Raw genomic sequence first — 72,089 nt, 5'->3', positions numbered from 1 at the left:
TCATAGGAAAGGCAGGAAACAAACTTTTAACTTTTTTTTACAGAAAAGCAGCTAAAACAGCAGTAAAAACAATCCAAATGCAGTGCAAGCTAGCACACTTGACGGTGTAGCAAAATTAAAGCAAATGCAGTTTAAATAAATGCAATTACATTTAAAATGGCTAAAAATAAGAGCAGAAGGCAGTAAATGAGGAAAAAAATCAAGATGGAGGGACTTAGAGTATCAGAAAACAATGCCAGTAAATATATAAATAATTCAGTCAAGCAAAAATTAAGACAGTGCAGAACTCTGAACAGTTAAAAAGTGCCAAAAATATACTCCTCAGCTCTATATTTCCAGATTGTTTGAGAAGCACACTCAGTCAGAACACAAGGAGATTCTAGCATTGGTAGATTCTATCAAAGTTTTTTTTATTTAGTAAAGTGGAAAGGGAGTGAGACGCCCATGTACTGGCCCAGTAATCAAGGAGCCTTAATCCTCACCACCAGCACCAGTGAGGGGCATGCACATTGGGGGGATAACAAGTACACACACAGTATAGTACTATTTCCCTTAAGAGCAAACAGAGATCACAGTCCGTCTGGAGCTGGTTTCTCCCTTTCTTTCCAGATCCCAATAAGACTCTCCAATGGCACAGCTATAAGGTCCAGATGTCAGCCTAGTGGTCAAGCTAAAACCTCCATCACCCTCTCTGTCCAACCAGTACTTCATGTCCCTGCCCAAGTAGTTGACACACACACACACATTAAGATTTGATTTATATACAGACAGATACTCCTGGGGAAGGCTGGCACAGGTTCTGCAGCTGTGCCCCCTTTCTGCCTAAACTATAAGGTAGTGCAAACTGCCACCAACCACTAATATCAGCTACTATAAGGCCTTTCCAAAAGGATGACCAATTTCACTGTGTAATGTTACTGTTATCCAAAGAGTAAGTGTGACTGAGCAGCAAGACTACTGGAGTGGCTTGGACAGTATCACCAAATACATGCAAGTACTCTAGAGCTTAAATTATCTCTACACAAAACAGCACAGTTGAAAGGTTTAAAAATATTTAATAATAAATAATAAAAACACAAGACAAATCTCATCACTTCAACACAGTGCTAATCAAGAGTTCAAAAATCACAGGAACTTTAAAACAATATTGTAGGATAGGGTTCCTATTAGATGACCAAAGAAGCATTCTTTCAAATGCGTCTTGGTCAAACTTGAAAAGATGAAAAGACAAAATGATGAAGCGGTATATAAGCAAATTCTTTCCCTGGGAAAGAAATTGTTTGGCCGCGTCTGTTACTTTGCTGTTTTCGTCACTGTAGTGCGATCTCGGAGTTGGTATATTTAAGTAGGAGGTGTGGGGTGTGAAGCCCCCCAATTTATGTTATGTTTTAAGTGTTTTTTTTTTTTTTTTTTTTGGAACAGCACTTTTTTTCCCTTGGAAAAAAATCGCTGTTCTAAGCGTTCGAGTTTGTAAGCTTTCGTTTATATGGGGTCGATGAATCCTCGTTCACTTTTCTAAGTGTTCAGTTATTTAATATAGACCTGTAGGATAGTCTGACATAAATATAGAACACAGCTAGACTAATCTGGCTAAATTCTTATCTAACTCTAAGAGAAACTATGTCCTAAATAACTTTACTTACAAGGCAAAGTGCTGGTGAGTTGTCAGCTTCAGACAAAATCCGAAATGCTCAATCTTTCTCTCTGAGAAAGTCTTAAATTGATAACACCTAGTACTGATGAGTCATTTCACATTACATAATTTTTATCACTTCTCGTTTAGTTCCCAGGTGAAACAGAAACTCAAAATTTACATTTCTTTGTAAGCTGTACCTGGCCAGGAACTCACAGGAATAAAAGGCACTTTTACATGTAAAATCTAGCAATTATCTCTGTCTTAAAACAATAGAAAGAATTTGCTGGTCCAAACATCCTGTCTCTGAGCTTGAGATCAAACACAGTTGTAATTCTTTACTTAACAGCTTTCTTCCAGCAGGGTGCACTGTGGTTACATTTTGAAGTTCAGCATATAACACAGTTTTCTTACATTTCGTTTTCTTACATTTGTAAAAACAAGCCTGTGGATTATATTAATATTTACAATGACACAGAAGTATCTGTAAAATTCTATCTAGCTAGGCTGGCAGCCTTCACAGGGAGAAAAGAGCAACAGAAGATAATTCAGGGTTAAGAAACTAAGTGGGTTGGCCTTCTCAAATGTTCTCTCTGTATTAGGTAGAATGAGCTAATGACACTAGACTGAAAGGAGTGTCCCAGACTAAATTTACAGTAGGGGTGGGCAACTGCAAAGCCACCAAGTATAAAGAAATACAATAAAAGAAGAAGACAAGCTCATCCAAGAAGAAGTAAGAAAAGAACTAGGAAAAGCAGGAGACACAGATGAGGTCATAGCAGATATGATTGACATATTTAGTGAGATAGGAAAGGGATGGCTCCTGAGGGTACTCATAGCTGTATGGAGAGAAAGGCATATTCCAGATGACTGGACAATAATCTTACTAGTGCCAGTGTACAAGAACAAAGGGGTATCCAAAACTGTAGGCAGTACAGAGGTATCAAACTCCATTGCATGGAAGTTCTGGAGAGGATGAAACAAACGAATACACAGAGTAGTGGAAAGTGAGATGGGAGATGAACAGTTTAAATTCAAATCAGGATACAACACAACAAACTCAAGGTTTGCAGTGAGACAGATAATGGAGAAGAAGCTAGAGATGAGATAATAGTCCAACTGGGCATTCCTGGACTTGGAGAAAGCATATGACAAGAATCCAAGAAAGCTTGTTTGAGCAGTACAAAGTCCCAGAAACATCAGTAGAATTAGTGCTGGCTATGTAAAAGGACACAATGACTCATTGTTCAGTGTCTTATCAGGGAGTGGGTGTGCACCAGGGTTCGGCTCAGAGCCCACTGCTGCTCATACCAGTGATGGACTACCATAGCAAACAAGCAACAGGGGATAGATCAACAAAGTTGCTGCATGCATTCAATTTGGCATTATAGTCAGACTCTAAGTGAACAAGAACTTCAGCAAAGGTTAGGGGAATGGAATGCAAAACTGAAGGCACATGGGATGAAAGTGAGTACAGGTAAGACAATTGTAATGGCAGCAAATGGGTGAAATAAGAATAAGCTGAGAACTGAAGTAAACTGGAAAATAGTGGAACAGTTTAAAAGCATCAAGTACCTGGGAGGGGTAGTTGAGGAGAAGGGAAGTCTGAATGAGGATGTCAAAGCTAGAATTAATGGGGCTGTCACAGAGTGTCAGAGGTAGTATGTGACAAAAGAATGCCAAATGAAACTTTGGAAGATGCTGACATCTGCGCAGTCACCAAGGCATGGTTGAAAGGTGCAGATAGCACCCCAGCTGTGCAGGGCCACAATGCCTTCCATATGTTCAGACCACAAACTGAGCAAGAAAGAACCAAAGGAGGAGGTGTTTCCATCTTATTTAAGGATAAGTACACCTCTAGACTTGTCAAACAGTATGACTGTCTTGAGCTACTTCATGTCCAATTAACTATAGGTAAAGCTCCCTACCATATTATACCTAGCTACAGGTTTCCCCACAGTAAAACAGGAGAAGCAATCTGCATACCTGGACTTACCGGAGTCACTTGCCATACAGCATAATACCTTACTCATGGGTGATTTAAATTATCCTACCATCAACTGGGAAACATACATGACCCCATGCTGGCTCAGAGGTTCTTGGACTTAGTCAATGCAAATGTTCTTGAACAGCTAGTCAGCACACCCACAAGGGGCTCAGACGTCCTGAACATAGTATTCACTAACATGTGAGAGCATTGCACCCCCCCCATGTGATGTCCTCCCTGGTAAAATTGGACCATAAATCAGTCACATTCAAAGTAATTATAAGATCAGATACCCCATCAAGCTCAAAAATGCTTAAGAATTCTTCAGAGACAAATTACCTCCTACTAAGTAATGGTATAAGAAGTTTTAAAGCCCCCTTGAATGCATGAACTTCCATGCAGAGGTATACACTAATGCCCTGTATAATCATTAAGGCAGTTGTATAGAATCGGACATACCTGACAGGATTAAAACCAGGTCTTACATAAACAACAAGCCACCCTGGTGGACATCTAGTATAAACAGGCCATACAACAAGAGAAATAAACTAATGTCCAAGAACAAGAGGGAACTGGCTCAGCAGAGGAAGAAATACCTCTCCAGAATTAAACAAACAAATTAGAGATTTGTCAAGCCCTCCATAGCTAATTATAAAGCAAAAAATAGCCTCTCTCCCTAAGGATAATCACAAGGCATTCTTTAACTACATCTGAAATCTATAAAGGAATACCCGGCTCTGTGCTGAACTGGTTGTAAATGGTACCAACCATACTTAACTGGAGGTAATAGCCAACCTGCTATATGACAGATGTGAAGCAAACTCCACCCCTCCGTCCCATACAGCCATCCCCCAAAGTGTACCTGCCACCATCATCTTGGCACTCTCCAAGGTCAAAAACATGGCATCAATGGGACCAGACAACATCCCAGGTTGCCTTTTAAACAACATAAAACATGACCTAGAAGACCCAATTGGATCCTTGTTTAACCACACCCTGCAAACTGGCTATGTTCTGGCAGAATGTAGGACAGCAATGGTAATCCCTCTGCACAAAGGGGAACCATCAACCGACCCTGGGAATTATAGGGCCATAAACTTGACTAACCTCATCTGCAAGGCCATGAAAAGAATCATTTTGGAATTTATTAGCAAGGACATAGGTAACCACCAATTTCTGGACCCAACCCAGTTCGGATTCTTTAAAGGTAGATCATGCCTCTTAAACATGCTTGACTTCTTCGAGAAAGTCATCAAGGACCTGGATGAGGGAAAGACAGTGCATACCACCTATCTTGACCTAGCCAAAGCATTTGACACAATCCCACACTCAGATATTATTGATAAACAATCCTAATTTTGAATTAACCAATACATTACCAGATGTGTAGCCAATTGGTTCACTGACAGGACACATATTGTAAAAGTGGGTGACTTCACTTCTAGCAAAAGACCAATCACCGCAGGTATACCACAGGGTTCTGTGCTGAGCCCTTTAATGATTGGAATTTATTTCTCAGAAGTCCAGGCAAACTTGAACAGCTTGTGGTTGACCACGTTTGCTGATGATTGCAAATTGGGTGCAATCACTGAGTCCCCCAATGATGTTAATATACTGCAGACAGGGCTAATACAAACATGTTTGGTGCTAAAGCCATGGATTAAAGTTAAATGCAAAAAAATGTATTCTCATTATTCTCATTGGGAAAGCTGACACCCCTGCTAATTATAGACAGCACCCCACTAAGTGTAGACCCAGTGGTACGTAACCTGGGTACTCGGTATGATAGCAACCTCAGCTCTGACCACCATGTATCCACAGTGGTATGGATATTATAATTCCATTATACTCGGCCCTTATCAAACCACTAATTGTGTATAATGCTCCCTTTAGCATGCACCTCACCAGACACCTGCAAAAATTGGAAAGACCACAGGGGTTTCTTACCAAAAATTACAGGTTACACAAAACAAGTCTTACATGGAAAGACTGAAAGCTCTGTTACTGTATTCTGCTAAGAGGTGACCTGTGCCTGGCTTACAGGGCAGTCTCTGACCCAGCCCTGATGGAAATACTACACATTTGTAAATCAAACTGCACGAGGGTCACTCACTCCAGGGATCTTAACCTAGCCTCTGACAACAGGTCATGCTGGAGAGATAGATATATCTCCCATAGACTGCCACTTCTTGGAAGAAGCTTCTAATTCATTTGAAACAGAGTCCCTCCCTAACCATCTTCAACCACAACCTAAAACAATAGATTGGTGACTGCAGAGTCACTCCTGGGGTAATTTCCATGTCCCTCTTGAACAGACAAAGTCATTATTAACTACCATAGACCCTTAGTTCTACGAACTTCACTCACCTATCAACAATTTGGGGTAACTCTGAATAAATATGCCTAGGCTTGTAAGGTCTCTCGGGCTGTTATGAAGTTCAGGCCATTCATGGCCAGAATGACTGGACACAGGTCACTTCAGAGGATTATAAGAGTCCATGTACAGGGATGGGGCTTTAAGTCTTTGGGAAACTGGGGGTCTTGAGGGCTTTGATATTTTTATTTAGAAGTCACTGATTTCTCTCAGCCGGAGTGATATGTTTACACAAATACATGCTCAAGGGGGCAATATTCAGTAATGACTCTAATAAGGATGAATAAAGAGAACTATGACTTTTTTGGATCTAGAAGAGATGCAGCTGGAAATTAGATGAGCTATATAGAAGGCCTTCCAAACTACTTCAGAAACACGAGGGTCAATAGGTAAAGATTAGAAAAAAGTGGCCAGTTTTTTACAGTATAGTGTGGAACATGTTGTTTACCAGAATTAACTACAGTGCATTTTTTCACATTTGGTTTGAGACCGTTGTCCTGGCACCAGTTATTAACATAGTCTAATCCACACTGTAGTAATTGTGAGTCCGGGGAGGGGCATAAATAACAATACAAGTCTGCAAATTCAGTTAACCATAGGCTAGGAGTGTTGACCTGAAGGTCAGAGAAATCAATGGCAAATAGGAGAGGAGTTAAAACTGAGCCCTGTGGTACACCACTGGTAACTTTGTTTACTTTTAGAAGCAACATCTATCAGTATAATCAGATGCATTCAGTCATAAAGCCAATTGGCTATCCAATATGCAGCATTCAGATGTATATTTACGTTTTTAAGTTTGTCAATAGTACTTGCATGGAGAAAAGTGTCAAATGCTTTGGCTGCATAAACACTATCCACTGCTTCTTAAAAATAATGAAGGGGGTTTAGAAGGAAAGACTTGCCTATGACAAAGAAAAATGAGGAGGAATATGGATAAGCTGTCCCATAGCTACAATCATATTACCAGATTTGCCACTGGCTCCACCTATAGAACCCATCAATGCCAGAACCTTAAACAACTAGAGTGGCTAGAACTGCCCAGCTTAATTCAATTCAATCAACTCTTAACAGCGCACAAAATTTTGTACCACCCTGAGGATACTCCCTCACTTAAAAATATTATTAAGCCATATAGCAACCTGAGATCCCTACGGTCAGCAGATGAACTACTGGCCCAAACCCACAAAGCTAATAACTCTGCCAGTGAATCCCTGTTTGCCAACTTCATTGGCAAAATCTGGAATTCATTGTCAAACTATAAAACCCTACAATCCTCCAAAAGTCTCTTCAAAAAAAACCTCAAACAGTATCTCAAAGTGAATTGGCTATGCCCATGTACCAACCCTGATTAAGTTATAAACTGAAAGCATATTCTGTAATTATCATAACTTGTAACTAAGTCACCAACTGTGCTTCCAATCTGATATCTCTTACTTTTAATTGTGTCTGTCCATGAGCATTGTGAGTCCCTACTAGGGAACGCTACTAAGCCATTGTATATAATCACTTTGTTTTTATAATTGTTTGCTAACTTCTGTGTAATCTATATAAGTTTGCCTATGTGGATCTTCTCTCCCCGGGCATCTGCTGAAAATGGACATGTATCCAGTCGGACTATCTCGGTAAACAAATGTAAAATAAAATAAATAATAAATAAAATGAATATAAGGTTAAGAGAGTCTCAATGTCCAGCTAAAAACAACCTCAAGGTTATGCTGCTAAATGCTATGAGTCTTAACATGAAACTGCACTCACTGGAAGCAGTCCTCACCTTGGAAGACTCAAGACATTTGTGCAGTCACGGAGACCTGGTTCAAGGCTATAGAGAGCACCCCATCCGTACTGGGTTACACCTCCTGCCACACGTTCAGACCACAAACTGAACACATGAAAACTAAAGGAGGCAGTGTATCAATTTTCATTAAAGATAAATGCACCTCCAGATTGGTCATACAACATGATGCCCTGGAGATACTTACAAGTGCAATTAACTGTTGGTAGGACACATATTCAAGTCATTGCCAGCTACAGTACCCCCTCCATGAATAAAGACACCCGCTCTGCCTGTTTAGATCTACTTGAGTCTATCAAGATACATCAGAACAGCATGTTTTTTGGTGACTTTAACTACCCATCCATTGACTGGGCAAATTACTCATGCTCAAACTCACTTTCCCAAAGGTTTCTCGGCTTCATTAACTCCAATTCCTGGACCAGCTGGTTGATACCCCATAAGGAGTGCCAACATCCTGGATCTGGTGCTTTCCAATATGGGGGGACCACTGTAGTACCTCCACTGTAAGAACTTCCCTGGTGAGATCTGACCACAAAACAGTCTCATTTGAAGTAACTATCACACCTGATCCCCCTCCCCCCAGCAGCAACTAAACTAAAAAGCTTCTCCAAAGCAGATTATAACTTCTTACAGGATGGTATAAATAGATTCACTGCACCTTCCCCCTCAGATGGACTGGCAACTATGCCAAGTTCTACACCAATGCTTTATACAAACACCTGTATAACTGCATTGACTCAGCCCATCCCTGCTAAGACCAAGACAGGCTCTTCAAGGAAGAGCAAACCTGCTTGATGGACAACTGCCATTAATAGACTTTACAATAAGAGGAAGAAATTGCTATCTAAGAGTAAGAGGGAGTGAGCCCTAAACAAGAAACACTCCCTCATCATCTTAAACAAGCGAAAAAGACTTCTTGTGAAGTCCTCCAAAGCAAACTATGAATCCAAATTAGCTTCCTCAACTAACAACAACCATAAAGCGTTCTTTAGTTACATCCGTAACCTAAAAGGAAAGGCCCAGATTTATGCTAAACTAGTAGTTAATGATACCACATATACTGAGCCTATGGACATACAGTACCTAACCTATTGGCCAACAAGTTCTGTGAAAACTTCACTTCCCTGTCCCCATCATATGTACTCCATGACATCCCTGCCACCTGTCCCCTACCATGTATATCTAAAGAGCAGGACGTTAACACCCTGTCTAAGGCCAGAAACACAGCATCTATGGGACCTGATAACATCCCAGGCTGCATCTTATATGGGCTCCAACAAGAATTAGCAGCACCTTTTTTCAGTCATAGTCTAAGCACCGGCTTCATCCCAGCTTAATGGAAAATGACTAGCGTTATTCCCTTATACAAGGGTAGTGCTTCCACTGTTTCAGGATCTATAGACCAATTAGCCTGACTAGCCTTATCTGCAAGGCCATGGAGAAAATCATCATGGACCTTATCAGCAAAGATATAGGTAATCTCCAAACACTTGCAAAGCTCAGTTTGGATATGTCAAAGGGAGATCATGCCTTCATATCTGGTGGACTTCTTCGAGACAGTCACTAAATGCCCCGGACAAGGGGAAAATTGTGCATACAGCCTACCTAGACTTAGCCAAGGCACTTGACAGTATCTCCCACTCAGGCATCATTGACAAACTCACTCAGCTAGGTTTCAACCCTTACATCATTAGATGGGTCATTAACTGGCAAAGTGATATAACACATATAGTCAAAAATAAGGCCATCCACCTTCAACAGCAGACCTACAGTGGTGTTCCATGGGGATCAGTCCTCTGACCTCTACTTTTGGAATCTATTTCTCTAAAGTAAAAGCAAAAACTAAAGGTCTGTGGCTGACAAAGTTTGCTGATGACTGCAAATTGGGAACGGTCATAGAATTTCCAAATGATATCAACATCCTACAAGAGGGTCTTACACAAACAAATGATTGGTGCCAAAGTCATGGCCTTAAACTTAATACAAAAAAAAGTATTATCATCCCTTTTGGTAAGGGTAATATTCCTGCTAAGTACCACAACAATAGCAACTCCTTAAGTACACCGTCAGTGGTGAGAGACCCGGATACTCAGTTTGACAGCAACCTCACGTTTGACCACCATATCTCCACAGTGGTAAGAAGGGTATTCTATATTGCTCATCTCATAAGTAAGGACATTGCCTCCAGAAAGAAGTTATAAACTCTCTGTACTCTTCCCTCATCAGGCCAATAATTGAGTACAATGCCCCTTTTGGTATGTACCGTTCCAAGCACGTGCAGCAATCAGAGATACTGCAAAGTTTCCTCACAAGGAAAATTCAGGGTCTTCAGCATCTGTCCTAAGTGGATCATCTGAAATCACTGTCACTGTATTCTGTTTCATACAGACTACTCAGAGGTAATCTCTGCCTTGCATATAAGGCAATCTCTGACCCTGCTTTATTGGAAATGCTGGATCTCCATACGTCAAATGGTACACAGGTTACTCACTCTAAAGATCTTAACCTGGTATGTGACAGTAATAGAACCTGCTTGAGGGGGAAATTTGTCTCCCAGAGGTTACCACACCTTTGGAACAGACTCCCACTTCATGTCAAACAGAGCACCTCATTATCCCTCTTCAAATGCAGTCTGGATGATTGGCTGGGTAACCATAAATTCACCCCAGGGGTTCCACTTTTGTCCCTAATGGACAGGGGCAATGGGTGCTGGTCATGGAAATAAGAGTAGAACTTGGCTAGGCTGACAAGGACTCTAGGGCCAATAGCCTAGTAACTTCCTATGATCCTATAAGGCTTGACATAATACATACCATAACTTTACATATGAGGCTTGTGAGACTAATAGGTCTGTAGTTACCAGTGTCTGCTTAGCCTACCTCGTGTAATGGCATTATAGGGTTTTTTTCTAGGCTTCAGGAATATAACCAGTTGACAGGTTTAAAGAGGTGAAGTAGGTGTTCAGGTAGACCATATTTGGTGCTTATAACCAGAAACCTGATATGTTATCAGGGCATATAAATGAGGTATTCTTAGTTTTTAGACTTATTTCCTTGTAATTATAAGGAATGATTGAGACTGATGAATATGTGGAATCGTTGTAACTGTGGGTGGAGTAAAATTTGCACTAAATTTGTCAGTTAGGATATTAGCAATTTCCTTTGGGTCAGAGTGGGCTATGTTATGAACATTATCGAGAAGTAGTGCTTAACTTCAAATAATAAAAGGTATGACTTTTTTTCTATTTGGTGACATATAAGGATACAATGAATTTTAGACTTATTGTATTATGAGTAAAACTGGTATTAAAAAGTAAACATTCCACCAATAAATTCATTGATAGTAAAGATGGTACTCTGAAAGAAACTGAGGGCTGGACTAAAATCACTTTGCTACATTATGGCAAGTGAGTATGCGTAATGAATGGCCATGTACAGGGTCTGTAGGAGTCAGAAAACACATCTACTTGACATGGCCAAATAATATGGTTTTATATACTACATGTTAATTGGTATATAATGAGGTTTCCAGTATGATAATGAGGTAAAACAAGATGGCGTAGTGATTCAGAAATGTTTATATTCCGTGCAGCGATGCTATGCCTGCTTTATATTTGAAGCTGGCCATATGCCCACATTCAGCTGGAGTACTTTGAGCAATTATGCTAAGATTTGCCTCAGGCTTAGTAAATGTATATCTTCCAGAAGTTCTTAATGCAGCTGCTTTGCCCAACTGTTCATAGCATCTCCCATAGAGGTATAAGGTCTTCTAAGCATTCATGCCCTTCACAACACCAACATAGTAGGCTGGTACTGTGTTTACAGGGATACCATGCAACAAATCTTGGAAATGTGCTGTCCTTATCTGCAGCCACATGGGAGTTGTGGTGTACCAATCTCAGTGGTTACAAAGATATGTGTGACTTTACATATATTAGCTACCGGGACCTGTCAGAGACCTAGTGGGGACACAGTGGGGGTATCTCAAGCACCTGCCTTGAAAATACTCCATCAGTTTCTCAATGTTATGCTTCTCCATATAGAGCAGCATATTATAATTCTCACATACCACGGAGGAGACAGAAACAATATATATAAATTTCCCTGAGGTACTGGGGGTCATAGACTGTACCTACACTGAAATAAAGGTCTCACATGTTGAAGTGGGAATGAGGTATATGAATCAGAAGGGTACCACTCTATTAACTCACAGGTGATTTGCAATGGACAGCGTTTCATCTACAATATGTATGCAGGCTACCCAAGCAGTCTTCATGACTCTCACATATGGCACTCATGTGGTCTTTACCAATGGTTTATGAGGGGTGACTTCCCACAGGGGCATCTTGTTGATAATGTTGAATATGGCCTGGAACCCTGGTTCATGACACCCATCAGAAATCCACACTCTCAAACAGACTAGGGGAGGGGTACAACTGTACACTATTACAAACCAGAAACATTGCAGAGTATGTGTCTGGGATGCTGAAGGCATGCTTTTACTATATGGATTCATACGAGGGTGGTCTGCATTATGACCCTGCCACATATATGAAAATACTGTATTTGCAATGTCACACAGTTACAGCAGTGTGGCATCTTGAATGGCTAGCAATTCCCAACAGAACAGGCAGTGGAAGCAGAGACAGACAGGAAGTCAGAGGAAGAACCAGCAGCAGGGGGATGACCATGCCAGATAGAGGTAGACACAGAATGCCATGGCACTAGCAATAAGTCAGCAGACTGCACATAACTTTACAACATAAATATAGAGGAATGAAGCAGCTACACTACAGTAAAAATGATGCATGCAATAACTTCAGTCAGTGTTTAGCCAAGCAAAGGCTGGCCACACTGTATATAACACAAAGCAACCCAAGTAACAATGTACAAAGGGCAGAGTACAATTATCATTGGCACAAGTGAAGAAGGGAGTTCAGTGGTGCAGGTCTTTCAATGGAAAGTGCATCAGCCTGAGTGTTGGTGTGTATAAAACGAAAAAGTGCTTTTGGGGGAGTGTCAGAACTGGCATGATGTAGTTTAATGTCAGGACGTACATGGTCAGTGGACGTGTGTGATGTTCTAATGGTGGTGGTGTGTGTTGCTCTGGGAGCAGTGTAGGTGGTGTGCATGTTAGTGTGGACACAGGCTTAGCAGTTGGTGCAGCACTGTGACTTAGCCTGCTGGACAGGTCCAGGGCATGTATGACAAAGGGTTCAGCATTTCACTCAATCCCCAGTCCACAACACCTGGCTATGCCAGGAGTTGCACTGGCTGTACATGACACTAGATAGATACTGGTGTATTATTTGGCCTCAACCAATGTATGTTAGCAAGTGTGCCACAAGACAGCCACAACCATGTGTACACCTTCTCCTGGGGGTAGGCATTTCAACAATAGATATTACCATAAAGTTGCTGCACTGCCAGAGTGCCATGTTGGCTAACATCTTTCGATGTAGCAGACGACCAGCTGTGAGGATGGCCCCTTGCTCCTTCCAGATGACCCAGAGAAAACATTACATGGTCTAGTATGTGATTCAGTCTATCCAAGGAATCACACATACAGAACATGCACTCTCATAGGTCAGCATGCACAATGTAGATCATCATCATTATCCCTGCTATGATTTTGGTGGCACTAACCTGTGCTACCACAATCGTCCCGCACATATAGTAAGTTGTAGACATTGACAAACCAACCTCGGGAGGATGATGGTAACCATATCTCCAGTGAGTACCATTACCAACTCACCCTGTGTGGATCACTCTGCCCACAAGTGCTAGGGGCAGATTCAGATATCTGGAGCCACCACTTTTCCCTAATTAATAGTATCCCCATCACCTTGTCCTCTCTCAAATGTTTGTGTACATTGGGTATCCACAGGTATAGACAGTATGTTCCTGGTCTGTGTAGGGGATGTGGTGGTCACATTCCCTGTGTCAAATGCACATTATGCAACCCCCAATTGTGCCAACTCATCGATGATATCTTTATCAGAGCCTATAAATATCCAACATTAGTTGGGACAGTACACATTGCTGGTGCCAGATATCATTTCACCTGTGTATGAACCAAAGCAAAAAATGTCCAGTGTAAGAGTGACCTAGCACCACAACTGCACATGCCAGATAAAGATTCACCTTTATATACACTAAAGCAAAAAAATGTCTGGTGTAAAAATGACTGAGCACCACAACTACACACGTCAGACACAGATTCACCTATTAATACACCATACCAGAGCAAAAAAAAATGTCTGGTTTAAGAATGGCCCAGCACCACACCCACATATGTCAGATAAAGATTCACCTATGTATACACCAGAGCAAACAAATGTACCACCACAATTACACATGCCAGATCAAGATTTACCTGTGTATACACCAGAGCAAAAAATGTCCAGTGTAAGAATGACCCAGTATGACAACTGCACATGCAAGTGATATCTTTGCATCTATGACATATGATAAAAAATAATATCCCTGTTCATACCTGGCAAAGAGGATAGTGATCAGGTGGATGACTGATATACCTGTATGCCGTAAGTCAGACAGATATAATGAACTTTAGAGTGACTTACAGGTAAGGAAGAGTTGCAGTTACTGAAACTATGAAATAGGACTACATACCCGGGGCATCTGCAGTTAAACTCTCTGGGGTCTGTCCAGCTCTGTCCCAACATCTAGTGAGGCCAGAAACTCTGATGTCCCCATAACAGGTGGTACAGATGGCACCCCACCAACTGTGGCTATACATTCCTGTGCCATGGCTTTCAATCTGTGGGTGGCAACATCAAAAGATGCAGTATGCAGATACAGAGGTATGAGGAAAGATGCTGAAAATCTTGCATGTATGCACACTAGAAATACAAGGGGGGCATTATATGAAAAAAACTGTATTAAAATAATCATGTAGAAATATGGTTTTAAAAGATGGACAGAGAAATGGAGAATGAGTGCAGGATGGCACCAAATAGGGAATATATAAAAGAAAATACTCTTGGAAAGGTATGCCTCACAGCACATTACTACAATATGCATGTGCAGAAGGTCAAAGGAGGGGTACAAATGAATGTCTAAAATACAGATTGATAGGTGTAACAAGCACAGCAATGGTGAAACAAATGGATGAGATCTAGACTACAGTGCTTCTTCTGCTACTATCACTGTAACTGCAAAAATGGAGATAGGAGCATACATGGGTGAGCAGTCAGAATGGATAGATTTATCATGAGGTATAACTTTTTTGAGACAGTAAACAGGCTTGTTATGGAATGTGTTACTGCAAACCACAGTGGACTGTGATATGAAGATGCTAAACTGTGTACCATGGTATGTACAACACCAGCTACAGCAGTGATCTTTTACCTAAGACGCCCCATTTCAGAGATACAGTATATAATCTTGAAGTAGAGAGGGTCTTTCACTTTATGGGTGGTGTGGAGAGCTGTACTGCCACACAAAAAAGTTGAAGTTTGTGTTTTGTTTGACTTTATCAAGTGGTGTTTCTGTCCATGGCCTGCACTAGAACAGCATCTGATAAACTCAGTTTATTTGTAAGGTATAATAATCTCAAAAAGCAGCACAGGATTGTCAGAAAATGAGACAGACATAAGCTAGTTATAACATTCAGTTACTTAAATAGTTAGTTGTATTAAATGGCTAGATTTCTCTAGTACATGTAAAAATTCACCCCGGGAATCACTCCAGTGGCTGTACTCGACAGAGGCACTAGGAACTAAGGTCGGGTGGCATGATGCCAGGGTAATCCTATGGGCTAGGCTTGTAAAGGCTCCAGGGCCATCAGCCTAGTACACACCTATGAACCTATGAAGGACAAGCTTCTCATTAATGTGTATACCGCTGCAACAGTTAAGCACAGTAATCCTTACTCTGCCAAAATGGTATGTTACTGTTAACTAATGTGGTGATGTCACTTCTGTAGGCATCATATGTTGCAAATGCAACTATGTTTCTTTTCTGTTAGATTATATTGTCATTAAAAAATGACAGGATTACAGCTTCCTTAAAATGCTGCTGGAAAGCAAGACAGCATCACATCCTGGAATGGTGATGGCAGAAAATCAGAAGAAAGGCTGTAGGAGCATGGCTCTCCCCTTAGTATAGTCTCATTTCAGACCAGAATGCACCCTATTTTACAACATCCTGCATTGCCCACTGGAAATAATATATGCATGGAGAAGGCACTTGATCTTGTGGTAACTGTGAGGTTACTCTGAGGCAAATCTGAACCACCACATTGTAGCATTCATAGTCAGATTTCTGGCCCTGTGCTTGACCTTTAATCATGCAACAGCACTTGCTGCATTAATGTGAATGGCTGCCTTATGTGCATATATGCAAGCTCTTCCTGCTTAAAGGAAAACCCCTCCCCAGACCACCTGCAGAAGATGTAGCCTTCATTTCTTGGGAGAGTTTATTGACAACTGTCCAAGCATGGGTGCCAGCTTGTCTACTATGCAGCCTTCCCTGGAGACTTTCACCTGATTAGGTACAATCAAGAATCATGATTGCAGGTGCTTGTTGGAGACCTATGGCACAGCATTATCTATGACTTTCTGGTAGCCAGGAGTTGTATGAAGTCAGAACTGACAATTTCAACAGCTAAAATTACGTGTTGGAAACACAGTATCTAAGCATTTTTTCCAAGTAAAAATTCACTGCATTGTGTGTTATGGCATGTGTGGCCATAAGATGGTGTTATTTTGTACCAGACTAGACAGTGAGGTTTCTAATTCTCTCCTTGGTTATCAGGTAAGAAAACTTGCATTGAGTGCTACCTTTAAACAATACATTCCTTCTTGCCCAAAATCTCTTCTCTTCAGTAGCTTTGAAGGTATAATAGAAGCAACTACCCTTCTTAGGTTATATCACATAACAGGACTAACCAGACAGGGAAGACTCGTCATCTGTAAGACTACTTGAGATCACAGATAAATCTAGACTGCAAGTTATTTCACTATTTACTGTTGTGTATCCAACATATGTTTTATAGAGTGTTATGACTAAAGTATTCTAATGAAAAGCATAGATTGTTCAAGGTTTATGTAGACATTTAGCTACTCTAAAAATACATATTTCTACTTGAAGATTATGCTTTGTGTGCTTAGGGACTAGAGCATTTTTTTTTCAAATATTATGTATAAAGGTAATGCACCCATTACCTCCTGACATATATCTTCTCCAAAATCTTCACTCTCTTACTTCAGTCCCTGACTGGTTTCCCAGTAGCTTGAATGTGGTCCTCAGGCTTTGATCACTAATGGTGCAAACAGATGCCCTGTCCCTCTGTCAGAGTAAGTGATAATCAAGCATTATTTGTGATATTTATACTTATTTTGGAACTCTATTCTGATACTATTAAATTCACCAATTCAGCGCCAGATCTGTGACTTAAAAAAATAAATAAAAGCAAAATATCATCTTGTGTTTGCCTTTTCTGACCAATGGTCCTGAAGTGAAACGTTTGCTACTGAAAATGTAAGACTTTACATAATGATTTTCTCTGTTAAGTGAACCTTGAATCACAATATGGTATAGTCCTGACTCCCCATGTATTTGTGAAGCTTGTATATTCTGCTAGTGTCTGTAAGAGTTTTCTCCAGGCAATCACATCTTGAAAAAAAAAAATAAGATTGTTAATTGGCTAGTCTAAACTCTCCATATTTTTGTATTTACACTGCTTTGTGGACCAGCTCATGGCTAAAAATGGTCTGAGGAGTAGCTCATCACTCGGTTAGCAAAAACAGCCATTCCTAGTATAACTTATTTATTTAATTTCTGTTGTTTGCCTACTGGGTTGAGATTCATTTTCAGTGGAGGCTCAGGAGATAAGCTCCTACAACCATGCATATAAGTTAAGCCCTCAAAGGTTTAACATAAAAATATATCACAGAGAATATCTGTATAATAATTTACCCCAGAGACAATGTATTCCTAATCATAGGTCAAACAATGTTAGCATTCAGAAGACTTTAGATAGAGGGTGAAGCTTTGCAATAAAGCTACACACCTCAAGTAAGAGTTTTGTACATTATGCATTGGAAATTAGACTCATGTTGAAGCACAGCTTTCCTTCTAATATCTGGAGGAAGAATATTATAAATGCTTCCTTTGGTGTCAGACCATAGTGTGCCCTTGCAATGATTATAACTTCTGTTTCTTTGATAACTTGCATCCACGACTGTGGAAAATAAGTTTTTGAAGGAGTACATTATTAGGAGTTGTAGGGGGTGAAAAGGCAAGTTTGAGAGAAGAGAAGGGAAGGGGAGAGGAGAGAAGAGAGAAGGGAAGAGAAGAGGAGAGAAGGGAAGGAAGGAGAGAAGGGAAGAGAAGAGAAGAGAAGAGAAGGGAAGGGAAGGGGAGAGGAGAGGAGAGGAGAGAGGGAAGTAAAGGAAGAGACAAGAAGAGAAGAGAAGAAAAGGGAAGGGAAGGGAAGAGAAGAGAAGACAGGGGAAGGGAAGGGAAGAGAGGAGAATAAAAGAGGAGATGAGAGGAGAGAAGAGAAGAGAGGAGGAGAGGAGAGAAGAGAAGAGAAGAGAAGAGAGAGAGGAGGAGAGGAGAGGAGAGAGAGAAGAGAAGAGAAGAGAGAGGAGGAGAGGAGGGAGAGAAGAGAAGAGAAGAGGAGAGGAGAGGAGAGGAGAGGAGAGAAGAGAAGAGAAGAGAAGAGAAGAGAAGAGAAGAGGAGAAAGAGAAGAGAAGAGAAGAGAAGAGAAGAGAAGAGAAGAGAAGAGAAGAGAAGAGAAGAGAAGAGAAGAGAAGAGAAGAGAAGAGAAGAGAAGGGAAAAGGATGGGACAGGCTTATAATGAGAATTTGCAAGAAAATAGTCTTTGACAAAATATAAAGAAATAACTGTTTGATTACACTGTTTTACTGTCTGCCCAGTGACCAAACCATGCTTCAGTGGCCTATCAAAGTGAATCCTACTTATATGGTGAGTAAAATGTTTAGCTTCAGTAGTGCTGCAAGTAGAGGTGGACAGATTAGGGGAACTGATGTTAATATGGAAGCAACTGGAGAAGAGACTTGCTTTCCTTTTGTTTGCTTTTATTAAATGGAAACTGCATATGTAATTTGTGTAGTTTGAGCATTATATAGTGACTTGTCTTTACAAACTAGTGAAATGTCGACAGAGTATTGTACTATGAAAAGGCTAGGACACTTGGAGAACATTGAGTTAACTTAGGAATTAAAGAAGAGATGACCACAAAAGAACCCCATGTTGGACATCTTTGTATATAATGACTTCAGTGGAGCAACAGCAAGTCTAGTGTTTTGCACACTTGTGATGTGTATAGTAGCTGGTGAACCATCTGAGCTCAATTCACAACGGAGGCAGTCTTTTAGTAAGACGTGTGACTAATGGTGTTGAATGTCTTGCAGTTCAGAAATATTTCAGGGACAACATTGCTTTAAGCAGCAAACACGGATCCTGGTTCCACAACAAAATCGGCCAATAATGCAAGTAGAAGTGCGTAAAATTGTTTAATTTAAGTGTACGAAAAATAAAATCCACTTTTCGTCAGGAATAATCTCCCAACTTCCTCAGAAAAAAACATGAGCATTATTACAACGCGTATCTTATATAGTTAATTAACCAAGCACATGATGCACAGCTTAATTAGTCCATAGACTTAAAGTAATACTAACATGAACCCTGAACGGTACACATGAACAATAAAAATAAAAAAAAAATAAAAATAGAAATAAACAAATAAATCCTAGCTTCATAATTGAACTATAATAAAGAAATTTAAACATTTTTTTTAAAAAACTATTCTTAACATTTTTCTAAATACTAATGAACCATAAACTGACAGTGTAAATAGTCCTTCTAACAACTTACTGACGATTGTTTCGTATATACTATAGAAATTTGTATGAAATATATAAAACACATATGTAAAAAATATATATGTGAAAAAATATATATGTGAAAAAATATGTATAAATGTATAATTGTGAATATAATTATTTTAGCATTCATTAAAAATATAACTATATAACTATATTTAATTATTTAATTGTTTATTGAGCTCATATCAAATCGCTGCTCAAATAATAAATATTAGATATTACAAAAGATAAACACTACAAAGGAAAAATTGTGTAGCCAGCAATTATTAAATAAAAATATGAACTCCCCTTTCTAATGTCACAACTAATATTAACGTACTCTAGTACACTTTAAAATAGTGCCAATAGGTTGTTCCCTGATATACAAACATCTATTGACACTCCTTTTCTTATCTATTTAAGTTTTTCAGTCTAAGAATACACATAATCGAACACATTTCGTTAAGACCAGGGTATTGACAGGCGTTCACTCTAAGTTGCCAAAGTAGTTCTATTCTTTCTAATTTTAGTGACTCAGGACCACCTCTTCCATCATTGTACAATTGATCGAGAACTCTAAATTTAAATTCATGCCCCTCAAACGCACTTGCATGTCTAGCGAGTGCATTTTCCAATTTCTTCTTACTTATACAGTATGTATGTTCATAGATCCTCTCGCCCAGCTTCCTATCAGTTTTACCTATATAGAAAGCTGGGCATGTTGTACATTTCGCCAAGTAAACAACTTGCTTACTATTGCAATTAAATTTCCCCTTGGTAGTATATTTATTACTACCTATCATGAAGTTACATCCTGTGTCGATATATTTACACATCCGGCACATATTACACTTATGCATACCCTTCCTATTAACGAATGGTCTAGGGTTAGCCTGCAATATGTTCTTCAAGTTAACACCTCGCCTAAAAGTTATTCCAGGTACTGTTGGAAGTAACATTCTGAGTTGACTATCTCTCATCAAAATATCCCAATTTTTCACAATGATATTTGTAACTTGGTAGGAATCCATATTAAACATACAGATAAAACTACATGGGCTGAATGCTTTGGTTCTTAACTCATCCATGGTCTACTTGCTTTACTATTGTTCAAAATTGGGGTATAAACACCTAACTCTCTTTTATGCTGAACCTCTTTTATGATGTTGTATACAAAATTATCTGGGTACCCTCTCTCTCTAAAGAACAATTTTAATAATTTACATTCATCCTCAAACTCGGTGTCCTTGGTAATCATCCTGGCTGCTCTTACAACCTGGCCTTTGACTACTGATTTTTTCTGATATGTAGGGTGACAACTGGTAAAATGTAAAAACATATTAGAATATGTGTCTTTACGAAAGATTTTAGAAACAAACTTCTTTTCGTAGTAATCCTTACATAGTTCTACATCCAAATATGTTATCCTATTTCTACTGTAATTGGAAGTAAATTTTAAAAAATCAGTACTAGAATTAAACACTTCTAATAATTGTTTTACTTCATTTACAGTACCTTGGAAAAGGATAAAAATGTGATCTAAAAAACGGGTATAGAACTGAATCCGGTCTTTAAACAATGGATTTTTTAACACATATTCCCTCTCCCAGTATGCCATGACCAAGTTAGCCAGGCTGGCACCACAGGGGGAGCCCATTGCTACCCCGACTTTTTGGTGGTATATTTCATCATTAAAAAGAACATAGTTATACGATAGTACTGTATCGATCAGTTCTCCTGCAAGTTGTATCTCTTGTGTGGGAGCATCCAAAATTTTTAACATTTGTACAACCCACTCTATTCCTACACTGTGTGGGATTGATGAATATAAATCCTTCACGTCAATTGTTACGAAAAAGGTATCCTCGCTAAACTCAAGTTTGTTAATGTTCTCGAGGAATGACCAAGAATCCTTGGATATTTGTGTTTCGAGTTTTATATATTTCTTTAGAATATTGTCAACTACTTTAGCGGACATGTAAGTGATACTGTTCCTACCATCCACTAATGGTCGCATGGGTGGATTATCTATACATTTATGTACCTTTGGAATTCCAAATAACCTCGGAATTCGAGGGGCAGGTTGCGTTAGGTAACTGTACATTGATTTGTCAATTCTTGCCTCTATATATAGTTCTTCAATAAAGGCTGTACCTTTCCTATAAGCACCATACATCTCATTTTTAGATGCTTCTACATATGTGTGGCTATCTAAAATTTCTGTCATTTTTTTCATTATAATCCATGATATTCATAATAGCTAACCCCCCACCCTTATCTGGTTTCATAATACGAATGGGGGCTTGATACAGAAATTTCAAGTTCTCCCTGGCATCTCTACTGATGTTAAAAGTTCGATCTTTATTGTGTCTTGGAGTATTTCCTATACTCTTGAGATTACGAATGTCCAATTCGCTAACTTGTTAGAATAAAGTGAGTAAAGGGTGTAAGGGTGGGTTGTACACACTCGAGACATAATAGTCGGTCTTATTATTCATGTCACCACCCATTAAAACCATTAAATTAAGTTTCCTAATGAAAAGTTTAAGATCGATTAAAGTAGTTGCTACATCAAGTTCTACTGATGGGACAAATGTATGTCCCTTCGCCAATAAATCAATCATTTCTGAACTGATGTCAATATCAGAATAATTGTAAACCTTAAAATCCATACTGGAATTATACAAAATTTTACATTTGACATCTTTGTTAATAGCTAAAACAGTGTCCATCATTACTGTTTGGTCTTGTTCGCACTCCTGGTTGTTCTCGTTTTCGATTCTATAAAGTTCGAGGCACGGTACCGAAAATTTCTTTGGTTTGTGTTTCTAGTGAACGTGTTTTGGTTAGAGTTATTTTTATTGTTATTATTGTTGTTAGATGCTATCCTTTCGCTCCAACGGTTAGTACTCAGATTAACATCGTGCTGAGTCAGTACAATTTCATTATTGTCAATGGAAGAGTTAACAAGTGCAGTTTCTTGGTTCTGCAACTCTTCTGAATTACTTTGACTTACTTTCTACAAAAATAAAGAAAATTAAAAGAGACTTAAAAGACTATGAGGCAGGTACAGCTTATCCAAAACCACCTAGCTCACAATGAGGTTTTTTGGCCGACGAGAATGGTACTCAACGCAATGACATATTTGTTTTAGATATTGGTGAGAGATATTCCGGAACTCTCACAGCAGCACTTTGTTTTTCATAACCTGATTGGAAAGATCTCTTACAGATATCTCACACAACCTCACACCTCATCTTGCCTTGCTGTAGTAAGCAACTCAACACTCATCATCTTGCCTTTCTGTAGTAAGTAACTTTACTATGGAACAGTAATTCTTTAGATCACTCAGAAAAATATAGTGAGATTAGTCAAGTATTATATTTGAGTATCTGTATGAATCTATCCAACCATGTTATTTTTATATCTCCTGTGATTGAAAGTCTGGTGTTTATTGTAACTAGATATTCAGTGTTCCTATGTTTTCCATTTTATTATTTATTATTAAATATTTGTATACCTTTTCTTGTGGCTGGTCTTCTAGAGAATACTTTTAACATCTTGAGAGTACTTATGCTTATTGTAGTGACACTGAAGCTGCTCCTGAAAGCCTTGCTGCATTGGTCAAACTCTATCATTTGTATTAATATTAATTTTACTCAGTATAATTGGGTACCTGTCACTTGTTCAGTCATGATAAAACAGACAAGCGGTTGTAGGTTCAGTTCAAGCAGCTTTATTACACACAAACACATCAGGAATGAGGCTTTGTAACTTAAACTTAAATAAACTTATAAACAGACTGACTACCACACTCATACATGTTAACACTCTGGCTGTTCTCTCAAAATGGCACTGCTGCATGCACGTGCTCACTATTTACATGTGCGTGCTTACATCTGGAAATGCTTCTTAAAGGTACATACACATGTTCTGTTCTACATCCTCCCTCTATAAGAAATGGATCATTGACTAAATGACAGTATGCAATGACATGCAATTTACAGAAGTGACATTTTGACATGCAATTATACAGAACTAATTCTTTGACATGCAATTACACAAAATCAGACACACATAAAACAATCATGTCCAGATTGCTGTGTAGTTTACACTAGGTCTAGAAATACGACCTGATCGTGTAACATAAAAGTCAGAATTGGATCTAGCAACAGGGACTGTCTTCAAGGAACATTCAACTTTCACAGGAATGGATACTGAGACATGTTCTTTGGTATGAACATTGTATGGTTTGCTCTGAAATCTAGAGTCTGCATCACAGGTACAATGCTGCGATACTGCTTCTGATAAAAGAAGATGCCTGCAGTTTTTCCTGTATTCTATACCCTCAGATTCCACTCAGTAGGATCTTTGCTCGACACATATACCTCTCACTTCACCAATTTGATTAAAGCCTTTTGTCATTTGCATCCTCACTGTCTCTCCTTTTTTTAACAGACAGAGAAATCTTCCCAGTTTATCATAGCTGGACTTCTGAGAAGAGCAGTTCTTAAAAAGTCGGGCTTTGATTGCTCTGTTGTTTTTAGCATTAGGCACCAACAAACTAGAACTGATAGGCAAGGTTGTTCTGGTTTGCCTAGATCGAGCCAAGTAGGTTGTATTGGGGTATATTTCTGAGATTAAGTAAATTCAAGAAGATATTGCTATTGTCACACTTTGACCTCTCTGGTAATTACTTTTCACTCTGTACTGCACATTCAGCAAGGCCATTTGACTGTAGGTATTCAGGACTACTAGTAACATGGATAAAGTCCCACTCTTTTTCCGCATATTTCTGAAACAATTGACTGGTAAACTGAGAACCATTATCAGAAATAACTTTCAAATATAGATTATTTGATTTTAAATAAAGGATTATCCTTTATTCCAGCACAGGTTAGCAATATTTCTGACATGCTTATTGATTTGAGAATGTTTGCACGAAATGTTGCTTTAAAGCTACATTTTAATAAAAGCCAGTTACAAGCTAAGGATGTTACTGAATCATACAGTTTTAGAAGGAAAAGTTTATTTACACCTGTATTACACCCATATATTGAATGTTTTGTTAAAGCTTGTGAAAGTGACTTTTACAAACATTATGACAACCTTGATAAAAGGAAATCTTTGTTATATTTTAACACAAGTAAGGATGAATGGGCGTCAATTAATGCATTAACAAGGAATTTAGAAATTGTTGTCAGACCAGTAGACAAAGGGGGTGGGTTGGTCATAATGAATAGTATTGACTACATCAGTTCTATGAATACACTATTAGAGGATAACATTACATATAAACTTATTGAGTTGTCAACTATTGAAAAAATGATTTATGAAGTGCATCATAAGCTTTATGATCTAATGATGTGTAGGCAGATAGATCGTGAACTTTATCTTTTCCTATTAATTGAACATCCTGTTATACCTTATATTAAAGGGCTACCAAAGATGCATAAAGGCTTAATTCCACCACCGCTTCGCCCTATATTTGTAGGGAATGGATGGGTCACGGAAAATATTTCCATCTTTATTGAAAAGAAGTTAAGACCACTTTTATCTAACATTCCTACAGTGCTTAGAGATTCTTATCAACTTTTAGAAGACCTCAATAACTTGGGTAATGTGATATCTAATTCCAGTCTGTTAGTAACAATGGATGTAAAAAATCTGTTTACTGCGATTCCGAACTTATATGGACTTGAGGCCATTAGAAATTTGTTAAATCAAAGTTTAAAATTTAGTAACAATGAGCATATTTTACTTAATGCTTTACTGGAACTAGTATTAACTAATAATGTATTGATGTTTAATGGTCACTTCTATTTACAACAGTGGGGGGTTGCTATGGGCACCCCCTGCGCAAACACTTATGCAAACCTCATAGTTTATAGCTGGGAAGTCTCATCCCTATTTACTAATACAGGTTTTAAAAAAGTCTCCCTATACAGGCGATTTGTTGATAACATCCTACTGGTGTGGGATGGTACTGTAGATGAATTAAAGAATTTTGTTTCTGAGTTAGAAAATACAACAGTATTTTTAAAATTTACTATTGAATACTCAAATTTTAGTGTTAACTTTCTAGACCTTATTATTAAAAAAGATGGTAATGGAGGTCTGAGTACTTCACTTTACAGAAAACCTAGTTGGAAGAACACACTGCTGCATTATGATAGTATGCACCCTAGGTTTATGTTTAGTAATATAGTAAAAGGGCAATTTTTGAGAATAAATAAACTTTTCAAGATGTTGATGAATGGTTAAATGAATTTACTAAATTAGAGAAACTATTTTTAGATAGGGGTTATAATGCTAATATGGTATCAAGGATCAAAGATTCGTTCCTGTCCCCTCATAAATCTGAGACATCAATTAGTTCTTTTAGAACAGGATACATGGGCTTTAGATCCCATAAACAGAGTTATATTAAGTCTGACATCTCTTCACTTTATTATCTAACTAGTTTTACTAGTGATAATAGAGATATAATAAATATAATAATGAAGAACTGGCACATTTTGACAACAGATACAGATATTAAACATATAGTAGGAATAAAACCCACCTTCACCTACAAAAACATGAAAAATTTGAAAAGGATTTTATGTACTGAAAATTATATGTCACAAGCTAATAGTTATATTTCTAATAAGAAGATTACTGGAACCCATGCTTGTGGGAAATGCAGCATGTGTCCCTGGATATCAAAATGTTCTATATTTGAACATCCAGAAACAGGCTTTAAATTTGAACCTAAATTTTCAGCAACATGTAATGATACTAATGTAATATAACTTGCTGATTGTGAGTCATGCCCTGCTTTTTATATAGGCATGACCACTAGATGTTTAAGAGACAGAATACAGGAGCATCTTTATGACATTAAGAAAATGGATTTGAAAAATGCCTTAGCGAAACATATTTCAGAATTCCCTGAATATAAGTTCTCTTTTAGAATATTACAAAAAAGAACTCCAAATACAAGAAAAGGAGATAACTTTAACAGTTTAGAAAATTTAGAGCTTAATTGGATACTGAGATTTAAAGCTCAGTACCCTCCAGGACTTAATTCTTACATTAGCATTAGGTCAATTCTGAAAAAACGGAAGTATTGATATAATATAATACAATATAAAGTAATTCATATGGATTATGATATACAATTGTGCATGTTTTCCTCTTTTCCCAGTTTTATGCATACTTGCTTGATCTTGTTTTTTATGAATATATCTATTAATTCATAACATATTGTAATGATTTTTGTTTTTTGCATATTTATTTTATGCATACTATATGCTTTATAGACACATATTTAGTTTTTAACTTTGAGTGCTGTTTTTAGTAGTAATGAAAGTTATATATACATATATTATTGATAAAATGATATTTATGTATTTATTTATATATATATATATATATATATATATATATATATATATATATGTATATAGCTTTAGGATTTATATACTTATCTGCAATATATTTTATTTTAATTTATTTTATTTTATTTATTTTATTTAGAATGCCTAAGTGATCTAAGCACCTTATATTTATGCTTCAGAAAACAACATGAACCCAGTCAACTTGATTTTTACGTTTGTTTTTAACTGTTCTACTTGACTTTGACTTTATTGAATATAATTATTTAATTGTTTAATTGTTTAATTAATAATTTAATACATGATTATTCAATTGAAGATTAGTATAAAATGTTTAGATGAATTATGATGCAATAGATCTGAAGAAGCGTGCCTTCTAGTAGCACGCGAAAGCGCTCATCTTATTTTCTCCAAATAAAATATAAAATTATTTATCGTGGTGGTTTGCCTCTTATCTACTTCACTTTGGACTTCTATTCATCTGACTTTGGAGGTAACCTTTGGGAGACAGATTTATCTTTTTTACTATAATTGACTGGTAAACTGTGAACCATTATCAGAAATAGCTTTGTGTGGACTACCATGGACTGAGAAATGACATATCATCTTAGTAATAACAGCACTGGACATTAGGTTAGGTAACAAATTGATCTCAAACTAGTTCGAATAAGAGTCTACCAACACTATGTAATGCTGATTGTTCCACTCAAATATGTCATTGGCAACTGTTGATCAAGGTAGTTCATGAATTTGGCTTAGCTGAAGTGGGTCTTTTTGCAAATGCGGTTTGGTACTGTTGCATACTGAGCAAGAAGAAAGCACTTTATTAATGTTTTTTGATAGAGAAGGTCACAATACTAGTCCTCTCACCCTTCTTTTGGTAGAATCAGAACCTGTGTGCCCACAATGCAAAATATGAATGTATTCATGTTGTAAGGAAGTAGAAACAATAACTTTTGGATCTTTAAGAATGGGACCATCTTCCATCAGTATCTCATCTCTGTATGAAACATAAGGTTGTACTTCTGGCAGTACACAAGATTGCTATGATGGCCATCCTACATTGATGAAGTGGTTGAGCTTTTACAAAATTGGATCAGTCTTTGCATTATCTCTTAGCTCATCAAGTCTCATGGTAAAAACATTACACACTTCCTTGACAAAGTCAAAATTCTCTGCATCAAGCTGTTCTAAGGAATTTATGGGTGATAGGGTGATATGGATAAGGTATCAGCCAGCTAAAGAAGTATGCCTTTTGTACAGACCATTTTGAAATTATACTTTTGCAATTTGAGCATCATTCTTTGTAATCTTACTGGAGCTGAATGCATAGGTTTCTTTAAAATAGTGACTAGAGGTTGATGATCAGTTTCTATCTGGATAGCTCGGCCATAAATATAATCATGGAACTTCAAACATGCAAACACAATTGCCAAAAGTTCCTTCTCAATTTAAACATACTACATCTCAGTTTGGATACGAGTTCTAGATATATAGGCAACTGGTCTGCCCTATTGAAGAATAACTACACCAAGACTGAACTTTGAAGCATCACAGGAAAGAACTACTGGTTTGTGGACATCATAGTACCTTAATGTATACAGGTTGGTAATTTGCTGACTGAGGTTATTGAATGCTCTTTGGTGTTGTTCCAACCATGATCAGGCAACATTTTTGTGGGTCTGCTCTCTTAAAGGCATTGATAACTCACTAAAGTCAGGGATAAATTTGCCCAAATAGTTATCCATACCAAGAAAACACTGTAGAGCTTGGAAATTGTCTAGAGCTGACATCTCAAGAATGGCTACTTGTTTAGAAGGGTGTGGTCATCAGCCTGTACTGGTAAATAAATGACATACATAAGTAACTTCTGGTAGTCTGAACTTACATTTCAGAGGATTGAGCTTTAAATTCACTTCAGATTGACCTCTGGGTCTACTTTCATGGAATACACAACTGGAAGTTTGCCTAACTTGTCTTCGAAAACATCAGCATACTCTGAGAAAATAGCATCAGTAAAGCTGGAACTGGGATATGTGCTTACTTGATGGACTTCTTTGGTAAAATACAGCAGTTTCATTCTCAAACTATCCATGAGACCTAATAATGACTGCACAGGTCTTCTGACTACATAAAATTGCAAGCTGTAACTGTTCCCAGCCGAATAGCATGAAAGCACTACTGAGCCTTTGGTTTGAATCTCTTCACCTCCATAAGCAACAAGCTTCCCACAATTGGCCAAATTAAGTCACTCACCAACCCTAACCTTAGTAAATGTTTCTGCTGACATTACACTACACTTTGAACCAGTGTCTACTCTGAGCTCTTTGGGTTTACCATTGATCAGGACAGTACAAAATACTTAATTCTTTGCCAGCAAATCTACATTAACCTTTTCTCTGACCACTGATACACCATCTACATAAAAAGTAGGGTTGCAGCTCTCTATATGATCAACTTGCTTTTTTGAGTGACCTTTCTTAATAACTGAATGAGGCTTGCTTGATTTACAAAACTTTAGAAAGTGATTCAATTTTTTACACTTGTGGCATTGCTGACCAAATGCTAAGTACTCTTCTCTCTTTTAGACTCATGATTTGCACCACAATTATGACAGTTAACAATAAGACTTGACTTGGGTTTTGATGACTCACCCTTATGCTGCACTGAGCATGCCCTTTTTACTGATCTAGTCTTGGAACTTGCTTGAAAGTTATAGCTCCTCCCAGGAAACCCCACAGGGGCTGCAGCTGCCACGTGCTTAGGTCTGCTTCTGATTGCCACGTGCTGCATGCTGTCTACGTTTGCTCTAAAGGCTGTTGAAACCATGCTCTTATCACTTGCAGGCATACTGGTGTGTCTTTCTGTGAGTTTATGGATTTGACAAATCTCTATGGCTTTGCTCAATGATAAATACTGTCATGAAGCAAAATTTTTCTCACTGCATCACTATTAACACCACAAACAAGCCTGTACTTTATTCACTCATCTTTCAAGTCACCCAAGCTGCACATTTTGGCTTTGTTTCTCAAGTCAGTGATATAAGCTGCAAAAGTTTCATCTAGCTTTTGGTCTCATGTATAAAATAAGTGCCTCTCTAAAGTAACATTTGTGTGGGGGTTGCAAATTTCTCTAAATTTATGTTTCAAGTACTCAGGATCCTCTCTTGATTCCGCCGGTACCACAATATGGCAGTTTTCCCCTCCTTTGCATATACCGCTGGTGCATATACAAATGAATGCTATCTTTCAATGGCTTCTGACCCAGTTAAGTTAAGCAAAATGAATCCCCTTGTACAAGCATCAATGTCAGGAAAAGCTGCTTGTATGAAAATATCGTATTCTTGCTCAAAAACACTCCAATTTGCTTCTATATTATGATCAAATACAAGTGGACTAGGTCTGCAAAATGCCTCTCTCATACAACAAACAGTAGTGAAGGTGCTTGAAATTATGTAAGAACATACACACATAAATATATATGCCAGAACTTTATGCCAGTACTTGTAATTATGCCCAATATCACAACAAACTGTTTGAAATAAGTGTACTTTGCCAAATAAATCTCCATAGCACAAGAACACATTAAAATCACTGTACTTTGTGAAACCACTCCTTATCAGTGTAAGAAATACTTTGAAATGACTGTACTTTGTGAATAAACTATACATAGCAGAAAAAGCTCAGAGTAAGAAACATTTCTAGATGGATGCACTTTGCAAATAAACTGTACACAGCACAGAAACTCTTCAAAATGGCTGCATTTTTGTGAAATTATTCTGTACAGTGTAAGAAACACTTTGAAATGTGGCACTCTGTGAATAAAGGCACACAGCACAAGACATTTTTTGAAGTGGCTGTACTTTGACTGCACTTTGCAATATAACTGTACTTTGCACCCTGTAAACTCTTTGAAATAATTGCACTGTAATAAAGCACACAGTCTGTAAACCCTTTACACACTCTGGAATACTTTGAATATCTCTAGTTATGCTTTGAATGGTTTCAGTCAATGCAAATAGTAGTTTGTGCCCAAACAAGGTCTTTTACTAAAAAACATGCAATCACCTTGCACTTTAAGCTTAATTTGCCCTTTTATTGTACTCGCTATGCCCTTTTAATCTCTTATCATGCTCATTATACTTTTCTTGTGCCCATTTTACTTTAAACATGCTGTTATGCAAACCAAATGTAATTTTGAGCCCCGCATGAATATTTCTGCTAGTTTTATCAAATATCATAGTTTCAAATATTTAATTTAATTAAAAATGTGTTCTGTGCCTTTTGTTTGATTAATAATATGTCTCGTGCTACTTGTTTTGTGCCTTACAAATTCTTTGTTTCATTTTCTTTGCCAAGTAAATAATGTGTGCAAGTTTTTGTTATCTTAAGTTCATTTCTGGCCTCTTTTTGTTTGTCTGAGCTCCGTTTCACTCAACCAGCTTAATTTGCCTTCACTTTCAACTCTGCACCTTGTGGCTTGAAGAAGTTGCTCTCTTAATCCCAGTTCTGACACCATGTCACTCGTCTGGTCTGGATAAAACAGACAAGCGGTTGTGGGTTCAGTTCAAGTAGCTTTATTACACACAAACACATCAGGAATAAGGCTTTGTAACTTAAACTTATAAACAGACTGATTATCACACTCATACTTGCTTGTTAACACTCTGGCTGTTCTCTCAAAATGGCGATGCTGCCTGCACATGCTCACTATTTATATGCAAGTGCTTACATCTGGAAGTGCTTCTTAAAGGTACATACACATGCTCTGTTCTACAGTACCCTTCTAAGAGTCTTAAAGTAGCTCACTGGTGGCAGCATAATTACCTTATAGTCTGGGGCAGAGGGGGCATAACATTTCCCGTGTGTGTGTGTGTGTGTGTGTGTGTGTGTGTGTGTGTGTATGTGTGTGTGTGAAGATCAAATATTCAAGTGTGTGTGTGTGTGTGTGTGTGTGTGTTTGAGTGAGCTACTGGGAGCAGGGACACAGAGCTCCAAAGTGATCAGTGTGGAGTCTTGTTTGGGGCCTGGAGAGAGACAGAGAGTTCAGACCCAGGTCTGAAGTGTGGTCCCTGTGTGCTCTTTTTTTTTTCCTCAAAAATTTTTTTTTTATTTTTCAAATACATTTGAATGGATTCCATAGTATTTATAAATAACATCTTAAATAACTATGTACACTATTTACATTAGCCTGACACTAAAACAGATCTTAATCTATACAGTTACTTTATAAGTATGTCCAGTCCATTATCAGAGTGCCTGATCAATTATTGTATAGTGTCAATCAAGACATTTCCCCAGCAGCTGTTGATAAATGGTTTTGGATAAATTCTTAGTTCTTTAATTTTAATTTACAATAATGCTGTGGTCTTCAGTAGGCTGTAGAAGTCTTCCAAAGTTGGTATTGTCTTTGTATTCCATCTTCTTGTTATACACTTCCTTGAAATTGCAAGTATAGTCCATACTAGATACATGTCTGACCTATTCAAATGAAGACCTTCGTTCACATTTAATAATACAAGAGCTTTAGTTAAATGAAATAATTCATTAAATAAAGCTTGTAGAAAGTTATTGATACCATTCCTAAATGGCTTAATTTTAACACAATAAAAAATGTGGTTCCATTCCCCATTGTGTACTTGCTCACATCTCCAACATATTCCTTTTATGGAAGAACTAATTTTACTGATTCTATCTGGGGTTAGGAATGCTCTGTGCAAGCATTTCCAATTAAAAACTTTCCAGTATTGTGTATATGTATATTTTATTGATAATAAGATATTTGTTTTAATATCTTCAGTTAACTGCATTGAGTGTCCTTTTGTTATATATTTCCAATATGAGGTTTTGGGTGTTGTTTTATAGTTTATCAATATTTTGTAAAATTTTGAAATACTGTTTCTCATGTCAAAGTCATTATATAGGATTTCATAAAGTTAGGTATTTCTTTAAATGAAGAATTAATTATTCTACTTAAATTTTGCAAATATGACAGAATACAGTCCTGTTGTGGAATTTTGTATGCTGTTTTTATTACTTGCATATCTAAAACTTTTAGTTCTTTGATACATTGGAGCCAGCAAACAAATCCGTTCTGTTCCCAGGAATTAATAATTTCTCTATATATTGTATGTGGAAAGTTCTTTGTGAATATAAATGGTGTTAAAAGATCAAACTATATTTTTAAATCTATATTTGCATTAATAATTTTCCTAAATGAGTCAATGTAATAATTAATCATACGAGTTTTAGTGGGTTTAGTTATGTTATATTGCATACTAATACATAATATGTGCCATGGCAAATTGTAATATCTGTTATTTGAATTTTTTTTTTGTAAATCAAATTAATTTATTGATATTACAGTTAGTAATTCTTTACAATTTGCAGAGTAATTTGAGTTTATCCAATCTGAGATTGTTTTAGATATTGATGCTTTTATATATGTTTCTATATCAGGAAAGTTTAATCCTCTCTGTTCCCATGGTCTGATATGATGTATTAAAGCTATTCTGTTTCTTTTGGGAAACCATAAAAATGTTATTAGGCATGAATTTATTTCTTTAACTATATTTCTTTAGGCATCAAGAATGTCACCTATATCTGAGACATTTTCCCTTTCTTTTCATGGAATATACTTTTAATGTTATTAGCTTTTGATTGTATTTTGATTCTTGTGGATAAATTATGTAGATATTTGGGAGAAGTGGCCAAGGTATTAATTTTTAGTTTTTCTAAAGCTAAACTAGTTTCATATGTTAGAATGTCATTGTATTTATTGTTTAATACTTCTACTTTCTTTTTCATCTCCAAATGATTTTGATTTTTTCAGCTTTTACTGACAAAAGTTTGGATTGTAGAGCTAATAATTCAGAATCCCATTCTCTGATTTTTTTTATACCAAGTTAGGGTTTTACCATATATGTAAGCTTTTAAAGAGTCCCATATCATTATTTTATTTATCTCTGTGGTGTAATTAATATCTAAGAAGAACTGTAATTCAGATAATAATTTTAATTTTAGATATATATGCTGGAATTCTGGAGTTAAAGATTAATGGTTTGTACCCATTTTGAAGTTTTAGTATCAATGAATTGTGGTGTGAAATGGGTCAGGGTGTGATTGAGAAATTAATGGTTTTAGAGTGTAAGTCATGGACAGCAAATATTTTATCTATTCTAGTTTAGGCACCAAATGTGTGATCTTGATGGGGAAACAACAAAGATTTATCTTCTTTACATTTGAAAGTATCTTCAAGATGAAATTATTCTACCCACTTGTTTAGAGCTTTTGATACAGCAAATGTATGCAGCTATCTTTTATTTGTAGTTTCAGAAATATCAAATATACAGTTAAAATCTCCTCCTAATATTAATTTGCCTTTATAATTATTGGAAATGAAATCCAAGTGTTTTTAACAGTTCCTGTTCCAATGCCTGGGAACCGGTATAGATTGGCTAGGGTCCATGTTCTGTTATTATATTTGACTATAACTAATGCCATAAGGCCTTCTTTATCTTCATACTTATAAATGATTTCTGGGTTAATCTCATTTGTTTTCCATAAAATTGTTACCCCTTTTGTCTTTGTCTTATAAGTGGATTGCTCCAATATCATATATTCCTTAGGATTCCATTTGTAATTGCCATTTGTTTTGAAATAAGTTTCTTGAAGGAAGACAGTTTGTGCTTTGCACAGTTTTAAATATTTCAGTAGATTTGATCTCTTGCTAAGATTGTTTAGGCCTTTGGTATTTAAAGATAATACAGTTAAAATCCATATTAGGTTATTTAAACTATGTATTTTTTGTTTTATTGTGACTATTAAACATTTTCCTCTGATAGCTATAAAGTATATGTTTGAGCTTTTAAAGGAAATTATCAGTTTTATATGTTGAGTGTTTACCAATAAAGTAATGTTTTGGTCAGGCATACTAAAAATGTTTTTGTGAAATAAATTTAAATTAATAAATGTTAACAAAACTAAGATCTGCACTAGCCATGGAATGAAAATCATTCCTAATCTGATGGATAAAGCTAAGTTCATCAGATTACCACTCATACCTTGACAATCCAGAACATCTGAGCTCCATAAATTGAATTATCATATGGAGAGTATTTGTAATAGGAATAAGCAATATTTATATTATTTTGAACATATATAGTACTATTGTAGATTAGACAGAATTCTAATACAATATAAATGTCTACTTATTGTATAAGCAATTAATATTTGCATGAAAGATAGATGACAAGCAATTCAGTCATAGTAAAGTAGGATGTATCATATATAAAACCTCAGTAAAAGATTATAGCACACAGTTATTTAACATATTCACCATTACTGATGAAGTCTTTCAAAACTTATTACTTAATATAAATAGATGGTAATAATATTTATACCTAATGTTTATAATGCAATGTAGTTTACTGGATATATCAGAAGTTATATTTCATTGTTTGCCAGCATTTAATTAATCATTTTGTTTTTTGCAAACTTGCTTAAAGCATCAAGTTTGCTTTATGTGAACATTGATGAAAGTAAGTTAGTGCATTTTAATTATCAGTGCATACCTCTTCCCCCATTTCCTACACATAAGGATTTTTATATCTGTCATTTCTTATTATAAAATAAGTGAAATTATAGGGTAAAAACAACAAATTCACTTATTGTGATTAATGATTACAAGTTCCCTTTCCATATTCATACATTGCCACTTTATGGTATATACTGAAAGTTTTTATATTTAAATGGCAACATTCTATTTTGTATAATCAGCAAAGGTTAAACTGAGTGATTATTGTCAATTTAATACTATTTGTTCAGAATATGATTGTTACATTCTGTGACATTCCTAGTTCAGGCTTCTATTGTTTCTCTTGAACAGCTTTGTCAGTTTGATGTCATGTATAAAACATTAGTTACCTTGGTAACCGCTTAAGTATTATACATGGTCAAGATGGGTTACAAAAACTACAATTCAAGTTAAAGGAATTACATGACTTGTTATGCATATTTACTTATATAAGAAAATTATCATGCTTCCCCTTGATGTTAAATGTAGTGTATGTCATTTATGACAAGTTAAGACTGTAGTGTTATTATACACAAGCCCTTGTTATTAAATCCTGTCTTTAATATTTAAACTCAGTAGACTACTTCATCTTATATGTTTGTTTGTCTTTCATTTTTTTCCCAGTAAAAAGTCGCCACAGCGGAACTCCGGTCCGCTAATGACTGGCAGTAGATTTTTATGAAACGCTGAGGTGCCAGCTCGACACCCAACCTTCAACAAAGGCACACCCATTTACGCATGCATGTCTTTTGAACGCTACTCAACCACGGGGAGGACATGCAGACTCCACACAGAAGGCACTCCTAAGCCAAGCCGAGAATCAAACGGGAGAACCTCTTGCTGTGAGGTAACAATGCTACTGTTGTACCACCGCGGCATGCCTGCTGCTTCATTTTATATGACGATTATATATTTTATGTCTAGATTTACTAAAATCATACATTACATAACTATTGTCTGTGGGGTTTTTTTTATTTTGGCTTTTGCTTAGTTATTTGAGAGACCACAAGCTATAATGCTTATTCTTATTATTAGCTCCTTCCAAGCATGTTTATACGGGCCATAGACTTTAAATTATGAGACTCTTCTAATTTCTTATTTGTTATAAGTATATTTCCATCCTTACATACATACATATCAGTACTTCAAGCATGGGCAACAATGCCTATCCAGTTTTGCCAGAATACCATTCGCTAGTTCATGTGGTGTGTTTCCAGGATGTTCTTAAAATATCCAAACCAATATTTGTCCTGTTCCATTTTACCAACCTGTTCCATGCACTGGTTACTCTGCTAGTGAATCACTCAACACTCCTTCCATTCCCACAGATATTTCCACAAAGGAAATCTGATGACTCTCTAGCACTTCCCGGCAACTCCAAACATCCCTAGAATCAGCTATCCCCATATGCCCAAAACGTCCGACCAAGCTCACCTCCCAGACCAGTGCAAAGTGTACTGCACAAGACCAAGTGCTCTTAGTCTTTCACAATAGCTCAGACTTCCACTCTTATGTAAGTCCATAATGTGTTTGGACCAAAATACATTTTAAATATAAAATTGCACTTATTTTTATTTATTTTTTTTATCTATCAAGAATCAACTTAATGAACTAAACAAAGTGTTGGGAGACCATCAATATGTGTACATGTGGTTTAAAACAGCCCTTTTATTATATATACATTTTTTAAACCAAAAACTTCAGTGCCGAGAATCATCTTGGAGGCTCCTCAGAGCCGATAAGCATTACTGTCACTCTGTCTCCGTTACCACAGCAAACTAGGAGTGCCTGTTTCTGTTAGTGTGTCTGTGTACTGTATACCAGAGGCTCGTGATGCACCTAAAGCAAAGCTTCACTTCATTGCAACTTCAAGTCTAAATTCCCTCCCTTTCAGATAGGCAGCAGCCAGGAAAAGAACGGAGAGCAAACAGATAAAAAAAAAAACCTCCCAACAAGGTACCACAACAAGAAATAGCACATTCTTCCAGCCTTCCCACGTCTCACTCAGCAGATGTATAAACAAACTATTCTCTGCTACAATATCCCAAATCACAGTTTTATCCACCCCCTTCCCATGGATCCAGGCTAAAACACCAAATGTCTCTTTCTAATACACAAGCATCAGTAAACCTCGATCACAAGCTGCAACCCACAGTTTCCCAGAGACGAAAACAGCAGCATACAACAGCTGCCAGACACAGCTGCATTCACACAAACCATATCAGGATAGATCAAACAGCACTCGAGGCTAGGATACCTGCCATAATTGATATTAACTATGTTTAGACAAAATAATAATGACATTTGTACTAGCTGCCAGACACAGCTGCATCCACGCACACCATATCAGGATTAATCAAACAGCACTCATAACTGTGATACCTGCCATAATTGATATTAACTATATTTAGACGGAATAATGATGACATTTGTACTAAGAGCTTACTATTATTTAACCACGATATACATGACATTTCTAAATCATACTTTAACTGAAGAAGGCATTATTCTCCATGACAGCATTTTTTTAAGCACTCTACTGTTACTGTTATTATATATGATGTTAATTTGTTACATTTGAGTCTGAACTCTGATGAATGGTACATTGTTGAATTAATTAATTACTTAAATTATTATAAGTAAAATCAATGAAAAATTAACAAGATAAGTATTCATTGAGTTCAAGTACGGGAATAGAAACTTCTATGTTTGCATTATATGTTGCTTTGTTTGGCTTATATATAATGTAAATAGTAACCCATCTTGACCTACCATTGTTTGTAAAGAATTATTGGATTCTTTGAACATTCTGAATAAATCATTACTGTTTCTCAGTTGTTTAAGAAACCCTCCTTTAAAAAAAAAAAAAAAAAACAGATGACAAGTGATGTACCATATCAATTGATACTTTGAGTGATGTAGTTGTAAGAGTTATTTTTTGGGACAACTATCTTGGAATCCGTTTTTTTGTTTCTTCTTTTTAACATCAGTCCAAGGATTTGTTTCTTTTATTCTTTTAAGAGTAGGGGCCATCCATTCAATTTTTTTTTCTGGGATAGACACTATATTGTTGTTTTTGATGAATATAGTAGCTTCTTCCAAGTCATTAAAGGTTCTCCTCTCATTGGCAAAAAGTATTTTTATATTGGCTGGAAAGGCCAGCTGTGCTTTAATGTTGTTTTGTTTCAACAGTTTTATTATTGGCCAGACTTTTTTCCTTTGTTTTAGTATTCTGGAAGAATAATCATTGCCAAACCTTATCAGGCTTTGATTGTATTTTAAGGGTGATTTTCTCCAAGTATATTTTAATATTAGCTCCTTGTCCAGAAATGAAAGAAATGTTATAACTATGGATATGGGCGGAGTATTTGTTGAGTTAGAAGCAGGATTCCTCAGTGCTCTATGCACCCTTTCAATTCCAAATGAAAGTCCCTCTTTCAAGTCTAAAAATTCAGGAATCCAGGTTAAAAATGAAATAATGTCTTTTCCTTCAATGTTTTCAGGTAGACTAAATATCCTTATGTTGTTTCTCCTTTCCCTGTTTTCTAAGTCATCTATTTTGTTAAGCAGCCATGTATTCTCTTTAAGCAGAAATTATTTTTGGAATTCTTCCTCTTTGAGTCTCCCTTCAATGTCATTTAGAGATGTCTATATTTGTTATTTTTGTATGATGTTGCTGTAATAGTTCCTTATGAGTATTAGTTTGTTTGTGAGAATTTAATTTGAGTTTTTTAAGTCATTTTTAAAGCCATTCATCTTCAAAGATAGTTCCTGTAAGGTAGATGTCATCAATTGCAGTTCTTTTTTCAAAACAGCATCAACTCAATGTATCAAATACAATAACGTGAGTCCAGGGCTGTAGTGCTCGATTACCACGTAAAAAGTAATAAAAGTCCACAAATTCATAAACGGTAAACGGATCACATATAGGCTTCACAAATCTCAAAGATTCCAAGAACGAAGATAAAAAACTTAATTAAAAATATGACCAAAGATCTACATAAGAACATAAACGAACGCTCTTTATTCTGGTACAGTTAGCGCTTTCACCTCCTTGGCTTCATCAGACTGCATTAAAACCACATGTCACAGTCCTTTATATATCACATTCAATTAATCCCCTAACATTTATACATTTGCATCCATTTAAAAACTAATGAGCTAATTACTAAATCAGTTTAAAAATAACTTAATACAGAGAAACACTATAAATGCAGCAAAAATACATATCATAATGTCTATCACAAAACTTTAAAAGTCTATCATGCATAACATACAATCTATCAATGCACATATATATATATTTTTTATAATAAAATAAATGTGTATATATATATCATTAAAACTAAAACTCAGTCTATCATGAGTCCAGTACCCATCTAATACTTATTTCATAGTCCAAATGATAGAGGGGTTGCATGGGTTATGAATTACTTGAAGAAGTATACATCTTTGGATAGTAAATTGGTGGATTTAATGGCACTTTTCTTAGAAACCATTCTGGAAAACAACGTGTTCATTTTTGATAAGGACATTTATTTACAGAATGATGGCGTGGCTATGGGCACTAGTTGTGCGATGGCAAATTGGGAGAAGGGACAACTTTTTGCCTCTGATTTATTTATGAAACATGTCTATTTTTATAAGAGGTTTGTAGATGACCTCTTTCTGTTTTGGAGAGGGAGTGAAATGGAGTTGAAGGAATTTGAAGGTTTTTTGAATACTTCTGTGGACTTTTTGAAGTTTAGCTCTAGCTCATCTAGAGATTTTGTTTCATTTTTAGATGTGAACATCATGAGGCTGAGCAATGGGATTGTGAACACTTCAGTTCACAGGAAGAAGTGTTATAGGAACACACTCTTACATAGAGGCAGTTTTGAAAATGTAGCCGATCCATGAGTGAACCACCCAGGGTTTCAGGGATGAGCTGGTTGGACTGAGTCAGAGGCTGCAAAATAGGTCCTATGGTAAGAGTGAAATTGAGAAAGCCATTGAGACCTCTGTTAAACTAAGGGACACTACAGCTTGTCCATATTTCTCTAGTAGAAACAATCATAAGGAACACGAAATAAGTGAGAAAGGTTACATCAGTACCACTAATAATCTAAGCATACCCATCTATTTTACTACGGATGTAAGTAGTATTAGGAAAATTATTCAAGAACGTTGGGATATTTTGGAGGCAGATGAAGAGATTGTGAAACTAGTAGGCAACAGACCCAGATTCAAATATAAGAATAAAAAGAACCTTAAAAGGTTGCTTTGTCATAAATCCACCCCAGAACAGAGAATGATGACCTATAATACTATTCCATGTGGGAAATGTAACCAATGTAGTTATATTAATATGAATTACTTATTTCAGCCTCCAAATGTAGATAAGGAATTCTTTTTTATGACAGTGATATATTTGGCTCAGTGCAGATGCATGCACTCTGGTTTATATTGGGAACAGGAATTTAGAGTCCGGATAAGGGAACATTTAAATCATATTAGGACCAAGCAGGAACACAATGCCCTGGCCAGGCATTGCAAAGCAGCAGGCCCATTGCATAAATTCACTTTTTGTGCAATACAACATATTAAGACTAACCTTAGAGGTGGGGATTTAGAGAATTTTACTTTAGAGATAGAACTTAGGTGGATAATACGCCTGAGAGCAGATAATCCACCTGGTCTTAATGAGAAGACCAGTTTACAAACCATATTAAAGAAATGAAGGTTAAAGAAAGGGACTATGAAATAAGTAGTAGATGGGTACTGGACTCATGATAGACTGAGTTTTAGTTTTAATGATATATATACACATTTATTTTATTATATATATATATATATATATATATATATATATATATATATATGTGCATTGATAGATTGTATGTTATGCATGATAGACTTTTAAAGTTTTGTGATAGACATTATGATATGTATTTTTGCTGCATTTATACTGTTTCTCTGTATTAAGTTATTTTTAAACTGATTTAGTAATTAGCTCATTAGTTTTTAAATGGATGCAAATGTATAAATGTTAGGGGATTAATTGAATGTGATATATAAAGGACTGTGACATGTGGTTTTAATGCAGTCTGATGAAGCCAAGGAGGTGAAAGCGCTAACTGTACCAGAATAAAGAGCGTTCGTTTATGTTCTTATGTAGATCTTTGGTCATATTTTTAATTAAGTTTTTTATCTCCGTTCTTGGAATCTTTGAGATTTGTGAAGCCTATATGTGTTCCATTTACCGTTTATGAGTTTGTCAACTCAATATATCTCCAAGTTACTTGACAGGAAATTTTTTGTATATCTCCACCAAAATTGATATTTATGTAGTTTAGTAGTTTATCTATAGACTTTTGACATTTTAAACTTGAAAATAATAACATTTTACTATATTACTATACTAGTTTATGGAGCACTCAAAATTCACTGCTCTCAGTTGGCCATCTAGGCTCTGCCCCCTGTGTGCTCTTAAGGTAAATTGTGCTTGGTACACAGAGCTGCATCCGAAAATACTGTGTGTATCCATTTTTGTTCCTAGTGGCTGTCTCTTACCAGTGTCAGTGGTAAGGATTGAGGCTCCTTGATTATTGGCCCGGAGTAGGGACTGTTACACGTTGTATAAAAAGTTACCTAAATAGTCATTAGAAACAATATATTTGTTGCATATGAGGGTGAAGACAATGAACCAAAACTCTGTGAGGGGCATTTTCTAACTGTTTCATCTTAAGAGTAACTTACTTGTTGTTACCCCTAATTACTGGAGTCCACATCAATTTTCAGACAAACTAGAAAGATAAGCCAATTGTATTATTTAGCTTCAGAAGATAAGTTACAGTTTCTAATCACATCCAAGACATATCCACCAACACATTACATCTGTAAAAGTATGTCAGAGAAAAAAAAAATCATCATGTGTCCTAAAGACTTGTGTATGCTATTGTAATAAGCAAATATTTAAATTAGATTGTTTAAGTTTTCAATCAGTGAAATATATAAAAGCAGCTCCTAAATGGACACACATCACATTGTCTGATAAACAGTGATTAACAAATGGATATGCATTTAGTATTCTGGCTGAAATGTAGGTGGCACTGTGTGGTCATGTGCATTTGGAGTTTGTCAAGAGCTAAGCAGCAGATATCTATACCCAATGTTATAAATAAGTAATAATATTTGTTTTCACAGAGTATTTGTGAATCCTTTTACTTGTCCATGTTGTAGTAGGTACTGTTATACTGGTGTATTGTCTGAGAATAGATAAGAGTTCTGCACCCCTATTACGACATCATACTAGGGGCCGGTGCAGAATTTCTTCTCTGGGTAGTGGTGAAGGGAGACAGAGACCCTCTACAATTCTACTTTCAGTTTTTAGAATCCATATCTGATAGGGTTTACTTCCTATACACTAACATCTTTCTTCAACACATAATGATTTTTTTTTCAATATTATGACAATTCACTTCTCTGTGGGGCAAGCATTTTTTTACATTTAACAGTGTCATAGTTTACAGTGTCATAGTTTAGAATGAAGTAGCCAAATTCATCATGTTTGTGACAATCCCTTGATTGCCCTGCCTACTGCACTGTATGCCTGCCAAGAACCTTATTGCATTATTTCTGGTAAATGTTGTACTTTTTCACCTTCCACATCTAATTTTAGTCTTTCCTTCTACTTACCTGGCCATACTCCCATTAATCACTGGTGTTTTCTAGATTACGTCATACCTCACAATGTTTGTAACCATAGTAAAACAGTGTCATCTTCAGTAATATAATTCCTGACTAATACAGATACAGAGTTGCCATAAAGCTCAGTTAGTACAATATAAACTAATCTTTTTCAGGATTCTACATTTGTGCATTAAGCTTTCCCTCTCAAAAAATGATAGATCTGAATTTATTTTTCTTTTAACATGTATTATTGCAAAAAAGTCTCCTGAATGTCATTTATTGCCTCTTAAAATAATTTACTTCACAACATAATAAATGCTGAAGAAAGCACTGTGTTGCCCACAGGGATGCATATTATCCACCCCCTTCCACAGGATCGATAATAAGCTTAATAAATGTACTTACTGCTGGGATATTGTCAAGGATAGTAACCACCCCCGATACTGCCTGTATGCATCAATGTTCATGCATCAAATACTGATTACAGTGAACGGCTTATAATCAAACGTGAAAGAGGGAAACTTTAAACTACTGAAAACTCTTAACATCGTAAAATAATTAATCAAGTGGAACAATTATCCAACAACCAGGAAGTACTGCAATGCATAAAGTAAGCAAAGGAAGCCTTTTTTTCATTTTTAAATTTGCCCTATTCCCCACTGTAGTGCAATCTCAGAGTTGGTATATATAGTTGAGGGGGTATGAGAGGAAAGCCCCCTATCTTGGTTGATTACATTTGCTGGCCAACTATAACCATTCGATGAATTATTTTATGATGTTAAGAGTTTTTGGTACTTTAAAGTTTCACTCTTTCACTTTCGATTATAAGCTGTTCACTGTAAACCACATTTGATACACGAACATAGAGACCCACCTGTACAATGGTGTTCCCCAGACAGCTTTCACACTCAGTCATGGGTGCTGGAATCATAGAGTCAGGGGGAGGGAGAGCCCCCCCACCCACTTTTACAGCTGCAAGACCTGCAGGAAAAATTAATGAAGTGGAGTTTTCATGCTAACGTGTATTCTCGCGGGGAAGTTAAACTAACTAAACTAGCTGTTCTTGTTCTCTTATTGCTCTGTGCTACAGGAGTTATGCTGCTGCTGTTCCATTGGTACTGCTAGAGTCATGCTGTTAAGGAGAGTCTTGTTCTGTTATTTGCAGGAGTTATGCTGCTTCCACGTGTATGTGTGTGTGTGTGTGTGTGTGTGTGTGTGTGTGTGTGTGTGTGTGTGTGTGTGTGTAAAATGCCCCAGTTAAGTATACCTAGTGGTTACTGTTACTCAGGCTCAAACAAGAGCTTGAATTCTCTACCCACACCACCACTTGTGATTCAGGGAGATGAGTCCATAGTTCACCACTGTCCAGATTTTCACAGACTATTTGGTTCATACTTTTGGTCTGTTCCTCTTAAAATTTGTGTTTTTCTGGCAAGTCAGTGAGAACTGAATTCATTAAATAATGATATCTCTTTAAGTTTCAATCTTCCTATCTTTCAGGAAACACACGGTAACACAAAACACTTTATTTTAGAAACTTTCTAAGACTATAAATGCAATATTTAAAATGTTTCCCTGGTTTTGGTCCTTTGCCCCCTCCGGCAAATAAATGTTGGCGTTTTCCAGATTTCTTGTGCTGTGAAGTTGAGTGATTTAGTTGATCATCAAGTGGATTTTACAAGGAGCTGAGAGCTTTATGGGAAGAGAAGTTTAGTGCTACTTATGTTAAGTTGTTTGCATTGTTAGTAGCACAACAGGTAGTATACTTGCTTTTGATGCAGAAGGCTGTGGGTACTACTCCCACAGTATGCAGATGGTTCACTGATACTGTACTGTGTTGTACTTTAATGGGAGTGGATGCTGCAGTCCTATGAATGCCCTCCTTTGGAGGAGCTACTTAGTAACTATGAACCCGTTATCAGTTTGCCATCCATTCCCCTTTACAAAATTACTAGCTTATCATTTTTTAATGTAACATGGGCAATTTATTCTTCATGGGCAACAGGCACTTTATTTGTAGATGAAACAATGAAATATAAAGTTGTTTGCTAGCAGCAACCTCTTCATTAGTTACAGATACCTTTAATGTGGAATTATTTAGATGACTTACTTCTGCAGAGATTTTGCATATTTACTGATATTGGTGGATTGTAATACAGAATGTGGCCTTTTATGGTTGAAATTTTCTGAAATGGGTAGTTTTGTCATTATTGGTTCATACATTTTGTTTCATTGCTCACTAGAAGACTGTTCCAAACTACAAATTTAAAACACATTCTAACAAGTGGTGCTGTATTATACAAAAAATATAATTTAATACAATCAGGTTAATACAATCAGGAAGGTGAATCAAAGCATGTATACGTGTATGCTTGCTCACTGGATGCAGGAGATCAAAATAGGGGAAGAGACTAGTCACCAATGGTGTCCCTCAGAGTTCAGTGATGAGACTTTTTTCTGTTTGGCATATACATTTCAAAAGTAAAAGGAAATACCAAAGGGCTTTAGCCAACTAAGTTTTAAATGACTATAAGCTAGGAGGAGTTATTGAATCCCCAAATTTACTTAACCATTTTGCAGGAAGGTTTGTCCCAAACAATAACTGTGCCAGCATCATGAATTGAAACTAAACTCCAAGAAATACATTATCGTATCCTTTGGGAAGTCATCTACTCCAGGGAACTGCCAAAGTGACAATGCCCCCTGAGAATACAGTGACCTTACTTTTAACCAACATGTGCCCAGATTCATAAGAAAGTCTTTCTATATTGCACAGCTTATAAACAAAATCATTGTGACTAGATCTACAAATGTTATTGTCCCCCTTTACAAAGCCCTTATTAGGTCAATCATTTTGTATAATGCCCACTTTGGCATATATCTGTCCCAGACCCATGCAACAATTGGAATACCTACAGAGATACCTTACTAAAAGTATACAAGTCCTAAACAGTAGGTCTTGCATGGACCACCTCAAAGATTTATCACTATACTCAGTATCCTATAGAGTGCATAGACGTGTCTGGCATACAAGGCATCCTCTGACCTAATACAGATGGACCTACTGAACATCAGCAAGGCAAATGGCATCAGAAATACTCAGTCCATGTATCTGAAGTGAATGTTGTGGGGAGATGGATATATATCCAGAACAGACTATCCATTCAAGTAAAACAAAGCTCATCCCCGTCCATATTCAAATGCAACTTGGATCTAAGGAAAGGTAATAGAAAATGTACTCCAGAATTGCCCCTTGTGGCACTAATGGATAGAGGCAGTTCCTAAATGCTGCATCCCTTACATGGGTACCCTCAAATCATCTACAGTGTGATCACATTTATTCTCACTAGGGCTAATATACAATTATCAGCCATGGGACAGGTATGACCAATCAGAAAATGTTAATTCAAGCACCAAAATGGAAACTGGCTAAGCTTAAAATGTCCTCCAAGTGAACCTATGTTGTGGTAGTAAATAGTTTTAAAAAATTGCCCTTTATAGATCACTAAGTGCCTCTGTTACCCTCTGCCTCGCCAGTCTTCAACAGTTTCCGGCGCCTCTAGACTCAGTGGAGAATACCTAGACCAGAAGAATAAATGGACATGACTGATAGGAAAGAGGAGGTTTAATGATCAGGAGGCACAATGGGGAGAAAGTATATTGAAAAAAGTAAATAGTCATTTAATATTTTCTCAGACACGTCATCCATATTTAGGAACTAAGCCTTCTTTTTAACCATAGGCTTTGTTGGTAAGTCACCTAGCTGTACTTCATGGACAGATTCTGTATATTTATATATAGTGTTCATATAAGTTTGCCTCTTTCTTTCCATCATCAAAATATTTCTCAATTTTTTCCAATTCTCATATATTTTTACAATTTTAGTATCAGAGTCAGCTTTGTTTTTCTTATACCATGTGTAAGTCTTGCAGGATTTTCCATCTAATAGCATATCTGTATCTTTATGCCTTTTTATGGCTCTTTAAAAAAAAAAGACTCTTGGAACTACGTATTTTGTTATCCTTTTTGCACACAACTGCGCAGTTTAGCACTACTTCTCTCCCCTCATTACTGTGACTGCTGGGTGCCACATAGTCAGCAGGGTTTTTCTTTATTCTCATTTTTTTATTATACTTTGCTTTAAAATGATAGGGACCGAATCTCAATCAACTCCTTTCTGTGCCAATTAGACTTTTTGTATGTTGTTTTTAGACCCTAATGTACCAGTTATCAGCAAGCCCCATCTCCCAATGACCCATTCATCACCACACCCCTCATTTTCCAGTGTTATAGGACACCATACCTACTAGTAATGAATTAGAAATCACAAGCTGTTTTCCTCATGGGGATAAGAAGGTATTTCTTCTGTTACTACTCTGTAATTTGGCAGGTGCTTCATTCTGCTCCAATATGGATTCGGTTCTACTTACATCCTGTATACATAGCTAGAACATGATTGATTCATTGCCAGACATATGTCCCATGTTTCACAATTGATTCATTGCCAGACATATGTCCCATGTTTCACCTTCATGCACTGATCATATAGCTCTGGCCTGGCCTACATGTTTTCCTATTGCAATGTGATGCTTAAGCTCTCCTCAGTAGTGGAAAGCTGGAGTCAGCTCTTTATTGTTACCACTCTGCTGTAGTTTCTTCCAGTGCCCAAGCCACTACTCAGACCTGAATCATCTAGGAAACTACCCAGACCTGAATCATCTGGGCCACTATTCAGACCTGAATCATCTGGGCCACTACTCAGACCTGAATAATCTGGGCCACTACTCAGACCTGAATCATCTAGGCTACTACCCAGACCTGAATTGTCTAGGCCACTATTCAGACCTGAATCTTCTGGGCCACTACGCAGACCCGAATTATCTGGACCACTACTCACACCTGAATCGTCTGGGCTGTAGTCGAAAGTGGTGTGTGATAACTAGCAATGATGTACAGAGTAGGTAGCAGTCATGCTGGAGGTAACAGTAATGAGGTAGGCAGCAGTGATACGGTAGGGTAGGTAGCAGTGATGTGATAACTAGCAGTAATGTACATAGTAGGTAGCTGTGATGCTGGAGGTAACAGTAACGAAATAGGTAGCAGTGATAAGGTAGGGTAGGTAGCAGTAATGTGATAACTAGCAGTGATATAGAGAGTAGGTAACTGTGATGCTGGAGGTAACAGTAATGAGGTAGGTAGCAGTGATGCAGTAAGGCAGGTAATAGTGATGTGATAAATAGCAGTGATATACAGACTAGGTAGCTGTGATGTTGGAAGGAAGTAACAGTAATGAGATAGGTAGCAGTGATGCAGTACGGTAGCTAGCAGTGATGTGACAACTAGCAGTAATGTACAGAGTAGGTAGCTGTGATGCTGGAGGTAACACTCATGAGGTAGGTAGCAGTGATGTGGTAGGGTAGGTAGCAGTGATGTGATAATTAGCAGTAATGTACAGAGTAGGTAGCTGTGATGCTGGAGGTAACAGTGATGAGGTAGGTAGCAGTGATGCAGTAGGGAAGGTAACAGTGATGTGATAACTAGCATTGATAAACAGAGTAGGTAGCTGTGATGCTAGAGGTGACAGTAATGAGTTAAGTAGCAGTGATGCGGTAGGGTAGGTAACAGTGATGTGTAACTAGCAGTGATATACAGAGTAGGTAGCTGTGATGCTGGAGGTAACAGTAATAAGGTAGGTAGCAGTGATGCCGTAGGGTAGGTAGTAGTGATGTGATAACTAGGAGTGATGTACAGAGTAGGTAGCAGTGATGCGGGAGGTAACAGTAATGAGTTAGGTAGCTGGGATGTACAGAGTAGGTAGCTGTGATGCTGGAGGTAACAGAAATGAGGTAGGTAGCAGTGATGTGGTAGGGTAGGTAGCAGTGATGTGATAACTAGAAGTGATGTACAGAGTAGGTAGCTGTGATGCAGGAGGTAACAGAAATGAGGTAGGTAGCAGTGATGTGATAACTAGCAGTGATGTATGTAGTAGGTAGCAGTGATGCTGGAGGTAACAGAAATGAGGTAGGTAGCAGTGATGTGGTAGGGTAGGTAGCAGTGATGTGATAACTAGCAGTGATGTACAGAGTAGGTAGCAGTGATGCTGGAGGTAACAGTAATGAGGTAGGTAGCAGTGATGCGATAGGGTAGGTAGCAGTGATGTGATAACTAGCAGTGATGTACAGAGTAGGTAGCTGGGATGCTGGAGGTAACAGTAATGAGGTAGGTAGCAGTAATGCAGTAGGGTAGGTAGCAGTGATGGGATAACTAGCAGTGGTATACAGAGTAGGTAGCAGTGATGCTGGAGGTAACAGTAATGAGGAAGGTAGCAGTGATGCAGTAGGGTAGGCAGCAGTGGTGTGATAACTAGCAATGATATACAGAGTAGGTAGCAGTGATGCTGGAGGTAACAGTAATGAGGAAGGTAGCAGTGATGCAGTAGGGTAGGTAGCAGTGATGTGATAACTAGCAGTGATGTACAGAGTAGGTAGCAATGATGCTGTAGGGTAGGTAGCAGTGATGTGATAACTAGCAGTGATGTACAGAGTAGGTAGCTGTGATGCTGGAGGTAACAGTAATGAGGTAGGTAGCAGTGATGCGGTAGGGTAGGTAGCAGTGATGTGATAACTAGCAGTGATATCCAGAGTAGGTAGCAGTGATGCTGGAGGTAACAGTAATGAGGAAGGTAGCAGTGATGCAGTAGGGTAGGCAGCAGTGGTGTGATATCTAGCAGTGATATACAGAGTAGGTAGCTGTGATGCTGGAGGTAACAGTAATGAGGTAGGTAGCAGTGATGTGGTAGGGTAGGTAGCAGTGATGTGATAACTAACAGTGATATACAGAGTAGGTAGCTGTGATGCTAGAGGTAACAGTAATGAGTTAGGTAGCACTGATGCAGTAGGGTAGGTAGCAGTGATGTGTAACTAACAGTGATATACAGAGTAGGTAGCTGTGGTGCTGGAGGTAACAGTAATGAGGTAAGTAGCAGTGATGTGATAACTAGCAGTGATATACAGAGTAGGTAGCTGTGATGCTGGAGGTAACAATAATGAGGTAGGTAGCAGTGATAAGGTAGGGTAGTTAGCAGTGATGTGATAACTAGCAGTGATATACAGAGTAGGTAGCTGTGATGCTGGAGGTAACAGTAATGAGGTAGATAGCAGTGATGCGGTAGGGTAGGTAGCAGTGATGTGATAACCAGCAGTGATTTACAGAAGAGGTAGCTGTGATGCTGAAGGTAACAGTAATAAGGTAGGTAGCAGTGATGCCGTAGGGTAGGTAATAGTGATGTGATACTAGGAGTGATGTACAGAGTAGGTAGCAGTGAGGCAGGAGGTAAAAGTAATAAGTTAGGTAGCAGTGATGTACAGAGTAGGTAGCTGTGATGCTGGAGGTAACAGAAATGAGGTAGGTAGCAGTGATGTGGTAGGGTAGGTAGCAGTGATGTGATAACTAACAGTGATATACAGAGTAGGTAGCTGTGATGCTAGAGGTAACAGTAATGAGTTAGGTAGCACTGATGCAGTAGGGTAGGTAGCAGTGATGTGTAACTAACAGTGATATACAGAGTAGGTAGCTGTGGTGCTGGAGGTAACAGTAATGAGGTAAGTAGCAGTGATGTGATAACTAGCAGTGATATACAGAGTAGGTAGCTGTGATGCTGGAGGTAACAGTAATGAGGTAGGTAGCAGTGATAAGGTAGGGTAGGTAGCAGTGATGTGATAACTAGCAGTGATATACAGAGTAGTTAGCTGTGATGCTGGAGGTAACAGTAATGAGGTAGATAGCAGTGATGTGGTAGGGTAGGTAGCAGTGATGTGATAACCAGCAGTGATTTACAGAAGAGGTAGCTGTGATGCTGAAGGTAATAGTAATAAGGTAGGTAGCAGTGATGCCGTAGGGTAGGTAATAGTGATGTGATACTAGGAGTGATGTACAGAGTAGGTAGCAGTGAGGCAGGAGGTAAAAGTAATAAGTTAGGTAGCAGTGATGTACAGAGTAGGTAGCTGTGATGCTGGAGGTAACAGAAAGGTGGTAGGTAGCAGTGATGTGGTAGGGTAGGTAGCAGTGATGTGATAACTAACAGTGATATACAGAGTAGGTAGCTGTGATGCTAGAGGTAACAGTAATGAGTTAGGTAGCATTAATGCAGTAGGGTAGGTAGCAGTGATGTGTAACTAACAGTGATATACAGAGTAGGTAGCTGTGGTGCTGGAGGTAACAGTAATGAGGTAAGTAGCAGTGATGTGATAACTAGCAGTGATATACAGAGTAGTAGCTGTGATGCTGGAGGTAACAATAATGAGGTAGGTAGCAGTGATAAGGTAGGGTAGTTAGCAGTGATGTGATAACTAGCAGTGATATACAGAGTAGGTAGCTGTGATGCTGGAGGTAACAGTAATGAGGTAGATAGCAGTGATGCGGTAGAGTAGGTAGCAGTGATGTGATAACCAGCAGTGATTTACAGAAGAGGTAGCTGTGATGCTGAAGGTAACAGTAATAAGGTAGGTAGCAGTGATGCCGTAGGGTAGGTAATAGTGATGTGATACTAGGAGTGATGTACAGAGTAGGTAGCAGTGAGGCAGGAGGTAAAAGTAATAAGTTAGGTAGCAGTGATGTACAGAGTAGGTAGCTGTGATGCTGGAGGTAACAGAAAGGAGGTAGGTAGCAGTGATGTGGTAGGGTAGGTAGCAGTGATGTGATAACTAACAGTGATATACAGAGTAGGTAGCTGTGATGCTAGAGGTAACAGTAATGAGTTAGGTAGCATTGATGCAGTAGGGTAGGTAGCAGTGATGTGTAACTAACAGTGATATACAGAGTAGGTAGCTGTGGTGCTGGAGGTAACAGTAATGAGGTAAGTAGCAGTGATGTGATAACTAGCAGTGATATACGGAGTAGGTAGCTGTGATGCTGGAGGTAGCAATAATGAGGTAGGTAGCAGTGATAAGGTAGGGTAGTTAGCAGTGATGTGATAACTAGCAGTGATATACAGAGTAAGTAGCTGTGATGCTGGAGGTAACAGTAATGAGGTAGATAGCAGTGATGCGGTAGGGTAGGTAGCAGTGATGTGATAACCAGCAGTGATTTACAGAAGAGGTAGCTGTGATGCTGAAGGTAACAGTAATAAGGTAGGTAGCAGTGATGCCGTAGGGTAGGTAATAGTGATGTGATAACTAGGAGTGATGTACAGAGTAGGTAGCAGTGATGCAGGAGGTAACAGTAATGAGTTAGGTAGCAGTGATGTACAGAGTAGGTAGCTGTGATGCTGGAGGTAACAGAAATGAGGTAGGTAGCAGTGATGTGGTAGGGTAGGTAGCAGTGATGTGATAACTAGCAGTGATGTACAGAGTAGGTAGCAGTGATGCTGTAGGGTAGGTAGCAGTGATGTGATAACTAGCAGTGATGTACAGAGTAGGTAGCTGTGATGCTGGAGGTAACAGTAATGAGGTAGGTAGCAGTGATGCGGTAGGGTAGGTAGCAGTGATGTGATAACTAGCAGTGATATCCAGAGTAGGTAGCAGTGATACTGGAGGTAACAGTAATGAGGAAGGTAGCAGTGATGCAGTAGGGTAGGCAGCAGTGGTGTGATAAATAGCAGTGATATACAGAGCAGGTAGCTGTGATGCTGGAGGTAACAGTAATGACGTAGGTAGCAGTGATGCAGTAAGGTAGGTAACAGTGATGTGATAAATAGCAGTGATCTACACGGTAGGTAGCTGTGATGGTGGAGGTAACAGTAATGAGGTAGGTAGCAGTGATGTGATAACTAGCAGTGATATACAGAGTAAGTAGCTGTGATGCTGGAGGTAACAGTAATGAGGTAGGTAGCAGTGATGCGGTAGGGTAGGTAGCAGTGATGTGATAACTAGCAGTTATGTACAGAAGAGGTAGCTGTGAGGCTGGAGGTAACAGCAATGAGGTAGCTAGCAGTGATGTGGTAGGGTAGGTAGCAGTGATGTGATAACTAGGACTGATGTACAGAGTAGGTAGCAGTGATACTGGAGGTAGCAGTAATGAGTTAGGTAGCAGTGATATACAGAGTAGGTAGTTGTGATGCAGGAGGTAACAGAAATGAGGTAGGTAGCAGTGATGTAGTAGGGTAGGTAGCAGTGATGTGATAACTAGCAGTGATGTACTCAGTAGGTAGCTGTGATGCTGGAGGTAACAGTAATGAGGTAGGTAGCAGTGATGCGGTAGGGTAGGTAGCAGTGATGTGATAACTAGCAGTGATATACAGAGTAGGTAGCAGTGATGCTGGAAGTAACAGTAACGAGGAAGGTAGCAGTGATGCAGTATGGTAGGCAGCAGTGGTGTGATAACTAGCAGTGATATACAGAGTAGGTAACTGTGATGCTGGAGCTAACAGTAATGAGGTAGGTAGCAGTGATGTGGTAGGGTAGGTAGCAGTGATGTGATAACTAGGACTGATGTACAGAGTAGGTAGCAGTGATGCTGGAGGTAACAGTAATGAGTTAGGTAGCAGTGATATACAGAGTAGGTAGCTGTGATGCTGGAGGTAACAGTAATGAGGTAGGTAGCAGTGATGCAGTAGGGTAGGTAGCAGTGATGTGATAACTAGCAGTGATATACAGAGTAGGTAGCTGTGATGCTGGAGGTAACAGTAATGAGGTAGGTAGCAGTGATGCAGTAGGGTAGGTAACAGTGATGTGATAAATAGCAGTGGTATACAGAGTAGGTAGCTTTGATGCTGGAGGTAACAGTAATGACGTAGGTAACAGTGATGCCGTAAAGTAGGTAACAGTGATGTGATAAATAGCAGTGATCTACAGGGTAGGTAGCTGAGATGCTGGATGTAACAGTAATGAGGTAGGTAGCAGTGATGCAGTAGGGTAGGTAGCAGTGAGGTGATAACTAGAAGTGATGTACAGAGTAGGTAGCAGTGATGCGGTAGGGTAGGTAGCAGTGATGTGATAACCAGCAGTGATTTACAGAAGAGGTAGCTGTGATGCTGAAGGTAACAGTAATAAGGTAGGTAGCAGTGATGCCGTAGGGTAGGTAATAGTGATGTGATAACTAGGAGTGATGTACAGAGTAGGTAGCAGTGATGCAGGAGGTAACAGTAATGAGTTAGGTAGCAGTGATGTACAGAGTAGGTAGCTGTGATGCTGGAGGTAACAGAAATGAGGTAGGTAGCAGTGATGTGGTTGGGTAGGTATCAGTGATGTGATAACTAGCAGTGATGTACAGAGTAGGTAGCAGTGATGCTGTAGGTAGCAGTGATGTGATAACTAGCAGTGATGTACAGAGTAGGTAGCTGTGATGCTGGAGGTAACAGTAATGAGGTAGGTAGCAGTGATGCGGTAGGGTAGGTAGCAGTGATGTGATAACTAGCAGTGATATCCAGAGTAGGTAGCAGTGATACTGGAGGTAACAGTAATGAGGAAGGTAGCAGTGATGCAGTAGGGTAGGCATCAGTGGTGTGATAAATAGCAGTGATATACAGAGTAGGTAGCTGTGATGCTGGAGGTAACAGTAATGACGTAGGTAGCAGTGATGCAGAAAGGTAGGTAACAGTGATGTGATAAATAGCAGTGATCTACACGGTAGGTAGCTGTGAGGCTGGAGGTAACAGCAATGAGGCAGCTAGCAGTGATGTGGTAGGGTAGGTAGCAGTGATGTGATAACTAGGACTGATGTACAGAGTAGGTAGCAGTGATGCTGGAGGTAACAGTAATGAGTTAGGTAGCAGTGATATACAGAGTAGGTAGTTGTGATGCAGGAGGTAACAGAAATGAGGTAGGTAGCAGTGATGTGGTAGGGTAGGTAGCAGTGATGTGATAACTAGCAGTGATGTACGTAGTAGGTAGCAGTGATGCTGGAGGTAACAGTAATGAGGTAGGTAGCAGTAATGCAGTAGGGTAGGTAGCAGTGATGTGATAAATAGCAGTGATATATAGAGTAGGTAGTTATGATGCTGGAGGTAACAGTAATGAGGTAGGTAGCAGTGATGCAGTAGTGTAGGTAGCAGTGATGTGATAACTAGCAGTGATATACAGAGTAGGTAGCTGTGATGCTGGAGGTAACAGTAATGAGGTAGGTAGCAGTGATGCGGTAGGGTAGGTAGCAGTGATGTGATAACTAGCAGTGATGGTAGGTAGCAGTGATGCGGTAGGGTAGGTAGCAGTGATGTGATAACTAGCAGTGATGTACAGAAGAGGTAGCTGTGATGCTGGAGCTAACAGTAATGAGGTAGGTAGCAGTGATGTGGTAGGGTAGGTAGCAGTGATGTGATAACTAGGACTGATGTACAGAGTAGGTAGCAGTGATGCTGGAGGTAACAGTAATGAGTTAGGTAGCAGTGATATACAGAGTAGGTAGCTGTGATGCTGGAGGTAACAGTAATTAGGTAGGCAGCAGTGATGCAGTAGGGTAGGTAACAGTGATGTGATAGCTAGCACTGATATGCAGAGTAGGTAGCTGTGATGCTGGAGGTAACAGTTATGAGATATGTAGCAGTGATGCAGTAGGGTAGGTAGCAGTGATGTGATAATTAGCAGTGATATACAGAGTAGGTAGCTGTGATGCTGGAGGTAACAGTAATGAGGTAGGTAGCAGTGATGATGGAGGTAGTAGTAATGAGGTAGGTAGCAATGTTGTGGTAGGGTAGGTAGCAGTGATGTGATAACTAGCAATGATGTACAGAAGAGGTAGCTGTGAGGCTGGAGGTAACAGTAATGAGGTAGGTAGCAGTGATGTGGTAGGGTAGGTAGCAGTGATGTGATAACTAGGACTAATGTACAGAGTAGGTAGCAGTGATGCTGGAGGCAACAGTAATGAGTTTGGTAGCAGTGATGATGGAGGTAGTAGTAATGAGGTAGGTAGCAATGTTGCGGTAGGGTAGGTAGCAGTGATGTGCTAACTAGCAATGATGTATAGAGTAGGTAGTAGTGCTGGAGGTAGCAGTAATGAGCTAAGTAGCAGTGATGCAGTAGGGTAGGTAGCAGTGATGTGATGTGATAACTAGAAGTGATGTACAGACTAGGTAGCTGTGATGCTGGAGGTAACAGTAAGGAGGTAGGTAGTAGTGATGCTGGAGGTAGTAATAATGAGGTTGGTAGCAATGATGAGGTAGGGTGGGGCGCAGTGATGTCATAACTAGCAGTGATGTACAGAGTAGGTAGCAGTGATGCTGGAGGTAGTAGTAATGAGGTAGGTAGCAATGATGAGGTAGGGTGGATAGCAGTGATGTGATAACTAGCAGTGATATACAGAGTAGGTAGCAGTGATGCTGGAGGTAGTAGTAATGAGGTAGGTAGCAATGATGAGGTAGGGTGGGTAGCAGTGACATCATAACTAGCAGTGATGTACAGAATAGGTAGCTGTGATCCTGGAAGTAACAATGGTACTTGTTTCCTGTCTGTCATTTAATTTAAGCCAGTTATGTCTTCAGCTTCTTAAGCTTGTCATATGAAGGCAGGATAAAATAATAGAAAAGCTAAAATGTGGTTACACAATGAGGAAAATAAGTGAGACTAAGAAAGGGACAGGATTTTTATATAGTAAATAGTGTAATGTTGTTTACTATAAGTCGCTGTGAAATTAAGTACCGGTATGTAGACTATTATGGCATTATTCCACTCCCTGTATTTTAAGATTTAAGAAGCTCATAAAAGTACTGCCTTTAGGCTGTTTGACATTTCTCATATGAGACAATCATTTGCAAACAGTGTAATTATGTGCCACTACTTTCTGTTATAAATTGCCTTTAGGCAACCATTTTGGTATTAGATGCAAGTATGAAATATACTGCTCTCAGCCTTTGGTGAGGAACAGTACACTAAAGACCCTCTTACCGAATGATCTTCTTTTCCACAGGGTGAACTTTTTTTCTGCAAAAAATAAACATAATGAAAGAATGCAGTGTAGGAATGTATGATTCAAAGGTGAATAGGCTCCAGAGACAGAAATCTGTCTGGTAGAAGAGTAGAATAAATGTTAGATGATTATTCACAGGATCATAGGAGGTTACTAGACTAACGGCCTCAGGGCTCTTACAACCCTAGCCAAGTTCACAGAAAAAACACAATAAATGTTAAAAGCATTAGATGATGAAGGTAATGTTTATTTAAAACTACACACAAATACAAGTGCTTACATTCTTGAATGAAAGCACAGAAAAGCATGTCTATACATTTTAATTACATTTTTTTTTGTTTTTACCATCTGAATGTGCTATACACCTTTATGTTTTTACATTGTTCAAAACTAATTGTGGTAAGTGGTTTACATATTTCTTATCAAAACATTTTGTACCAGACTCTATCTACTAACCTAAGCAAATAATGAATGAATCCAACCATTTGTAAAACTCAGGGCAGCATTCATAACCAAATTTCAAAGTACACACTGCGTCCTTGCACTGAAATCCAGAACAAGTAGATAGGTAGCGATTCACAGAATCATGCAGCATCATAGAGCAACATGCTAAATGGCACAGGAATGATAGGTTTGCAGATGACTGTATGATGAAGGAGACCAGCCTAATGAGTGCATAATTACATGCAAATGAGAATCTGAGACCACAGGTCATGGTTCATAGTTATCAGGCTCATGGTGGTGCAGTCACTTGCATCCGATTATCGAGGCAAAAAGCATGCTGAAAGTTGTAGCTCTGCAGCAACAAAAATGCTAGGATCAGCGGCAGTTATTTCACAGCACCATGTAATTAACGCACTCAGTGGTCACTCAGGGGAGTGGTATAGCTGTATGCATTAATAGAAGCAGTACTGTCAAGGACTGACATTAATTCAGCCAAGACGTGCCTGATATTAGCACAGGCCCTCAGTGTAGGAGACCCTAATCAACAACCTTTCCCAGAAGTCACTCAACAAAAATACCTGGCTTGGACTAGTACTGGACAAGGCTTTTTCTTTCTTTACATGTCAAGCAGGAAATACAGAAAGTGCTCACTCAACTCAAATTTGATTATGTGATATTACATCTTTTAACCATGAATTCAGACAGACAATAGCCATCAATGCCTTATTGCCCTTGGCTAGAGTACTCCCAACAATTTGTACAGAATCTTCAAATCTTATAAAACAGGGAGAACAGAATCATTAGTTTTACAGACATAAACCCTCAGAACGCATCACTGTCAGACCTTAAGCTGAGCAAACTAGCACACTGTCTAAGCTAGAGTTAGGGCAACCTTCTTCCTTAACATCCTAACCTACAAACTATTAAATGAACATCACTGCCCTATTCTCAGAAATATCGTTCATTTTAGGAATTGATCTTACTCACTAAAAGCAATGCCTTTTGGCTTTTTCCAGTTAGGGGTCGCCCCACTAAAATGATAACCATTTTACTCACTAGCAGTGGCTGCAAAATCATAAGTTAAGTTAAAAACACACACACACACACGCACACACACACACACACACACACACACACACACACACACACACACACACACACACACACACACACACACACACACACACACACACACACACACACAAAATCAGAAGCTCCTCCACCCTCAACTTTCAGAATTTCTCATTTATTTATTTGACATTTGTTTACCAAGAAAGTCCAACTGGAAGGATGCCCATTTTCAGTGGCGGCCCGGGGAGAAAGTTCCAGAAACTATTAACATACCACATAAGCTTATTACAGAGCATCAATGAATGTTTTTGCCTACAAGAAAAAATATACAATAATGGATAGGACATAATTTTGACATATATTAGATGAAACACACTTGCACATTAATTACAGACATTAGATGTTACAAATGAGACTATATACACTAGACAAGTGGTCTTTCCAATTATACAATTCTGATCAGTATGATTCTGCTTGATAGTTAAATATTGTTTGTTTATTATAATGTACCTAGTATACATATCTTACAGTACAGGGTTAAGAGTGGAGGGGGAATTACAGGAGAGGGAAGGCAGGAGACAGAAACATTTGTGTTTATTAGTAAAGTGTGGGGTATGGATAGGGAAGAAGCAAAATGGAGAAAGAAACGTTAAGGGACTGTACAGTGATAATAGCAGTGTAAGGTAGAGGTAAAAGAGGCAAGAAATTATCAGTTGTATAAAATATAATAGCAAGTTGGAGGATAATGCTTAAAAATCATCTTATTCAAATCCACCAATAACACTGCTTTGATAATAACACGTAAAACATAACACTTCCCCTCAGCCTCTACTGAGTCCAAATTCAGTTATTTTAAGTAACTACATAGATAACTGGCTACTACACAACCCTCATTTGTGGTGATGTAAACCTTTGTCCCTGAGCTTTCAATTCTCTGTATGTACTTAATATTGTATATCTTTGTTGCAATGTATGTTTCTTTGTACATCCTTTGTTATAGAAATTTCTTTTAAGCCTTTTGGGCCCAAGTTGTCTTTGAAAAGGTTCCATGGATCAGAGTACTTACATGATTAACAAATGAAAAATTAGTAGATGGATAGATAGGCAGACAGACAATGTATACAGTATAGCAACCCCCCAAGCTGGTCTCCATGTGAGATGCGTGGTATCAAGCCACTCCCAGAATGCAAATCTACACGTCTCAGTATGATACCAGTTCACCGATCCCTCATTATCTACTTGCAAGGATACCAAGAAAGACTCATCTGTGAGGGTTTCGTGTGAGATAGGTCCCCTTTAGCTGCAATACTTTTTGCCAGCATGTTACATGCCTAATGCAAGGCCCACTTTATCATGTCTTTAACATGTTTTTGACAGTGCAATGTTGTGTAATTCCTCCTTCTCACAGCATTGACTTTGTGGGCAGCCGCTGTGTCCCACATATGGTAGACTTTCCCTCTCACAAATAGCTATTGCTATGGGTTCAGAGTGCTTGTAACAGGGTGATGTTTTAGCAGGGTTGAACTGGTCCATTCTCTGCCATCTGGTGCCTTTGAAGAACACATGGCAACCATATAGATGGGCATATGATGTGTGGGTATCAATTTCACACACATATGTTGACCTGCGTAATTAGCACTAGACAAGGTCGAACAGGGAAAAGTAGACATTACTAAGGGTTGGGATAATGGTTAAGGTATATACCTTATAGACACAGGGTGCAGGGTTTGATTCTCACATTTGGGGAAGTATGGCTACACTTAGAAAAGCCTCCTGGGGTCATTAACCTAGTAATAAGCTATGGACTAATGTGTATATGTTGCATGATGGATTGTCTAAAAGAGCAGGAATATAATGACAAGAGTATTGTGTGTGGATGTCCTCATTATTTGCACTCATGGGTAGATGAGCATGCTGTGTGCAGGGCAGGAATGAGCAGCTGGCAGAGCAATCTTACATTGCTCACAATTATCCAGCGCAATAAAGAAAAGTGCTGCAAGAATGCATATGGTAGTGTTACCAGTACCAATTACAAAGTGAGTGCACACAGGTATATCACAGTGGTGTTACTTATAATAGGGCAGACTGGAGGAAGAGATGGGTGGAAGCACGTCTGCTGTAGTGGACTGTTATACCTCTCATACAGCTGTAGGTCAACAGTTGGATATTTTACACAGCACAGGACAGAACTGATAAGGAGGCAGTGGCAGTCCTTTTGCAATAGGCCGCTGTCAGTGTGATATAGATATTGGCATATGGGAGCAGAAACTACGCCCTTAGTAGCTGAAGATGTATATTCCAATCAACACTAGTGTTACCATACCTACATCTTGGGTCCAACAAGATCTTCACAGACTAGTATTCAAATACACATGGCACTGTTACAGTACCTCTTACCACAGAAGTGTAGATCTCTGTGAATCTCATTTGGGCTCTGCACTGTGGAATTACTGCTTCTGTGCTGTCATAAGGTGCTTCAAGCTGCTTACATATGTCTGCTGTTTTTGCTTTTGCTGCATGCTTTGTCATCAAACCTAGCAGACCACCCATAAAGGATGCTATTATGTAGCAGTTTGTATGCTAATGAAGGTAGATTCTGTTAGTGTCTATAAACTGCTAAGTTTCACAGAAACATATCTGCAACATAAGGACTAAACATGTCCTGGCAGTGACAGTCTACTTATGCAAGTAGGATATGTTTGCACAGATCACACAACAGTAAGGTGCACTAGTCCCATGTATGGACTGATTCAAGGGCTGCCATTTTAGCTTCATTGTGATGCCTGCTGATGATAGTACCTCATGGAGAGTGCCTGCCTGTTGTGCAAACGAGAACAAAATCATGCTATTTCTCCTGCACAGCCAGTTCGGGGAGTGGCTTTTGGGACAACATGCAGGCACTTTACATTACATGGATGCCTAGTATTACCTGGCAGACCAGCTAAGATGGGTAACTGGCATTCCTTTTACAGAAGAACTGTGTAGGCAATGGTACAACAGCCTACTGAAGCTCTGCAGGTGTGAGAAGCAGAGGAATGGATGCCCTTAATGGCAAAGTGTTTACCATTTTTACTATGTCATAACTGCTTTTACTAACTTTTTTTCTATCACAGCCCTGTTCCTAATATGACTTTCATAGCATCATAGGATCATAGGAGGTTACTAGGCTATCGACCCAGAGGTCATTTCCAGCCTAGCCATTTCATCCTAATGTAATCCCATAGATACGCTAGTCAATACCCAGGATTGTATTTATTAATGACTGCTAAGTCCAGGATGGTTGTGGGTGCTACCCCTGGTAAGAATTTATGATACCCCATCCACTTGTCCAGGTTCCTTTTGAACAATGTCATAGAGGTGCTCTGCTTCACAGGAATTGGCAGCCTATTCCAAAGTCATGGCAGTTGCTGGAAGACAAATCTGTCCCTCCTACTCAAGTTGCAGGCCATACATAGGTCTCTGGAATGGGTAGCTCTAGTCCCACATGATTTACAGATGTGTAGCAAATTCATTAGGTTTGGCTTGGAGATTGCTCTGTAAGCCACTGAGTATAGTGGCAGGGGCTTTAGTCAGTCTGTGTAAGACACGTCCTGGAGTCCCTTGATCTTCTTAGTTAGAAACCTCTGAGGCCTCTCCAATTGCTGCAGGTGCTTTGTATGGTACATGCCAAAGAGGGCATTATACTCAATTATGGACCTGAATAGTGATAAGTATAGAGGGCTTATAACCTCCTTTGGTCTAGTGTTGATGCCTTTGCTAATCAAGTGTGTTACATAGAAAGTCTTCCTTGCTACAATAGAGACATGGTGGTCAATGTTAAGGTTGCAGTCTACTTGTGATCTCAGATCTCTTACCACTTCATAGTTACATAGGGTATTTTTGTTAATTTGATAGCGTGAAGGGACATTGTTTTTAGCAAAGGTAATGATGATGCATTTTTTTGCATTCAGTTTGAGACTATGACTAAGAACATCCTGAAATATACTGACATAATTTGGGGATTCAATAATTGCACCCAGTTTGCAGTCGTCTGCAAATGTGGACAGCCATATTCCCTTAATTTTGGCCTGAACTTCTGAAAAGTATATACCAAACATTATGGGGCCCAGTACTGACCCTTGTGGCACCCTGCTGGGGAAAGGTCTGCTGGTTGATGTGGAGTCACCCACTTTGATAGTGTAGAACTGGTTTGTGAGCCAGTTGGCAACCCATCTTACAACACAGCAGCCAAACTGACTGATTACAGGCTATGCCAGATTGGCTGCTGTGGGTGCCTTTCTGTATATTTTGTATGTTATTTTCTTGATAGTTGTTTATACTGGTGAACTATGTTATTTTGTGGGAGAATGTATATGTTTGTGCTCCTGGGGTGATAGTATTCACCATTTCACACTCTGTTTCACAACACATACATGTGATAGTATAGCTGTTTCCATTCCACTAGACCTACATTTGGCTGCCTAGCAGTGGGCCTCTTGCCCTGTTTCTGCATCATTGCTCTTTCACATTGTAGTGAAGCATCTGACCGGCACTGTGGTAGTATCCCAGGCTTCTGCTTGTTTGTATTTAGTTTACAATGGAATTTGATTCTCTCTGACAAGTGTAGGTGATATGAGATGGCTTACAGATCCCTTTTTTTCTTTTGTCATGGGCATAGGGAGAGGAAAGTGCAGTTGCAGGAGGCAGCAGAGATTACTGGCACAGTGGGGTTAGTGACATCCTATTTAAACTCTGTACTCCATATGCTATACTGGCAATAGGTCCTCTGCACTAGTGACACTCATACCTTTATCTCTCTCTTCTGCAGGTTATGATAGTCCACCTGAGCTACAGACATGTCAGCTGCTGCCCATTGCTACTGCAGCTGAGGTTGCAGTTGAGACAGGTGAAGTAGGTTGATACACCCTCTCTACTGGAAGGTTCAACCCCATCTCATGAAAGTAGCCTGCATAAATCACCTGGCCTGGCTGAGTCAGAACTGTAGTATGTGAAGGAAGTGGCAGTTTACTAGGCAATGGGACATTAGGTTGCTATGCATCAGTCCCCTCTTACAGCAGGTATCAGACTTACTGGACCAGCTGACCAGTGTCTTCATTCCACCAGCCAGTCCACCTTTAACACATATCATAGCTCTGACTGAGCCAGGCCAGGTAATTAATGCAAGTTAGCTCCCTGAAATATGCCAGAACCTTCCATTTGAGAATAACTGTCAGATTGCTTCACCTGCCTCATCTCCAGTGTCATTGGCAGAGTAGGTAGTACACTTGTCTTTGGTGCAGAAGGCAGTGGGTTCTCTTCCCACACCAGGTAACTGGATTGTTGACACTGCAGTAGAGCATAAGGGGGATACTACACTCCTGAGTTCGTCATCCTTCAGATAAGATGTTAAACTGTGGTCCCATCTGCTTGAGCTAGTGGTAGCTCAGGTGAATGTCAAAGATCCCATGGTACCTATTGAAAAGAGTAGGGATCCTTTATTTCACATACAAAAAAATTACATAAAAATCATTGTGTAGCATTCAATAAGATATTTTTAAAGAGACCCCTCACATAAAAAAATTTCTCTCAAACTCCCATACAGTCCATTAACTTCTTTAAAACCCCCCATTCTTTTTGCCAAAGCCAACATTTTATCTTTTTACGTATAATAAGTGTTTCACAACTCGTATTATATAATGATTCATTTGTTTTTGCTTGCACATATGATCAACAATCACCACATGGCTTACTTTTCTTATATATTGTCCAGATACTCTCTTCTTTGTGTCATCCACATAAAATATTCTTCATTCTAATTTTTCCTCCATCCAATTTCATCTATTCTGCTTCTTTTTTCCTCCCACACTTCAACTGTATAACAAATGCATGTTCCATACTTTCACTTTCTTCACATGCCATACATTTTCTTCATTATATTGTTTTGTATTTAATTTCTTCTTTAAATGGTAATTTTATGATAATTAACCTATGCATAACATCTTGTCCTTCATACATTTTTAATCTTTCCCTTCACTTTTTAATAACTTCTTTTATCTCCTTTTTAAACTCTTTCCAAGGATAAATATAAAAATTCTATACCAGTATGTTTTCATATCATATCTTTCTGTTTTCCTGTACTCCATTTATATTAATCTTCCATTCCATGATTTTGTTTTTCCATTCTTTCCCTTTTCCTTCCCACTTTTTCCTTTTATTTTTCTTTTCTTACCACAATTCATTATATTTTCATTTTAATAATTTAAAGATAGAGATAGTTTTTTCTTGTTCACACTTCCTCCCTTTCAGAATCTTGCAAAGGCACAAGGACGTAAGAAATACAATTGGATTCTTTAAATTCAACCCCTCTTCTTCTTCCTTCTTACATAATATCCCTCTTTTAACTGGGTTCAACCTAGAAACTGGCAAAAAAAGTAAACATTTGTAAAATTTATTTTTTTTCAAACTTTGAGGACCTGCCATAACTGATTCTAAATAACTAATTTTCCTAAATAATAACCATTAATAAAATATAATTTTTTCTTAAAACATAAATACTCTCCATACATTACATGCTTCTTGCATTTGTTTAATACTATCTTTCCATTGTTCTTCTGTATCTCTATAACTTCTAAAATGTATTCCTAATACCTCCATTTTCTTACAGTTAAAATAAATTCCCAGACATATATACTCTAAGTATATTCACCTCTTTTTATCACCTCAGTTAACTACCCTGTGTTTTTTACCCCAGACATATCAACTGCTTATGCCATCACTATCTGTATTTGTATGCTATCATACCTATATATAGCCTCTCTCATATCAGTTAACAGCAAATTACAGCATTCACACATAAGGCAAATATACTACTTAGTGGGCATCCTTGTCTTACTCATCTTTCTATTTTTTTATCCATCCATTTACTATTTACTATAATACTTGTCATCCCTTTCTCATACACCATCTTAATCTGGTTATACTTTCTTCAATAGCATAATTCTTACAGAATACCATATAATTGCTTCTTTCATATAATATTGCCATATGCTGTTTTCAACATCAAGTACTTACCAATCTTATCTTTCCCTCTTCCTTAATAGCATATACTATTTATTTTATCATCATTACAATTTCTTCTCATTTTCATTCTAAGATCATGTCCATCCTAATATGTATTAGCTTCATTAAAATTTTATAATCCATCTTCGTTAACGATATTGGTCTACAATTATTTTAAATCTTTCTCCCTTCTAAATTAACCTCGTAGCTCCCTCACTAATATAAATTTCTTTAAAATCCTGATCTTTACATTCATTTAATATCTTAATATATATTTTTTCTGATTCTCTCCTATGTTTTTATAAAACATATAGTCCAAGCCCTATAAACCCGGTGATCTATTCTCCTTAACCAATCTCAAAGTATTTTTTAACTATTCAATATTTATCATTTGTTAATGTTTCATTCTTTTCCTTTGGGAAAAAAATAAATTCTAACTTTATTCTCTCTCTATTTTTTTATATTTATTTATGAAAAATCTCTTCCTGTTTTATAACGAGTGCCATGTTTCATATTTACTTGGTCTGTTATTAAATCTCTTTTCATTTTCTTTCCTATAAAAGGAGAACATTCTTCTGTCTTTCTCTGTGTTAAATACTGTTCTTGTCTCAACAATTTTATAACATTTTGTTCTTATTTTGCTCATATAGGTTTTCTATCTCTAAATATGTCTCATTTCCATCATAATCCAAAACTTCTCTCTTCTTATATTTTTTTACATTTTCTGAAAAATCATTTCTATATTTTCATAAATTCTTTTAGCTTTTGTTTTATACTCAAAACACAATCTTGACCAATTTTTATACATAAATCTTAGGTGTTCTTCCCATAATACTTCTGCTTTCTTTTCAGAGATTTACCTTATATTCATATTGTTCAATTTTTTAATAATCCACAGAAGTATGTGCTCAAAACCATAAACGGAGAACTCCAAGGCTGTATTAAAACATGTTTATTCCAAAAATGAACACAAACAAGCGATGGACAAACCAATTACATTACATACATTTTTTTACAATTTTTTAATACCTTTGCCTATTTTAAGGAATTTTATTTCATATTTCTAAACACCTATTGCTAGAAACTACCAGCATTTAGCATCTTCCTGTGAAAACACATAAACAAGGACTTCTCTTACATCTAAGGCAAATGGTGGAAGCCGTAAAATAATTTACATTCCTCTACACTTAAAAGACAATACAAAAAACTTCCAGTTCTAGACCTTGTGTCTGTTAATACACTGAAACTGAAAGATAATATCTTTTGTTTATGGCCCCAGCTATAAAGTAACTTAACCACACCATTCTTCTGAAGTTTTGCAAGTTAATCTCTTGTGTTTCAGCCTCTGCTGTTAAACAATTACAATAGTATATAAACATATTTCTTCAGCACACACGTCTATACAATATGACATACAGATCTAATACATTTGTAAGACAGGCATATGAATCATGTTGATATTTACAAATGACATGCAACCACTTACAAAATTCCAGATAGCTGGGCTAGCAGTATCTCCTTTTTACATTTCTCTATAAATCATATTAATATTCAGAAATTACATATAATTATTTTAAAAATTCCAAATAGCTGGTCTGTCAGTATTTCCTTTTGTGACATTTCTTCCCCCTCGAAAACTCAAGCTAGGTTTTCAAGTGACCATTGAGAAACACTGCTTGAGAGGGTGAGTCTATCAGGAAATTCACTAGCCCATACCCTGTCTTGACAGCCCATCTGCGTTGGCAATGCTAACCCCACTGCGGTGCTGCACTGTCATACCATATGCCTGCAACCCTAGATTCCACCTTAGTAACTTGGCATTTTGCTGGCTGGTTTGATGTAGCCATGTTAAGGGATTGTGGTCTGTAACTACAGTGAATTTCCTTCCATACAGATAAGGCTGAAGTTTCTGCAGTGCCCATACTATAACTAGACATTTTTTTTCTATAGCTGCATATCATTCCTCCTTGGGTTGGAGCCTATGATTGACATATACCACTGGGTGCTCTAATCCCTCTGAGGAAACCTGGTTGAGTACAGCCCCCACCCCATGGTTTGAAGCATCCACCTGCACAACAAATTATTTGCTGTAACCTGGACTGGCTAACAGAGAGGGTTCTCCCAAAGCTCCTTTAAGCTTCTGGAATGCCTGCTCACATGCCAGGGTCCACACTACCTTATCTGGCTTGTTTTTCCTTGTCAGGTCTGTGAGGAGAACAGCTATGGTACTGTAATTGGGGACAAATGTTCTGTAGCACCCTGCTGTCCCTAAGAATGCCCTCACCTGCCTTTTGGTAACAGGGGCAGGCCATGCCTGAATGGCTTCCACTTTGGCAGGTTCTGGCCTGATTGGACCACTGCCTATGCTATGTCCCAGGTAGGAGACCTCTGCCATACCCACCTGATATTTACTGGGCTTAATGGTCAACCCTGCCCTCTGTAGTCTGCCCAGCACTTCCCTGACATGCTAAAGGTGTTCTTGCCAGGAATGGCTGTAGATGGCAATATCATCCAGGTAAGCAAGGGCAAAATCTCCTGCTTCTGCTAGGATATGATCTACCAGCCTCTGGAAAGTTGCTGGGGCATTTTTCATCCCAAAGGGTATCTTCGTGAACTCATACAACCCGAAAGGAGTCAGAAAAGTGACCTCTCTCTAACGCTGGGAGTCAAGGGCACCTGCCAGTAACCCTTGGTAAGATCAGTTGTGGAAAGATACTTAGCCACACCCAGTTGCTCTAGGACTTCATCTGTCCTAGGCATGGAGTAAGCATCTGACTCTGTGTGACTATTTAACTTCCTGTAGTCCATGCAGAACTTGGCCCTGCTATCCTTCTTTGGTACCAGCACCAACTCAGACTCCGCCTGCCATCCACTGCAAATACTTAGTACCAGGGCATCCCTATCATGGTAAGGTTTCATCATGTTAACATGGTACAGCTTGTGCCCCTGCCTTCTACCTAGCAGTTCTACCATGTAGTTAACATCACTGACCTTCCTTACCACTTTGAAGGGTCCCTCCCAAGCTGCCTGCAGCTTGTTGTATCTGACAGGAATGAGAACCATAACCTGCTGCCCTACAGCATACTCTCTAGCTCGAGCATTCCTGTCATACCAGATCTTTTTCTGCTGTTAAGCTTCTTCCAGGTTCTCCTGGACTAAGCTCATGAGTTCCCTGAGCCTTGTCCTGAGGTTTAGGACATATGCCACAACAGACTCCTTGTAGGATTCACACTCACCCTCCCACTCATCTCAAATCAAATCCAGAGGTCCCTGCACCCTATGCCCATACAGCAACTTGAAGGGTGAAAAACCTGTGGATTTCTGGGGCACCTCTCTTTAAGAAAACAACAGATGGGGCAAATATTTGTCCCACTCCCTCTTGAACTGGTCTGCAAATCCCCATATCATGGTCTTAAGTGTAGAGTTTAACATCTCAACCAGACCATTAGTCTGGGGATGGTAGGGGGTGGTCTTTATGTGCTTCACCCCACAGTACTCCCACAGACAAGCCAGCAGGTCTGATGTGAAATTGGCACCTTTGTCAGTCAGTATTTCTTTTGGGAAACCTACCCTGCTGAAAATCTGTAACAAAGCATTCTGGCACCTTTTCTGCCTCACTGGAGGACAGAGACACCACTTCAGGGTATCTGGTAGCATAATCTACTACCACTAGGATATACTTCTTCTGTGTGGAACTTGGGGTACTCAGAGACCGCACAATATCCATAGCTACCTTCTGAAATGGCTCCCTAATGACAGGCAAAGGCATCAAAGGTGTCTATACCATGTCTCCTGCATTGTCTACCTTTTGGCACTGCTCACAGGTCCTGCTGTACCCTGTGACATCTCTGGAAATCCCAAGCCAATAAAATTCTGCATAATACATCTCTTTGTATGCTTTATGCCCATATGGCCTGCAAAGGGAATGTCATGGGCTATGGTTAGAAGTGCTAGATGGTAAGCTCTGGACACTACCAACTGCTGTATTCTTTCACCCTCTAGCCCTCCTTCAGGTGTCCACTCTCTGTACAGTAACCCTTTGTCCCAGTATACAGATTCCCCCTTCCCTTGAGAATCAGATGCCTCACTAGCTACCTCCCTCAGGCCTTGTAATGTAGGGTCTGAGAGCTGACCCTGTCTCATCTCTCTCTTTGTAACCCTTCCCAGCTCCCCTTCCACAGGAAGACTAGTATTCTCTGACAGCTGGGCCTCACTGTCAGCCTGCTCACCATGGCCATTGCAGTCACTCTGTCCAAGGCAACATCAGTACATACAAGCACCTGTGGCTCACATTCAGTCTCACTACTAGAGGATAGCTCCCTCTCCTGAATAACCACCACACCAGCCCTGGATTCATGTCTGTGGTCTGCATGGGTCACCCTAGGCTACCAGAGCCACATGGTTGTCTCCAAGCCTGATTGCATGTCACTGCATGCACACAAGGTACTGCATTATCAAAATAATTCCCTATCAGGACATCTGCAGGGATCTCCTCGAACACACCTACTTGCTTCCTTGCTTGCTTTTTCACCTTCTCTGTCAAGGTGAATGCTAGATGAAAGTATTCAGAATGGAGTCCTTCCTAAAGCACTGACTGGAGTAGACTGCCCAGGCAAGTAGTGCTCCTCTTTAACCATTGCAAGCTTCACAATGATTAGGTCAGAGGCTGTGTCTCTCTTAGCAGTGGCCTCTTTCCCATTTACTAAGATAGGATATAACCTCTTGTGGTAGTTTGGTGCCCTTGTCTCCAGACAACTCACTGCTGGCATTCTGTCATTCCCACTTACTGGCTCTCCCACCTTTTGTTCCTTACATTGCCTCCATGGACATCTATATGCTACATGACCCCCACTGGCTGCATTTAAAGCATTTAACCCTTTGTCCTGGACATGTACCTGTACTAGTGACTTCCCCTGGTATTGGTGGACTCTGTTGGGGTGGTTTAGGCTGCCCACCATGGGTTACCTTAAACTCATGAACAGCATTGGGTATCCCTTTCCTGAACAGTGATGCCCTGCTTGCTGGGTATAAGTTTCCCCTTTTCCCCAACTCATCTGCTGTGTTACATTCTCTATCGGCTAACCAGACTCTCATGTCCTCAAGCAAAGTGGTAAGGGCTTGTCCCCTCACCAGAAGGTCTGCCAGTCCTTCAAAAGTGATGATCTGACACCCATTCACCCATCTATGAAAATAAGTGCTTAATTCAGCAATATATTCACACACACACATACTTTCATCTGCCTTGCATCTATGCTCATGAAACTTTTTCCTATAAGCTTTAGGTGTTAGCTTAAAACACTCTAAAAGACAAGTTTTAACAGTATTATAATCGAAGCAATCAGCATCAGACAATTATGAAATAGCAGTTACAGCTTTACCATGATGTAAGGGGGTCAGGAACTGTAACCAGAGTTCTTGGTCAACATTATACTGTTTATATACCCTTTCAAACATATGAATGAAACTATCAAAATTATCCCCCTCTGTAAATTGTGGAAGAAATTTACTGACCTTTGTTGCTTCTGGGGTTCGGTTATTCCCTTCCCCATTACCTCCAAGGCCCTGGTGAAGAATCAGCATCTCCTTCGCATGTTGCCTTTGCCTCTCCTTTTCCTCACCTTCCAGATATTGCAGTTTCTCATTTTCCTCAGCCCCCAGACATGTCAGTCTCTCTGCTGCTTTTATGTCCCAATGCCTGTCCTCCAGTTCAAGTCTCTAACTCCAGACAGATTTTTAAGTCCTGTGTGGAAAGGTTGAACTGTTCATTTTCTGAGAGATGTAAATTCCCAAGGCCAGTCTGATTGTCTTCCTGGTTGCTGGTCTGTGATGCAGCTGTGCTGAAGGCTGCAATCATTTCTGCTTTAGTCAGGTTAGCATGCACCAGTCTTTTAGCCTGGCACATCTCAGCCAACTGGCTCCTTACCAGCTTGCCATACTCCTCTGCTGACATCCTTGTCTGCTCTCCCTAACTAACTAAGCTAACAAAAAAAAGTAAAACAATTGTGATATGAAACTCTGAATGTTCACTGTGTGGTTGATTGAGAGTACAAACACCTTCCTTAGTGACCACTGTTCACAGGCTACAGGAATTCAGTATCCACACCACTGAATTCTAATATGTGGATATCCCACCACTGGAAACCAATTAATATGTGATGTGGATATCCCACCACTGCCCACCAATTAATTAAGGCGTTTTTATATAAATGTTATTAAGGCATTTTATATAACTGTGTTTATGTGATTATATTGTATGGTATAAAGAAGCGATCCTGATGATTGCAAAAGCGCTTACCATTATGTATTAAAGTTTTTATACTCTCTGAAGTCCTCTGGAGTACTTCCTATTTGGTTTTAAATATTAGTGGTTTATCTGCTGTGGTTCTGTGCTTGGGCTTCCTTGCATTTCAATATTTGTTCCAAAGCAC

Source organism: Protopterus annectens, chromosome 4.part0 (assembly GCF_019279795.1).
Source record: "Protopterus annectens isolate FY-2018-M chromosome 4.part0, PAN1.0, whole genome shotgun sequence".
Lineage (NCBI taxonomy): Eukaryota > Metazoa > Chordata > Ceratodontiformes > Protopteridae > Protopterus > Protopterus annectens.
Note: the sequence above shows the minus strand (reverse complement) of the source record.